This window comes from Dipteris shenzhenensis, chromosome 10 (genome assembly GCF_047967505.1).
Source record: "Dipteris shenzhenensis isolate YYH24624 ecotype China chromosome 10, Dip_SZ_1.0, whole genome shotgun sequence".
Classification (NCBI taxonomy): domain Eukaryota; kingdom Viridiplantae; phylum Streptophyta; class Polypodiopsida; order Gleicheniales; family Dipteridaceae; genus Dipteris; species Dipteris shenzhenensis.
In genome coordinates, this window is record NC_141605.1 from 34,836,073 (window position 1) to 34,908,161 (window position 72,089).

Below are 72,089 nucleotides of genomic sequence, written 5' to 3' on the forward strand. Positions count from 1 at the left end.
GCATGTAATGGAAAAAAAGGTGCTTGTGTGCATGTTGGGTCATGATGGCCTTTTTGGGATGTATCACACCACGAGTTATAGTTAAGTTGGGGCGTCTCCTATCACTCTATGACTTAGCATCCAATCAAATTAAATCCACACGTGGCCATTACTACCCGCTGATCTTCCGATTCTTTGAGGAAGATATATGGCAACATAGAGCCAAAATAAGGACTAAAGAAGTAGCCATTAACTTGCTTTTTGAAAAGTTTGCCTTTAAGCATGCTAACTAAAAATATGCTATCATAATAGGGATGCATGAGCCAATATGGCCCGGACCACTTGAAATTCGGCTTATCTAGGTGGGGCCCCCATCTGGACCAAAATAGTAATGCTGCATCCTTTTCTTTGAAGATCTGGTTCTCTACATGGCGGTCAACCCATTCCTTTTAGTGGACCTAGACTGTATCATAGTGTGGGAATTCAATGAAGCTGGTCTTGCCAAGTTGTTGCAGTTGGTACATGTAGTGTGTGAGTGATTCTTTCGGGCTTAGTTGCTCCATCATTGTGATCCAGAGGCTTGGCATCAAATACTCCATGGGCACCACCACTTCAATTTCATACACCATTAAAAAGGGGCAAGGCTTGTTGCTACCTTATAAACTGTTTGAAAAGCCCATAAGATGGAATACATCTTTTGGTCCCAATCCTTGCAATTCTCATTGTGACAATTTTCTTCCATGCTTGTCATCATGATCTTGTTGGAGGATTCTACCTGGCCATTTGCCTATGCATAATGGATGGTGGACAGCTTATGGATAAGCACATGGCACCTTGTCATCTTCTTCATCACTTCATTACTAAAGTGGCCACCTTGGTCACTGACTTGACAAAACATGTGTGCCTCAGGATCTATGGAGCGCTCTAAGGTTGATGGAACGTATGTGGAAACATGATGAAGAGAGTGCTCATGACATGTATCTCAAGTCAATTAGGTTCCAAGATAGATTAGCTTGGACTCATAAAGAGAATCTTGAGATAGTGCAAAGTGCTTGATTGATATTACTTCAAATGAACCTCCCTTTTATAGGTGAGGGTACTTACATCCATTTGCTTGCTCACATGTGGAATATCTCCTCCATGCCATGTGGCAGCTTGCCCTTTACTCATACCTTTGCTCTACATGTGCTCATGGCACCACAACTCTCAACACCTCCCCTTGGTGCCATGATCCTTTGGCTACTGCAAGGTGGTCAGATGTGAGTTACATTCCATCACCTCCCCTTAGTGCATGCATTGCTACTTAAGGTGGTAAAGTGTGGCTTACATGTCAATACCTCCCCTGGGTGCTTTCATAGCTACTCTCAGGTGGTCAGGTTTGATTACAAAAATATAGGCAAGGTTGCCAAGGTTTTTGCTTTTCAATACATTCCATTGATGTCACCTTTTGGCTCATGGCTTGATGATGACTCCACGTAGTTGACTTGTTGATTCTTCAATCTGCAATCTTCTTCCTTGTGTCCGAGCTTCTTGCAATGGTGACACTTGGGTTTGTTCTTCAATCTCAGTCACTTTGATAGTGACCCATTCTTTCGCAATGGTAGCATTTCACTGATGTTTTACTGAATAGTGCTTGTTCTTCATTATAGCTGTTGTGTGTTGATGTCGATGTTGATGTCGATGCCTTCAACTCTCTTTCTTTTTCGAGAAGAGAGGATACACATTCTTTAAACTTTGGATCTCGCAAATTCTTCAAAGTGGTTGTCAATGCACTATACTCTGCAGGCATGCTTTTAAGGAGAATTGCAAGTGCATCTTTCTCTCCTACTTTTGCATTTATGCCCTCTAGTTGAGTCATAATGCTTTTGATTTTGTTGACAAATTGTGCCATGGATTCATTGAAGCCCATGTGCATACCATAGAATTCAATCTTAAGATGGATTTCTTGGTTTTTGGCTTTTGCACCAAACACTGTGTTCAACTCATCCCATGCATCCTTGGCATGATCCTTAGAGTCTAAATGATGAATTATGTTTGGACCCAAGTGCAATCCAATGAGTGATAGTGCTGCTTCATCTTTTTCCTTCCAAGCATCATTTTGTGTAGTGGGTATGTCTTCTTTTACAGTCTTCCAAAGCTTTTGGTGCATCAGGAGATATCTCATTCGTGTAGACCATGTGTGAAATCCTTCCCCGGTGAACTTCTCAACAGTTGGTGTGCGGATTGCCATTGCAAAGGTCTTATCAGTTGATGATACTTTCAAATCTGGCAGTGTCTAATTGCATACAATGATTCTGATCTGATAGTACGTAGAGCTCGAAAAGACGATCACTTTTCCTTTTTGGAGCATGTGCAAATTCTTCTTGGATTGCAAGTTATGGCTTGTTGAAGCTTTTGTGAAGAAGAGGGGCCTTTGATGATGTGGCACAGGGATTCACATGCTGAATTCCATACTATGCTTAGCAAGAGGCTGTGTGCTTAAAAGGCACTGTGCCATGTGGCAATTTTTAATCCCAAATAGGTTTACCCATGGTTACACAAATTTTACCATGGTCCAGCTGAACCTAACCATTAGCTTAACCAAGGTTCAACTTAACCACACCAAACCTTATCTACCATGTGTCAAAAATGTGGTGAACCTTAGGGAAAGAAATGGAAGCTTTGAAGCTTCTCTGCTATAGAGACGACGACGGCATGCGACGATGAAGATGCTGCAGAGCTGGTCGGTCGAGGCGGAGCTACCGTGAGTCGTTGGCTACAACTCTTGGCTGTCGATGGCTAAGAGCTTTTTGTTGTTGGGGAGTAGGTCGATGAAGCTTGGGCTTCGCTGTTCTAGGTCTATGGCATCGCTGTTCAGGCTGCTGCTGACCGGTTGTCAGAGATGGCGCAGGGAGTTGCAGGAGCCTCAGGTTGGCTTTGTTGAGGGAGGCGACTCGCTTGAAGGTGGGGCTGTAGAGTCCATTGGTTGAGAGGCGCCGTTTGGGCTATTCGTTGTTGCAAGTCGTGGGCTCTAGATCAGAAGGCATCGAAGTCTTCTGATGGCTAGAAGCTACGAACAAAGTTTCTCGTTGAAGGTTGCTGGACGAAAGAGCTTAGCCATTGATGGCTGTGAGCTGTGAGTACTAGAGTAGTCGAGAGCTTATAGTGGAGTTCGTTCATTGTGAATGGTTGCTGCCTTTAGATTTGCATGCAAGGCTTGAGTTGCCTTGTAGATGTAGTTGAGTCTCATAGAGCAATGGGCCTTTGCTTGTGATTGACTAGGAGATGGCTGAACCTTTCCTCACTTGAACAATGGAGACTCCTCTTTCTCACACGGAAGAAAAGAAAAAGAGACCTCTCACTCTCTTTTTCTTTGAACTCTCTCAAAGAACTCTCAAGTCCTCACAAAGAATGGAATAAACGGAATGAATAACTCTCGAAGGAGATGACGGAAATCTTTCACAAGAAGAATGAATCTAGATCTCTCTCACAACTCAAGAAACACTCTAAAGAACTCTCTAGATTTAAAACTAATCTTACATTCTCAAACTAATCTAGGAATGGGTGCAATCCTAGTGAACTACTAATGAGCTAAACTAGGAGAGCTAAACCTATGCTCTGATACCATGACAAAACATGTGTGCCTCATGATCTATGGAGCGCTCTAAGGTGGATGGAACGTATGTGGAAACATGATGAAGAGAGTGCTCATGACATGTATCTCAAGTCAATTAGGTTCCAAGATAGATTAGCTTGGACTCATAAAGAGAATCTTGAGATAGTGCAAAGTGCTTGATTGATATTACTTCAAATGAACCTCCCTTTTATAGGTGAGGGTACTTACATCCATTTGCTTGCTCACATGTGGGATATCTCCTCCATGCCATGTGGCAGCTTGCCCTTTACTCATACCTTTGCTCTACATGTGCTCATGGCACCACAACTCTCAACATGACTATCTCAATTGGATAGCCTAATCATGTGATAATTTGCTCGTAGATGAATTTGGTGGTTGATGCAACTGAGTTGTCTTATAGAGGTCTCACCTCAACCCACTTTGTGCAGTAGTCTATTGTAACCATCAAGATGTATTTGTTACCAGATGGGTGGGAAATTGGCTTGAATGTGACGATGAAGTCAAGGACCCACTTTTATAATGGCTCGAGAGGGAGAACTAGGTTATGTGGCATGCAATCCTTGATATTGGGCTATCCCAACCACCTCTGGCATGTATTGCATTTCTTGGCATAGGTGAAGGTGTCACCAATAATTGTCGAACACCATGGGCTAGCATAGAGGATTTTTCAATTGGTAATATCTCTGATAAAATGTCCTTTGGCAGCCTGAGCTTCCCACAGGATGTGTTTTTGTTCATGTGGGGGAACACATCTACAAAGGACCTTGTCCCCACCAAGGTGCTACAAGGAGTCATGGATGATCTCAAAATTCCTATAGAGCAAGTTGCTTGGGCCTATCTAAGGAAGGTGATGGCCTAGTACACCGGTTTGCAAAAACTAGTACATGTCATCATACCAAATCTATATGAACAATAGGATGTCATCTTGCAATTCTCCCTAGTCTTGCACTAACAATCATGCCCCATTCAGCACATTGGCTGGTGCGATTCCCTTAACTATTGCCTCAAATAGGTTTGCATTTGAAAAATAATTGATAAATAGGTCGAGGTTCTTGCTGCCATCCAATTGAGATAGATAATTAGCCACCGCACGCGAACTACCTAGAATTTAAACAATAGTGAAGTCAAATTATTACAGTAGCAACATCCAATGAGAAATGTTACTTGCCAACTTAGGCTTGCTAATGAGAAACAGTACCGTTGAATGGACCACATGAAAGATGAAGGTGTTCCTGAGTAGGTAGTGCAGGAACTTGTTGATAGAGTAGTCCATTCCAAGTGCTTCTTTCTCCATCATCAAATATTTCTTCTTGGTCTTCGATAGTTGGTGGCTTTCATAGTAGACTGGACAACACCAATTCTTTGTCCTTTTCTGCATCAAGACCGCATCAATTGCTATGTCAGAGATGTGGCGATGAAGACATGCAGGGGAAGCTTCCAATTAGATGGTTGAACGACTGAGGATTTGGCCAAAATTTGCTTGAGGAATCATAAAGACTAGTTGCAATCCTGCATCTATATGACTGGCTGTTGAGGAGCGCATTCAAGGGGGTAGCCACATCGGTAGGTATCAGAGCATGCGGCTATGCCAATGCACTTGGCCAAGGAAGCAGTCTAATTGCTTGCTAAAGACGGGTTGTTACGCCTTGCAGGTGACCTAAACCTTATCTGCATCCAAGGCAATGCCATATTTTGATATGATGTGTCCAAGCAACTGTGACTTTAGGCAAATTTTGTCATCAGGTTGAGGCATAGTTGCATAGCACGGCATTTGGTAAGGCACATTTGAAGGTGGTTGATATGCTAGCTTTGCTCTCTGAAGATATTGAAGTTGTCTAAGAATATTCTCATGAAGGAATTGATATATTCATCGAACACTTCTTGGAATAGACATTAGAATGCCGTTGGTGCATTCTTGAGGCCAAATATCATGACCTTGGAAGTGAAGGCTCCCCATTTGGGGAGAAATCCCATCTTCTCTTGGTCTTCTTTGACCATTTAGACCTAACTATATACATTGAATCCATTGAGGAATGAGTACATCGAATGAGTACATCTTATGTTTACCAGAAACATCATCTAGCATGGAATCCATGGAAGGGAGAGGGAAACGATAAGTCACACAGTTGTGGCATTGAGCTTGTGGTAATCCATGCAAGCCCGCAACTTCTTCTTCTTTTGTAATAGGATTACAACTGGTAGATGTAGGCTACCCTTGATGAGGTATATGAATCCCACTTGTAGGAATTTATCGATCTCTTTGATCTTTAACCTGTTTTGCATAGTTTGAGTTCATCCAGTAACACTGTTGTCAGATTAGTTTGCATCATCCTTCAAGACCATTTTATGCTAATAAAATTGAGGATCAATCCCGTTCATATCTATGTAACTCCATGCAAAGGCATTGACAAATGTCTCAAGAATGTCTTGTAGTCTCATCCAAAACTATGGATTAAGTTGGGTGCTAACACAAACCATCCGTGGGTCATTCTCTATACCGAGGTTTAGGTCCATCAAGGCATCTTCTGTCACTCTGCGAGAGTGTTGCAACTCCCTCTCAAAATCTTTCTCAGCCTGAATGAGCATTAGGATATCTATTGGGGTTTCATTGAGTGCTTCTAGTAATGGATTCAAATCATCCTTGACTTGTAGATCATTGTCTAGCGGGGCCTTTATTGGGGAAGTGGTACTTGTCAAGGATGGAGGATATGTCTACCTCAAAGAGAGACAATTTTGGGGTTGTTATGAAGGAATTACTCCTGTCTATAGTCATCAAGTCCTTTGGTCATCTTGACTCCTTCGTCCACCTTTGGGGATGGATGTGTGTGTGAGAATCGGCCTCCTGGCTTCAACAAACAACTTTACCATTTACTTACCCTGCCAAATCATGATGGTTGTAATGCCAGTCTTGTTTTACATAGACTTCCACAACCACGGCTTGTCGAGCAATACTGGGTAGTCACTGCTGATGTCTTCCAAATGAGGGATGATTATGGCAACCACAAACATTAGGTTCACCATTATGATTGGAACACTACAAAGGAATGTGGCAACTAGCAAAGGACCACAAACAAGACATGCATGGTAACCCGATGTAGTGAGACCTGAACAATAGATGCAATTAAGAGTTGAAGGTGGGTTTAGGGTGCCACATCGATTGCCTACTCATAATTAAAAGTGCAATGCTTACCTAAACACTCGCCATAGGCTGGGAAGTCATGCATCATCCACATCAAGACTACTTTGCAGTTGAAGTCTCATGATGATGAGGGAGGCCTGCTCACATCATGCATCTTGATACCTCTCCAAAGTATCTCTAGCTCGTCATCAATCAAAGGATCCAAATAAACATCAGGATTTTTGACTTTATGTTTTCTTGGAATTAGAAGGGATAACATAACATGTCCTTTCTTAATCGCCATAAAGCGTGGAAGATTATAATTTACCAATATCACTAGCCATACATTGTAAGAGGTGCTTTTGAGACCAAATGGGTTCACACCATCCATACCCAATCCAAGTCTCAAGCTCCTAGGTTCTTCCTTGAAGCTTGGCCACATGTCTTCAATATGCTTCCACGCAGAAGTGTCGGCGGGAGTTCTCCACTTGCCATCAGCTGACCGATGGGAGGAATGCCATGACATGAGCTCTGCAATGGATTTGCACTTGAACATATGTTGGATGCGAGGGATTATGGAAAAATGTTACAGAACCTTACGAGGCACATCCAAAGTTTTGAGATCTACTCTATATCTTGCCTCTTCACAAGTAGGACACTCTCTTGCATCCTTATGTGGTCCACAAAATAGAACGCAATTGTTGACGCATGCATGGATGCGCTTGTAATCTAATCCTCCAAGAGACGTCACATGTTGCCTTGCCATATCTCTTGAGGTCAGTAATTTATTCTCCCTTGGAAGCATTTTACACAATAGCCTACACGTGAAGACCATAAATGAGAAAAAGCATTCGAGTAATTGACCCACTATCATAATTCACCATGTTTGCAAAATAGACTTTAAAGCTTACTTGAGTAATGCATTCAAACTTGTATTGCTCCATCCATAGATGGTCTACAAGTTTAGTAACTCAAGGGAGGCACGTAGAATAGAGAATGTGCATCCCTCAAATAGTGGAGTCAATGCTATGGTAAAAATATCGTCCTGCTCCATGCTATCATCGCTACCTGAGGATTGATGGACATATAAATCCCGCACCATATCATCAAACACCTCCTCCTTCGTGGCTGCATGAGGTAATGGCAGAGGGCTACTATCACCATCACTCCATGCATCCGTAACGGTCCCTCCTAAAGATCCCACCTCATATCACCGACGCTTTGCCTCCTCACGATGAGCATAGGGCAACATATGTTGGTGTGGCATTGCATCCTATATCAAATTAAAACGGGATCATAACTCAAACACATGAACACCCATAGGTATCTCAACCAACCTTTACTCTTTAACACTTACCATGTTAAGTGCACTATCACTACAATTCGTACTCCCACTGGATGCATGAGGTGTTTGAAGGGGGTCTTCACAAAGAGCAAGAAAAGAGGTGTAGAGCAATTATATGGCTTGAAATCTCATGATTGGCACAAGATGCTCCAAGTAAGTATTGTATGTGCATAATATCTTTTTCCTTCCAAATTTGTGAGTGAATTAGAAGCAACTAATCAACCATTCCTCATGTGTTCAGTTCATACTACCTACTAGCATGTCTCGCAATGCATCGACGGATGTGAAGGATTGTATTTACAAGATGGGCAAGCTTGTGAGGTACTTTACAGGATACAAAATGTGAATATTGTATTTACAAGATGGGCGAGCTTGTGAGGTACTTTAAAGGATGCAAGGTGTTCATATTGCTAATATTGCATACTTTTTCCTTTCTAGGTATGTGAGCTCAAAGGAAATAGATCCCACCATGCTTGAGAATGCTCGAGTTATGTCAGTGGAGGTGGTTTGTTTAGTGCAGGAGATATTTCCACATTCTATTCTCACAAGCCAATTACATCTCATAGTGCATTTGGTGGATGAGATTGCTATATGCGGTGCTATACATGCACAATGGTTGTTCTTCCTCGAGCACTTCATGAAGACCTTGAAGGGTTTCATGAGACAAAATGCAAGACCCAAAGGTAGCATGGCTGACGGTTGGTTGATAAGAGTCACTTGTATATATGTCTGAGTTTCTTATTGATGTGGATAGCTCTCTCCCACGACTATGGAGAGATGATGAAGACCTAAGGATGACCTCTATTTTGCCTCAAGGGAAAGGACATAGCAAAGCAATAGACACGGAGTTGCTTATTAATATCAACCTCTATTTCATGCTTAATAGTGATGTGATGAAAAGATGGTGACAAGATACGAGGATGCAAAGGCAAGAAGACAAGGAGAAAGGGCCCTCTTTCGTACACACCACGAATCTCCTGTGCCATACCCTCAGCATCTAAGAGCACTTCCAAAGGATATTAATGTGGATTGGCTACTTGACAAAATGGAGAGAGTAGAGAGAGACGAGGGGATGCATATCACAATGGAAGAATGGGAGTATGCTAGGGGATGCATGAGCAAGGTCGGTATATAGAATGTTATGCATAAGTTAGGAGCTTTCAATAATTTAGATTGCTTATTTAATTGATTTTGTCTTGGCATAGTATACTATGTTCAATGCTATATGGTGTGAGGGAAAGCATTTTCAAACACAAAGGATTGATGATAAGAGAAATACACAAGATTGCGGTGTCATTGCTAGCTTTGAGGGAGCCAATGGAGCCATGGATGATTATTGTGGCATAATCCAAGATATTATTAAGCTTGACTTTTGACGCTTCTTTGTGTATGTTTTGGATGTAAAGTGGTTTAAGGATGTGGTGGAAAGAGGCCCTAATGCAACAATCAAATGCCATGCAAGTGGCTTTGTAACTATTGACTCCACAAAGTTTTGGCAAAGTAAGAAGGACACACTAGTACTACTAGAACAATGTGAACACGTATTGTACACACATAAAAATACTCACTTTTAAATATTTGATACGTTCGATGCATGGAAAATAACATGATTGTATTTGTGTTTGAATTAGGTTCTCTATCAACAAGCAATGGTGGATAATAATATGTGGTGGCATGTCATACCTATTATGCCACGTTCCAAAGTTATGTATAGTACATTTACTAATATGGAGCGTATGGAAGACGATCATGGCCATGGAGGTGATGATGACCATGATATGAGAGAGGAGGATGATCATGTGATAGGAGATACAAATATTGAGGCCATTACCCATGAGGATGAGCCTACCATTGGTGATGGTGATTTCAATGAGCACATGAGAAGACAAGTAGTAGTGGGTTGAATGTATTTGTAGATCTCAACACTGGTTTGGATTTTGAAGTAGATATTTTAGCAAGGGCTCTTCAAGGGTTGATCTCATTGAGGATGAGGTTGACCATCATTAATATTGGCAAAACTATTTTACATATTATCTCATTCTTCTCACCTCACTTAATTTTTGTATATGTGGGTTTGCCAAAAAGCATTGATATTTTTGTTAAAATTACATGCTTTGGTAATCATGGGTAATGTTTGGAAAGCAGTGATGTACATTTATCAGCCTGCACCAAAATCTCACTTTCTATATTCTTTGTTTTGCGTCTAAATCCGCGTCTAATTCACAGTACGGATTAGATGTGCTAATAGACGTGCAAATAGATGCGCCTATATTTTTGCTATTTGAGCAGCACCTATAGACACGTCCGCTATTTTACACATCTATCAAGCGCGTTTATAGTTGCTTTGTGTTGTTGTGTATTCAACTCATTATTGATCATTTTAAGAATTGTTGAAAGACTGGAAAATTATAAATTGCAGATATCGACGTATTTGGGCATCACCATGCTCGTGCCATGGTCTGGACCTAGTCTTGGAGGATTGGTACAAACACCTAAGACAAACTTCTTCAAAGTTGTTGTGGATGAGGCTTGGAAAGTCACTCGAAAGCCATGCTATACTTTCTTAACCATGAGAGATTATTGGGTATATTCAGGAATCACTAGAAGCTAAGTGAGACATGTTTTAGTACAAACTATATAATGATGGAGTGGTTGTTAAAGCAGTAGGACCTTGTAACCAAGACATTATTCAGTGCAAAGGCTACAGAGTGGATAGCCGAGCCATGATCGAGCGGCTCGTGCAATGAATTCATCAACTTAAAGGTGCTAGTTAATAATCTGGCATTTGGGAAGAGGGTATCTGATGTAGTGGAAGCCATGAAGCCGATTTGGTTTGAAATCCGTAGGTTGGATGTGAAAGGGCCAAGCATGGAAATTTCTTATATGGCTTGGTGGATTGCTGAGAGGGATGTTTTGAAGGAAGATGCAAGGCCAAGCGAAAGTGGATATAGTATGGCTAAACGGACCATGTTGCAAAAGATGGAATCAAGCACACAACTCTTTGCACTATGCCGCCCATATATTAGATCTGTAATGGTGGGAATATCGTAGAGAGCATGATCTTCTTGGATGTTTCTTTGAGGATAGGACAGAGTATGCTTCCGCTATTAAGGAACTCTTAACTTTTCAAAATAGAGAAGGACTTTTTGCCCATCCAAGAATCAAAGAATTAGCCAAAGATATGCCAGCATGGAGATGGTCGGAAGAGTATGGAGCATCCATGCCTCATTTGCAAGCCTTGGCTATGAAGGTATTGTCACAACCTTATAGCAACACCTCTAGCAAACAAAACTGGAGTAACTACAAGTCTGTGCATTCTGCCACAAGGAACCACTTGACATTAGGAAGATCAAAGAAGCTAATTTACCTCTATGTGAATGGTATGGTGCTGGATGATGTGAAAGGGGTGTGTAGTGACAGTGATATGCAAAGTGGGTGTCACACAATTCATCCAGGTCCCTTGCATGATGCCCTTGTACTTACACACCCTGAACCAAATTCTAGCTACTCAATAGAAGAGACGTTGTTGTGATACACACTGAACCGAATTCTAGTGACTCAAAAGAAGAGATGTTGTTGTGATGTATGTCAGTGTGTTTGATAAATGTTGCAATTGGAGGTAAAATGCAAATGAGACATTGCAATTCACACTTCTTTTTTGTCATCAAATGAAATGTTGCAATTCTTTTAAGATTCAGTCCTTTTAAAATGCAATTTATTTCAAGTGCAATTCTTATAAAATGCAATCCTTTTAACATGCAATTTATTTAAAATGATGATGTAGTATATCATGTTTACTGGAGCGATGTGTGCTAGCCATTGATGAAGTTATAAATATTTCCAAGCACACTTTGCACAGGGAGCTTCAACCCCATTGAAAGATTTATAATTTTAGGAATGGCTAATTTGTGAAGGCAAACTTGCTGCTTCTCAAACAATTTGCAAAATAAAATCAGACTAGACTTACATGCCAATTTATATATCACCAAACATGACAATTTACATTTCACCAAACATGACAGTAGCTTGTCGTCATATTATATAATTTCAAGTGGACATGAGCTAACTTGTAGAATTTGGGCAAAGTATACATTTTATGCCACAACCAATATGAGCAAAGTATACATGAGCTCAGTTTACAAAATTTATAGTTATAGCTAGGTCTTGTGGATATCTACTTTCAGTCCACCAGTGGAGGCTTCTTCCCTAATCCCCCGTGAAGTCCAACATGTAGTTGGTTGCTTGTAGATCAGTGTGCACATATCTTTGTTTGTGAACTACTCTCAAACCATTGGCAATAGCAGTAGTAATGGACAATTCATGGTGAAAGAACAACCTTGCTTGCAACCTAGTGAGTGGAGAACACGGCTACATTGCTCACCTTTGCACATAATTCCCATTGTCCTATGCGATCTCCAACCACTCGAGGGACAAATTGATCAACTATCACTTTAACATCTCACCATGCCATTCGACCACGATTGGGCCAGCTGATGTACATAAGGTCAAACATTCAAGATACCATATGATCACATAAAAATTTTCATCTCGCATGGGCACGGATTTCTTTGTTACTCAATCCTATCAAGTGTTTGATCGTTGTCTTACAGACAAGAATCAGAACCTCAGCCTTCAACTGCTCTTGTATTGCCATCAAGGATGGGTGTGTAGTGATCTAGTGCATGCAATGATCATTTTGTAAGCGCTCAAACTTCTTCAAAATAAAGAATCAGAACCTCAATCTTCAATTGCTCTTGTGTTGCCATCAAGGATGGGTGTGTAGTGATCTAGTGCATGCAATGATCATTTTGTAAGCACTCAAACTTCTTCAAAATAAAGAACACCCAAAATACACATGCAAATTTTCAATGCTAGTGTAAATTAAACCACTCACAAGAAACAAGCAACATGCAACATGCAATGAGCATGCAATATGCAACATCATTAATGTTTCTAAATAACTTTCACATAACTTCCGATCCATAGAATAATAAACTATCAGATATATTTTGCTTACCTACGTAAGTTCAACTAATCATTTTGAAGAGAAAGTATTACAATCTAGATATAAATGCATGGTATACTATGCCACAAATTTCATCTTACAAGTAAGCAAATAAGTATAGCCCTCGTAACGTTCTCTAGCATGCAATTTGTGGGTTGATACAAGCTAACAATTGCAAGCTACACAACTGGCTAGACTTCAATGGGTTGTTATCAGCTAGCGAATGCGAGCCACAACCGATGAAAGCCACGTATTGTTATTTTCCTAATAAGCACATATAAACTACAATATATCATTTACTATTTCACATCCATGAGCGAGTCGTTACCGGTCGGCATATGTAGACCACCCACTGGCACATGGTTCAAAGATATTTTGTATCCATATGTGAGTAGTTACAAGTCGGCATACATGGACTCCCCACTGGCATGTAGATACTTGATTTCAAAACCATCTATATTTTTTACTATTTTTTTGTAACCTATATAGCTAATGACTACTAAACATGTAATTTCTTTACAAGTTCATAAATATAAAAAACTATAAGATTTCACTAAATTTTAAAAGCTAATTGTCTAATGCCTACAAAAACAAGTTTCTTTTTTATTTTTTCATGAAAATAACTTAAGATATATTCAAAAATAATAATATTCTTTATGAAAATAATCCTTTCAAATCATAAACGATAAACCATAAACTAAGAGATTTGCATTTATTCATTTTGCATCCTAGTGTGGGTAAAAATCAACTGGATTGAATGAGCCCACCACTGACACTGGTGGACACTTTTTAAAAGGATACAAAAACTAACAAATTAGTTTGGAAGATTTCTTTATCCATTTTTGCTTGTCCTTCTTTATTTTTTTTGAGACTCCAAGCAGAGCTAGATTCTTGGAAATGCAAATAGTACGAGGTGGGCACATAGTATACATAAGAAATTGTACTGCGCAATATACCTACAATACCACATGGTATGTGCAACAAACCCATGTGGTAGTTGAAATGTACCATGCAGTATATCTATCACCACATGGTATAGATAAATATCGAGCAATATATTTATCTTCTTACCGCACGGTATGTAGTTTTACCATGCGATAACAACTACAACCGATTTCGGTAAAAAAATGTGGCAAGGCTGGTTTCATTACTCATTCTTACACTTTCTTTTGAATGAATACTTTATATTCTTTCAAATTAATGTGAATGAATGAAATAAAATTTGCATTTACTCATTCTTCCACCTTTTTTTGAAATAATATTTTATATTCTTTTAAAAGAATGTTAAAAAATGAAATATCATCATCCAGTAAGGATATAATCTTATGTGAATGAAATATAATTGATAATGGTACGTGAATGAATGATAATTAATATATTTCATTCTTCAAAGTTCTTTTGAAAGCATGTTTGTTGCTTCCGACCTCGGGGGGTTCACCTAAAAAAAATTTAGTGTACCACATGCATTCAAAGGCAGGGGTATTTTAATTCCACTTTTTGGAAAATTTTAATAGAATTACAATAACAGGAGGGGTTTTTAATATAATTTTTGAAAAAAATCACCTAGTTCATAAGTAAAGAGGGGTGTTTTTATTCGAGGAATTTTTTTAGCTGAGGGGTTTTTTAAGTACCCTTTGAACGGACATGATACATACAATTTCTTAGTAGTGCACCCCCCGAGCTTTCGATATAATATGTATTGCAATATGTTTCTTTTGCATACACATGAATTAATTTTTTGGGTTTATGTTTTTCCTTGCAACTTCAAAAGCATGGTGCATGGCAAGATTTGGTCATATATGTGATCGAGATACGGAAAGTGCATGCCTTGGTCTCTTTCATGCAGTGGCTCGAGAAAAAGACATAGCACACAATACCAGGCAGTAAATGTGTATGTCTTGTGCAATCATCAACATTCTGGAAAATGTAGAAAGAATAAAAGGTGCACAGCCATTTGTGACACTAATGCCTTTGTCATGGGTAAAGTGTATTGGAAGATGTCCAAATCCATACAACACATTAAAGAATTAGTGCACTTTGCATCGAGGAAAAAGCAATAGGTGGTATATTTGGCTGATAAGAGATGGAAGCAAATGCACAATCCTTTGCAGGGAGCCGCATTTGCAATACATCTGCAATATCAAATGCATACTCAATTGTAGAATCCAAAAGTCATAAGTAACTTTTGAGAGGTTTGTAAGAACTTGCTTCTAGGACATCAAGGAAAATTGGCCTATTAACAACGAGTGAGGTATACGAACCGTTAAGGCTCTTTTGGAGATCCTTGGAATGTTGATGCTATCAAGACAAAGCTTACACCTACTTGGTGGAAGGAGTATGGTGGAGAGACATTGGAGTTGCAACATGTTGTAACACGTGTGCTCTCTATTGCTGCATCATTGGGTGCATGTGAAAGAAATTAGAGTGCATACGATTCTATTCATCTGAAGAGATGCAATCGTTTAAAGCCATCAAGAGCTGCATATTTGCTTTTTTTCTTTGGGAATCTACGATTGTTGAAAGGGTTCAATGTTGTGGCTAGGGCAACAAGCGAAGCCAATGTAATGAGAATTACTAGGCAATGATTGACTACAAAAATAGTTGCTCATGAGGGTGCATTTAGAGAAGAAGAAGATGAGCTTGAGCTACTCAATGACAACAGTGAAGTCGAAGAGATCGACGATATCATACCTGTGTTAAATGTAGTATAGAGTGTTGTATGTTACATGTGAGGGGATGGATAGGAGAATATGTTAGGTGATGGAAGAGCCATATGGTCATATCCATCTCATCTCATTTTGTAATTGAAAGCAAAGGGATGAAGCTCTAAATATGTAGGTTGGTATCTTGCTCGTGAGGGGATGGATAGGAGAATATGTTAAGCAATGGAAGATCACATATGCTCATATCCATCTTGTCTCATTTTGTACTTGAAAGCGAAGGGATGAAGCTCTAAATATGTAGGTTGGCATGCTGCTTGTGAGGGGATGGATAGGAGAATATGTTATGTGATGGAAGAGCGCATATGCTCATATCTATCTTGTCTCATTTTGTACTTGAAAGCAACGGGATGAGTTTAAAGATGTTTTCATAAACACTTATTCTGGCACTCATCTCTCTCTTTAGAGTTGTCTGATGCAGTCTAAGTTTGATATCATGCGATGTGCTCATAGACACTTAGTCTGGCACTCAACTATCCCTTGATAGTTGTGTGTTGTAGTTGAAGCGTTGTAGTTGAAGCCTAGTATTAGATGTGAAGAAATGGTTAGTAAGTGTTACACACTCAGTGTCACACAATAACTAGATTTTTTGTGATTTGATTTACTGTAGTCTGTTACATGAGTCGCGTTTGAGCTGAGAGGTTATACCTAGGTCATTTTTGGAATTTCTTGCATTGTTAATTGTCATTGCTTGCTCAAATTTTTCATACCTAGCACTAAATTCTTTTTTGAATTCTATGTTGCAGCTTGTTGCATACTAGAGGGCTCAGGTGGGTGAGAAGAGAACGTCTCAGCATCTTGATCTCAGTTGAGAGCTCAAAAAAAGGTGCTGAAAAATGAGAATGTGCACTTCTTAATGAATGTCGATCAAGACATCATTGAGACAGCTATCAACAATGGTGAAAGCGGTGTACCACTTGTTAGAAACAGGAAAGGGATGTCTTTCCAAGTGCAAGCAAGCAAGAGAAGAGAACAGAGAGCCCAATGGGAGAGAGAGAGAGAGAGAGAGAGAGAGATGAGTGCCATAATAAGCATCTATGAAAACATTGCTAAGCTTAGATTGCATCACACATCTCTCATAAAAGAGATGAGTTCTGGACTAAGAGATCCTACAAACCAACATATCTGTCAAAATTGAGACTGCAACACACAACTCTCTCAAGTGAGATGAGTGCAAGCCTCAGATAAAAACCAACTCTTTATATAGAAACTGAAACTTCAACACACAACTATCACAAGAGAGATGAGTGCCAGTCTCAAACATAAAACAAAACAAACAAATTAATAAGTAAAAAAGGCTGCAGCACATAACTCTCGCAAGAGAGATGAGTGCCAGTCTCAAACACAATACAAGAATAACATTAATTAATAAAAAAAGACTGCAGCACAAAACTCTTAGAAGAGAGATGAGCACTAGTCTAAAAAACAAAACAAACATTAATTAATAAAATAAGACTACAACATGTAAGAAAATAATACAACGTCTATGCTCAACAGATAACAGGATCTTGTACGCAAGAGAGAAAACAAGATAGTATGGAGAATCGAAAATTTGATTACTGTAGAACTAATACAATAGATGGCGTTGCCTCCCAACCATGCGCTCCTGTGAAAGAAGCTTCGATGGCGTGCTGGAAACAGTAGAAGACGGAGGTTGGATGATAAGGAATTAGGGTTGCTGTAGCCAGTGATGAAATGGGCTTCGCGGGCTTGCTCTTATATAGCCACCAGTCATAGTCAATTAGGCTCAATTGGGTAACCGACCCAGTCCGCCCAAAACGGTCGACTGGGGGTCGGTCCCGAAATAGGCCACTGACCATACGATAGAACTGGTGGGCAAAACAGAGCAACTAACCTATGGTCTCCGTTTGGCCCAGAGCCATCTGGGATCATCTGAGGCTCCAAACGGGCCTTGCAACTCGAGAGTGGGCTGCCCCGGGAAATGCTCCATCTACCCTCAATGCAGTCAGTCAAGGGATGCCTTCCCGCACTTGCATGTAGCCTAGTTAGTGGTGTGCCAACTCTATTTGAAGCCGTCTAGCCATCAGGCCACACATGGCCCCCATCTGGTGTCCAAACCAGGACCTACCGGATAACCGAGCTACTCAAATGCCTTCTCCTCATATGGGGGGCTTACAAGTAGAGATAGCTGGTTCCCGCGTAGTTACACAAGAGTGGAGCATTGATATCTAACACCCCCCTCAATGTCCACCCGCAAGTGAACTTACTATTTTCGGCCCAATGCCAAGTCGATGAAGATGCCTCTCCAGCAAGTCTCTTCCAAGAGCCTTCGTGAAGATGTTTGTAGCATTCTCTGTAGTCGGGTAGTACACCAATTCAACCTCTCCATCCATGATGAGCTCGTGTACAAAGTGATATTGAATCTCAATGTGTTTTGGGCAAGCGTGGAACACCAGGTTCTTTGCAATCGCCATGCAACTCTGATTGTCACATGATAACTGCGTAGGCTTGTTCTGCACTGCACCCATGTCCCCAAAATCCTCCTCAACCACACTACCTCGCAAGAAGCAAAGCATGCAGATTTGTACTCGGCCTCGGTAGAAGAAAGAGCAACTGTGGGTAGCTTCTTGCTGACCCATGATACAACTCCAGATCCAAGTGAGAAACAGCATCTTGTCACTGTGATCTCCTGCTGTCCAATCCGAGTCATAGAATCCGGTCAATATGTTTGCCCTCCAATGGTTCTCTCGGGGCTTATTGGAAAACCTGCTTAGTACACTTGTCACAAAACTGATGTCCAGCCGTGTGTTGCACAAGTAAATCAAGCTACTGTGTCTTCTCTTCATGGTTCCCTGTTATGACAAGGTCGTCCACATAAAGGACCACGGTCATACACCTGCCTCCTTCTCTGAAGATATACAAATTTGCATCAGATGGGCTCCTCCTGAACCCATTTTGCAAAAAGTAGGCATCAATTCACTGGTACCGCACTCGTGGGGCCTGTTTCAACCTATAAAGTGCTTACTTCAGTTTGCAGATTTTACCTTCTGAACCGGGGATCTCAAAACCTGGTGGTTGTTCCATGTATACCTCCTCCTTGAGATCTCCATTCAGAAAAGCGGATTTCACATCCATTTGAAACACGGGCCATATTCCTTGGGTAGCTAAAGCCAAAACACTGTGAATTATGGTTAGTCGAGCTGTGGGAGAAAAAGTATCTTGATAATCAAAACCATGTACCTGTGCAAATTCTTTTGCCATGAGCCGAGCCTTCTACTTATCCAACGTGCCGTCGGACTTGTACTTGGTCTTGTACACCCACTTGGTTCCGATTACCTTATGTTTTGGTGGTCGATCCACAAGGTCCCAAGTGTTGTTCTTCATTATGGAGCCATACTCCGACTGCATAGCCTCCATCCGATACCTATCATCGCCCTGTGCCTCTTCAAGACACTTGGGTTCATCAGCACGGATCACTTCTGTCATCAAAGCATAGTTGACCAAGTGTTCTTGCGCCCTTCTTTGCTCCTCTAATCTCTTGGACCGATGGTGTTCGAATGGTTCCTCTTCAATGGTTGGAGGTTCTCTGCCGTCCAAAAGCTGCTTTACCCACTTCGGGAATGGCCATTGCCATTGTGGTTCTGCAGGCTCTTCTTCATCTTCTTTGTCTTGAATCCTCCCAAGCACCGTTGGGGGAGTTCGGTCTGCTGTTGGTGGTGGTACTGGATGGATATCCTGGTCCTGGTTGTCCTGGGAAGGAAGCATCCTCCTCCAATTGATGCGGCTGTTCTGAGAAGACCACATCATGACAATTATCTTCTTAGTAATAGGGTTATAGAGATGGTGACCCTTCGCCTCTTCACTATAGCCCAAGAAAATACACTTCCGACTCTTCGGTTCCCATTTGGTCCTGGTAGTATCAGGGACATGCACAAAACACTCACATCCAAAAACTCTGAAATGTGCAGCTGAAGGTTTCTTGCCAGAAAAGGCTTGCACTGGAGTCATCCCATTCACAGCCTTCATGTAGCTATGATTCAGGATGTAAACTACAGTGTTACATGCTTCAGCCCATAAAGTCTTTGGCAAATCTTTCCCTTTCATCATACTCCAGCCCATTTCGCACATGATGCGCATCTTGCATTCTACTACTCCATTTTGTTGTGATGTATGTGGCAGGGGTTTCTGCCTCTTGATTCTGTGACTTTTGCAGTAACTTTCGGATTCAGTTGATGTGAACTCTCCACCTCTGCCTGATCTCAACTTCTTTGCCTTCCTCCCCGTTTCTTTCTCGACCATTACATGCCATTCCTTGAACCTACTAAAAGCCTCGTCTTTAGTCTTCAGGAAGTATATCCATATCCTTCTACTGTAGTCATCGATCAGCGTCATGAAGTAGTAGGAACCACCCAAAGCTTCTGTCTCCATCTTTTCATAGAGGTCTGTGTGAATGAGCTCTAGAGGAGCCTTTGCCCTGCTGGCCTCTTTAGGAAAGGGCTGCTGATGCTACTTGCCCATCATGCAAGCTTCACATACATCGAGTAGATCTAAAATTTCTGGTAGGTCTATAATCATTCCACTTTTATGCATCTCCTTCAAAGACTATGGGGCACCTCATTCCAAGGGGTGACATATCTAGGATGATTAGTAGGGAGAAATCGATGGTGATTCTCATAGATGACCTTATTCAATGCATCTACCCGTGAAGCAACTAGCGAAGGACCACAAACAAGACATGCATGGTAACCCAATGTAGTGAGACCTAAACAATAGATGCAATTGCATAAGCAAGGTGGGTTTAGGGTGCCACATTCATTGCCTACTCATAATTAAAAGTTCAATTCTTACGTGAACACTCGCCATAGCCTGGGAAGTCATGCATTATCCACATCAAGATTGCTTTGCAATTGAAGTCTCGTGATGAAGGCCTGTCATGCACCTCGATACCTCTCCAAAGTACCTCCATCTCATCAATCAAAGGCTCCTAATAAACATCTGGGTCTTTGACTTTATGTTTCCCTGGAATTAGAAGGGATAACATAACATGTCCTTTCTTAATTGCCATAGAGGGTGGAAGATTATAATTCACCAATATCACTAGCCATACACTATAAGAGGTGCTTTTGAGACTAAATGGGTTCACATCGTCAATACCCAACCCAAGTCTTAAGTTCCTAGGTTCTTCCTTGAAGCTTGGCCATGTGTGTTCAATATGCTTCCATGTAGGAGTGTCTGTGAGAGTTCTCCACTTGTCATCGGTTGATTGATGGGAGAAATGCCATGACATGAGCTCTGCAATGGATTTTCACTTAAACATATGTTGGATGCCAGGGATTATGGGGAAATGTCGCAGAACCTTATGAGGCACATCCAAAGTTTTGAGATTTGCTCTATATCTTGCCTCTCCACAAGTAGGACACTCTCTTTCCTCCTTATGTGGTCCACGAAACAGAACGCAATCATTGACGCATGCTGGATGCACTTGTAATCCAACCCTCCAAGAGAGGTCACATGTTGACTTGCAATATCTCTTGAGTTCGGTAATTTATCCTCCCTTGGAAGCATTTTAGACAATAGTCTATACGTGAAGACCATAAACGGAAAAAAGTATTCCAATAATTGACCCACTAGCATAATTCACCATGTTTGCAAAATAGAAATTAAAGCTTACTTGAGTAATGCATTCAAACTTGCATTGCTGCATCCATAGATGGTCTGCAAGTTTAGTAACTCAAGGGAGGCACGTAGAACAGAGAATGTGCACCCCTCAAACACTGGTGTTGATGCTGCAGTAAAAAAATCATCCTGCTCCATGCTATCATTCCTACCTGAGGACTGATGGGCAAATAAATCTCGCACCATATCATCGAACACCTCCTTCTCCATGGCCTCATGAGGTAATGGTGGAGGGCTACTATTACCATCACTCCATGCATCAATAACGGTCCTTCTTGAAGATCCCACCTCATATCGCCAACGCTTTGCCTCCTCACGATGAGCATAGGGCAACATATGTGGGTGTGGCACTACATCCTGTATCAAATTAGAAAAGGATCATATATCAAACACTTGCCCATAGGTATCTCAATCAACCTCAACACTTTAACACTTACCATGGATACGGTTGCATCCCATTCTCTGTACTTTGATATGTGATTGAGTGTAATTCTACATGCATGATACATGTTTCCTTGACATCGATTACACATACATTTGATTTTTTGCTCCAAGCACATTTCTCGATGGTGGATACAGAGGGGTTCATCCTCACTGGAGATACTTGTGAGATACTTGTTGAAGATGAAGACATCCTAAAAATAAACAACCCAAAAAATTTGTACATCCCAAAAAATTTATTTGTGTGTTTGTGCTTGAGGATTTAATGAGAAAACTCTCTAGTGTGTCTAAAAGTGTGTCTATAGGCACATCTGTACTGTGGAATGCATCTATAGGCACGTCTAAAACATAGTGTAGATACACTTTTAGACACGTGGAGTGGTTTTTAAACCTACATTTTGCTCATTTTAAAACTCCGCCACACTTGAAAACCTTTCAATACACTCATCTCCAAGCATACACACTCAGCTCTAGACATCCGCACTCACCTCCAGGCATATGCACTCATCCCCAAGCATACAAGAGAAGAGGGTAAAGAAGGAAGCCATAAGAGAAGAAGGAGAGGAAGCTTTGAAGAAAGACAAGAGGCTTTTCATACCTCTATCCAAGGTTGGGTACTTTTGTTCTTTTTGGGATTGGGTGCCTGTCATTGTCAGCTTTTTGTCGAGATTTGTCTGTTGGAGCACGTCTAATAGCATGTTAATTATTTGGATAAACAGTGTAGCCGTGCCTATAGATGCGCTATTAGTCACGTCTATAGATGTGCTCTAACAATGCAGAACCGATGTTTTCTTCTACTTCTCCTTCTCCTTCTCCTTCCCCTTCCCATCTCCCTTCTCCTTAATCCATTCTCCCTTCTTCTTCCATTGTCCCATCCCCCTTCTCCTTCCATTTTCCCATCCTCCCTTCTCTTTCCTTTCTCCTTTCCCTTGCATGCATGTTTAAGTCGAATTTTCAATGCCTTAAGCATTCATGAGGAAATAAGGGATTGCATGAATGATGGAAATAAGTGATTGCATGAGGGAAATTGGATTGCAACATAAGGGTGGGATAAAAGAAAGAGGGCATGCATCTGCATGCCAGAAATCACGGGATTGCATAACTCTTTTAATATATGCATATGGAAAGAGCGCATGCATGATGGAAATCTTCTTCTCTTCTTTTATGCAGTTCATCATGTGGCTAGGAAGCTCTTCAAGAGCCTCGCTTGATCTTTGGGATGCCATATTATAGCAGTTATATAACATTTTAGGGCACCCTCCCACTCCACAGGAGTTATACACATACATGACGAGTACTCAAAACACCCCCAAGAGTCGGTAGTATAGACTTCAAACCACCCCATACCCACAACATCTGAGATTACTCCTGTGGAGTCAAGATGGCCCAGCAGGTAACAAAGCCACCAGCCTTCTCCCCAATTATCAAGAGTCCCTTCTCCCTTGCGGTCTGGAGTCCCTTCTCCCCTGTGATCATTAGGAGTCCCTTCTCCCTTGTAGCAGTTTGGTGTCCCTTCTCCCCTGTGGTCAGGAAGCCCTTCTACCTCGTAGAGCCACTAGCGTACTCCCATGTAGTCTAGATTCCCTTCTGCCTCGCATAGCTGCCAGCATACTCCCATGAAATCGGGAGTCCCTTCTCCAAAGGCGAGTGCCAATCATACTAGCTTGTCACGATAGGGTAGTAGGTGTAGTAGTAGGGAGAGATCTAGGGGATGCATGGCACAATGCTTTGGGGATAATGGTGGGGGTGGGGAGGATTCAAATGATGTGGACGTGCTAGAGGGTGATGGTATGATCTTCTATGAAATCACTGTGATAGGCGGCATCTTGATGGATGCACGGGGGAAGGACATCATGGCCTTCATGCGCTCTGTAGTTTTGCTAACAACTATGATCTTCTTGCATACTTCTTCTATTATTGCATCTGGAACAAACCTTAATGCTCTCCACCAAACAATAGACATCGGTTTCTTTATTTCTTTCCTCTAAGTTGCAGTGTGCTCTGGTGCCTCAGAGGATATCTTCCCTGTTTCATATGCTTGGCAAACATCCACCATGCTCTGAAACACTGAGTCCTCGTGGAAGACAATGCAAGTAACATCCCTGTATCTTGCAACGGCAGTGTTCAAATCCTTTGCCTCAACCTTATTACTTGGTATGCCTTGCGTATTGCTTATAACACCTTTTAAGCATCTATAGAACCGAGTCCTCTTTGCCATGTACTCAGATGTAGGTCTCCTGCCCTTCACTGTTTGTGGCTTTCCACAGCCCACCCATAACTCCCTTGCCTTTATCAACATCTTAGAAAGAGAAGAGCTTTTTTTCAACCTAAATGGAGCAAAATTCAGCCTTTCTGATTCTAGAATGTACTTCGAGTCATCGTTAAATATGCATACATGACAAATGACTCGTTGAAACTTTTCCATCCACTCAATCTGTGGCAAGTTTCCTTTTCTTCCCTCATCAAGGGCAATCCTGCAAGCTTCACAAAAGTGTTGCCCATCAATGGGCTCAAACCTGCATCTTTCCAAGAATCTATTCTTTGCCAACATGTATCTCTTCTCGATGTCAGTCCCATATCGGCTTTGGTACAAAGCCTCTCCACGAACAAAGTCACTCCTTCTAAAGCTCTCAAAAGCATCAAGAAAGTCCACGCGCTTTTGAAATGTGACATCAGGCAATGTAGGATCATGTTCTTGAAGTCTCTTAAATGCCATAGGATGAAGAGTGATATTAGTGGCAACTAGAGTTCTTGTTTTCCTCATTGGTAGTGGTGTTAATAATATCATAGGGGTTTCATACTCATACAATTTGCGTGCAAATGTCTTATCGAGCTTTCTTTGATTTGTGAACAATGAAGCTCGATCAATAAGCATTGTGGCCATGCTAAATTGTGAAAATCCCCAAATGTACCCCTCATCCTCTAGAGGATGTAAGTCTGCCACACTTATAGACAAGTCTTCGAGACTTGTATCTTCTTCTGGCAGATCCTCCTGTTCATCGCTATCCAATTTTTCGCCTGGTTTTAAATAACTTGCACTTGAACGATGTGCACATGGACTAGGAATAGGTGTAGATCTGCTCCACAATCACTCCTTATTCCTGTAGTTGCAGCAGTCGATGGTGTAGGTACAGTTGGAGGTATTGTAGTTACTCTTGTCGGAGTTGCCATAGTTATCGCCACAGATATTGGCGATACAACTTGAGAGTTACATGCTATAGATGGCATACTTACTGTTGCACTTACTACTACTGAAGGTACAACACCACCACTTGGAAATGCATCTCACATTTTCTTCAATGTTTCTAAGGCACTAAATAATTCTTGGGATCCCTCAATTGAATCTGGTAAGGGCTTCAAGAAGTGCTTATGCGTAACTCGTAACTTGTAAACCATCTCGTCATTCTTCGCTTTGCACACAACTTCTATCAAATTATTTTCTTGAATGTTGATGTTTGAGACCATGCCACCATTTCTTACTACCTCTGGAGAATATTTCACGCTTGACACATTCTCTGCAGTGATCACCAAAAAATACTTTGATTTGTGCTCCATAAAATACCAAGCATGTTCAAGGTATTTGAAAGACACCTTGGAACCAAAACTGGAAGCCATAGTTTTCTGAAAAACAATCAAAAATAAAAAATGAGAATTACAATGATTTTCAAACTCAAAATATTAAATAAATTTCTAATTAAATATTATTTTAAGTTTTATTTATTTTTAATTTTTAAAAATTTTAAAATTAAATTAAATTAATTTATTTTTTCATCTTTTTTTAATTATTTTATTTTATTTTTTAAATTTATTTTTATATTTAAAATTTAATTTAATTTTTAAAATTTTTTTTAAGTTTTATTTATTTTAACTTTTTTTATTTTTTTAAATAAATTAAGTTAATTAATTTTTTTTGTCTTTTTTTCTTTTTTAAATTAAATTAAATTAATTTTTTTGGTCTTTAAAAAATAAAATAAAAATTTAAAGCCCCTTTGGGGGCTTAGGGTAGGGGAGGGGATTAACCCCCAACCTGTTGCGTGCGCAACAGGTTGGGGGTTAACCCCCTCCTCTCCTCCTGCCTCCCTGCCATCCCGCCTCTCCCTTCCTCTTCCCTGCCTCCCCCTCCCGTCTACGCCCTCCCGTCGGCCCCCTCCCCTCCCTCCCGCCTCCCCCTCCTGTCTGCGCCCTCCCCGCCCTCTCGCCTCCTTGCCTGCCTCCTCTCCCTCCTCCCTCCTGCCTCCCTGCCTACCTCCTCTCCCTCCTCCCTCCCGCCTCTCCGCCTGCCACCTCCCTCCTGTCTGCCCTCTCCTCTCCCTCCTCCCTCCCCTCCCGTCCTCCTCACTGCTCCCCACCTTAAAAAAGAGGGAGAAGAGGGGGGGAAGTGGGAGGAGAGGGGAAGGGAGTGGAGGGAGGAAGGGAGGGGGCCGACGGGAGGGGAGGTGGGGAAGGGGGAGCAGGGAGGGGGCGACGGGAGGGCGAGAGGAGAGGAGGGAGGGGGGGTTAACAGCCGATGGGAGGGGGAGGCGAGGAAGGGGGAGGGGAGGTGGGGAAGGGAGGGCGGGGAGGGGGCGGGAGGAGAGGAGGGAGGGGGGGTTAACCCCCCCAACCTGTTGCGCACACAATAGGTCGGGGGTGTTATTAACCCCCATGCGCAACAGGTGGCAGGGGGTTAATAACACCCCCCCACCTGTTGCGTGCGCAATAGGTTGGGGGGGGTTAACCCCCCTCCCTCCTCTCCTCCCGCCCTCCCGTTGCCCCTTCCTCGCCTCCCCTCCCCCTTCCCTGTCTCCCCCTCCCGTCGGCCCCCTCCCCGCCTCCCCTCCCCCTTCCCCCCCTCCCTCCTCTCCTATCCACATTAGTGCTTTGTAAGTGGAAGCTGTAGGGGATGCTAGTGATGCCCTATTGACCTAGGGAGTGATTCTCTGCCAAGTAAAGACTCCTAGAGGTGGGAGGATTGCCTATTATCATCTATCATGAGAGGTAGGAGCAGATTTAATCCTCTGAGGGTTTAGCGCACCTGGCATTTTTCCAAGCTACATATTTGCTCAGAGCACCTATAAAGAGAATGGAGAGATACGTCCTTGAAACTTGCATAAGCAGTGTTGCGAGTTCGTTGGTATTAACTTGCTTTGGTCGACGAGCACTTCAACTAACAATAGGACTGCTTGAAATTCAACATAAATGTGAGGAATCCATCGAGTTTCTGTGGTCCTTGTGAGAAAATTGGTGCTTTCATCTAATGTCCGTGGCATAGAAATGACAGTAGGTTCTTGTGGGGTTGTCCCTTTTTTAGGAACAGATTTGTGGATCTACTGTGCTCATTGCTGAGGCTGAGGTACAGGTAAAAGCTAGGCTTGGTCAGTGGCACCTTGGAACCAAGTATTCCCCACCTTTCCCTTTCTCTATAGTAGGTTCTTGTGCTACTGTCCCACTTTCAGGGATAGGTTCTTGTGTAATTGCTATGGCTGCTCATGTAGCTGATCCTTAGCATAATCAAGCGAGGATACAAGGGAGTTTCCTATGGTCGTATCTTAGCTGTTATTTTCCTCGATGTTCTTGCAATAGGTTCTTGTGTGTCTACCTCATTTTTAGAGGTATGTTCTTGTGGTACTCGGGTGTGGGCACAGTCCTGATGGGTACCCCAATGTTGGTTGGGGTGGTGAGGTTGGGGGCCTTAGGCACCCAGATATACCTACAACCCTCATAGTAGCCTTGAGCTTAGAGTAGCTGAGTTGGAATAGATAGTCGAGAAAAATTTTCTATCCTCAATATTGTCTACGATAACTGGACGTGAATCCCAAACATTACTGGATTGCAGATAGCCTTCCATAATAAAGAAAGTGGGGAAGGCAGGCAAATCCCATGCAGTACGGATCTAGAAATCATTACTGATGATTCATTGGTATAGTCAAGGAAATCATTATTGGTTATTCATTGGTATACTCCAAGAAATCTATACTTGGATTGCCCTAACTAACCACAACCTATGACTTTTTAGTGGTAGTTTGGTTTGTTCTCAAACGCATCATGAACTTTGAAGAGAATACCATAATGACCTTAGTTATAAATTCGGACTCTTTTTTCCATAAAAGAAAAGAATAAGGTTAAAGCATGGGCCTTGTTAAGACAACTAGAGCATGACAGCTTGTGTAAACCTCACCCTTCCCCCCACCAAGACCTTTTGCAATAAGTGAACCTTGTTGTCTTTGACTTGATTCTTCAGATGGGTTGCCAGCACATCAAGCCACAAGTTGAGAAGCCATCACAATAAACATGAAAGCTAAGCAAAAGAAATCGATGTCACTTGTACTGTTGGGGGGCCACTACTTGAAAACCCTATATAATATCATGTGTATTCAAGGGTATTATTAAAACTGCTCAGCCCTTATTTATAAATCGTAAGGCTTTATAATGATTCCTTTTTCTATACAAACTTATGATGTTTTTAGTACTCTAATTAAGGAACACCTTTAGCGAGTATATTTCTATAAAAGCTTGGGAATTTTGCTATTAAAAAACCCCTTTCCTGGAACCCACATGCTATATTTACGTATGATGATTGAATCCTTGAGCCTCTATTTAAAGTCAAATGTGCAAAAGCATATATTATGCAATGTAACGAGAGTGCAAAAGAACCTCCATAATGTTTCAAAAACCTAATTCTCGAAGGACTAATCCTAATTGAGGACATAAAACCACTATTCTTTGCTCATACTTGTTAGTACTTGTCTTTAAGCCTTCAATAGGCACAAATGTGTTTTCTTTCATAGCCTAATTTTTGCCTTGTTACTCTAAAATTATAGTCTCTTAAAATTACTTCTCCTTTGGGAATATGGGTGTTTCTTTTTTTTTGAATTCTAATTCAAAGTTCATGATATTCAATACTTGTTGAAACTCTTAAACACTCTTGGCCACATATAAATTCCTCTATTTTGTTGAAATTTGAGTAAAGTGCTATTATTTGTGGGCAACCGAGCAAGTCTCTTAACGCTCCGCTCCTCAAGATCAACGCACAAAACCGGCGATTCTGTACAAAAATTCCGCAAGGTTTCTACTTGAGAACTTCATCTTTGCGGCTCCCTTTCGTTTTAGTTCCCTTTTGGTTTTAGGAAATACACGTTTTACAAGTCGTACAAACGTCCTCAGTCAATTCAGCTTCAATCTATCGTAGATTGTGAGAACTTACACGATTCCTAGGCACGGGATGCATTGCTGCTGCAGTTGATGAGATCAAAGAGTTGCTCGAAAATCTGTGTCTCGCAGGACAGCGTCAGTGCACCCGTCTGACAATAGCCAAACTCATGAGCAGATCTTTCGAGGACCTTTGAGAACACAGGATCGTTCAAGTGCGTGACTTTTATCACGTAACATTTGCGTTCCACACCAACAAGAACGGGCAACGAGCCTTTAGGGACCTTGACGGGAAGTAGACAAAGCTTAGTCTGTCGGGAGTCGTGTGCCTCAACGGATCCATTTACTTTCTCATATCTATGAGTTATACGGAAGAGGACACTCCCGACAGGGCAAAAGGCGCATCGCGCACATTTGCGAAGCTTTTTGGACAGATTGGGCATTGCAGCTGATAGGACAAGGATTGCGCAGACTGCAGGGAAAGAGGGAATATTGCTCTAGATTGTTGAATCAAACGTATATGGCCCTTTTGTAGGCGAGCCTGATGGAAACATACGTTAGGTAGGTAGTTCTTTTAACAGCGGCAACGGGACCGATATACGAGACTTCAAGAATGAAGGCCACGGAGCAGATGGGTTTTTTTCAGAGCGGATGAATCACTCTGTGGATAATTTCCATCATCACGTCTGTCCCATTCTGTAACGTGATGTATAAGAACTGCTACTGTGAATAATGATGGAGACTGGAGGTTTGTGGGTGCTGCCGGCTAAGTTCGAAAATTATAGTGCGTAGGAATGTAACCCCATGTGATGGGTGACAGATTATCAGTTCGACTAGACTCTGTTGATACGGCTAGATTAAACAATGGAGAAAGCAAAAGAGAGACGCATCTGAAGTTGGGTGTCGGGACAGGATAGTCAATTGGACTAGCACAGGCTTCAACATCGACTCTGCAATATTTCTCCGATGACGGTTTACAAATGATAATCTGATGCAAAAGTGAAGGTAGTGACAGTTACTGCTTGATCAAAGTTTCTTTACAATAATTTTAGGAGGTGACTGCCTTAAGAGAGTTGGTCAAAACATGAATTCTTAAAGTTGTGATTCTTCAATGTTCCTTTTGGACTTTGTTGTCTAGTGAAGCCTTACATTTATATTATTCGAGGGATTACACCTTTGATCACCTTTCTTCTTGAACGTCCTTTCCTTGCCTTTGGGGGAAGATATTACCCTCATGTGAAACGCACGTATAATATGCTCGTGATTAAAAATTATATAATTTCCACAAGAGTGGATCTATGAAAACTTCTTTGCACGCTTTAAGTCATGGCGCCATGACTAGTAACTCAAATCAAAGCTGGAGACAGCACCCCTTCCCCTATGCCTAAACCGGGATGCTTTAAATTAAATACCAAAAATTTGGTAAAGCGCCCATCGTTAGAATTAGTCAAAAAGGGAGAACCGAAATCAATATTCTCACATGTATCATTGGGCACTCATATGGCTAACAAAGGTGGTGGAAATGCCTTTGGCAATGGTGAAAATGCAAGAGACTATAAACACATGTACTCACACAATGAAATTTTAAAACAAACGCGTTTTTAAAAAAAGTGATGGGTGCATCTATTTGCACATCTATTAGCGTGTCTATAGACCCGCAGCTATAGGCGCGTCTATATAATAGACAGACGTGCCTATAAACGCGCTATTAGATGCTCTGTAGAAATTTAAAAAAAACAAAAAGACATGCTAATAGACACGCTTATAGATGCTATGTAGAATTTTAAAAAAAAAATAGAAATTTGTGTGGTTGAACAGAATGCTGTGAATGTTGTGTGGTTACAAGAATCCCATTTCTACAGTGTGCAATTCAATTCTTACAGCCAACCACATTTTAATTTGCATGATTCCATGCATGTCTATAACTGAGGATTACAATTCTGAATAAAATATTACAACTCCAAAACATTTAGTTCACAAGGCATTCATTGATAGAACATTGCACAAGGAAATCGAATGCCAAAAAAATAAGAGGAGTGTATATTAATTCATAGCCCAAAAAGTGCTTGTATATACATATAGCATGAAGCCAAGCCAATGTGGCTTCAAGTATAAAAAATAAGAGAAGTGTATATACAAGAGAGGTAGAAAGCCAAGCCAATGGTTTCAAGTACAATAAAGAGTAGCTAGCACTAATTCTAGCACTACTTCTATGACTAATCTAAGTCATCCGCATCCTCGCTCCCTTCTTCATCGCCTTCTTCATCCTCAGTATCCTTGCCTTCTTCCTCCTAAATATCCCGAGGGGCCTGTAAACAAGGGAAAACATGTATCAATGTATGAAAAATCAAACCTTTTTACAATGTTGACATTATTTAAAGGTGTATATGTACACCACTTACACATAAAAGGATTTATCTACACTACCTTTCTAAGGGGTTTATGTACACCACCTTTCTAAAAGAAATGGTCATAAAGGTGTGTGCACATCACTTATACATAAAGGTGTTTATTTACACCACCTTTCTAAGAGAATTGGTCATCTATTATTGGTCATCTATTGATGTTCTTAGGTGATAGTAGCTCAATTCACAAGAAGTTATGAAGATGTTTATGTAGACCACCTTTGTAAGAGATTTTTGTGAAGTTATGAAGATGTTTATGTAGACCATCTTTGTAAGAGATTTGGTTATGCATTGATGTTCTTAGCACTTAATCATGAAATCTTTTGTTTTGAGTTGTCAAATCTAGTTCAAAAAACAACATTATTAGTATATTCAAAATTTTTGGACTGTTTTTAAGTCCATTTCTCAAATTGGACTTTACACAAGTCCAAAAATTTTGAATAGTGTGTTTTTTGTTTGATTATTTCAAGAAATGATGAGAGTTAGTTAAAATCATGATCATTTAGACTCAGTATAACATCCTATCCAATGCACCTCCTTGGAAAGTTAAGTTGCTCCATCATCAGGCCTTGGGACCCAGACAAAAGAAACCCATTCGTGGGAGTAGTTTTTTCTCATATCTTGATATTAAAACCATTTGTGGGAATATTTTTTCTCTTATTTTGTTATTATCATACCACAAATTTGGTCTTCTTGAATGAAATCTAGATTATTATCAAGTGCTAGTATCAAGAACTTTTTGTATCATCAGCATCCCACCATTTGGCATTTGTGCATAAACATTGATGGTAGGTAGAGTCTTTTCAAACTTTTTAATTGACTACTTTGATTACAAGACATTTTAATAGTCTATGGTCTAGCTCAATTCAATAAAAGCACCTATGATTGTTTCCCTATATATGGTGGGTCTTCTGTATTAGTAATGTTCACGAGGTTATGAATGCTCAAAAAATATCAAAAAGCCCCAAATTATGTCAATGTAGCTACTAAATTTGTCAGACAATACACAAATAATATGCGATCATCAAATTGTGATGGCAGCTCTCCTTGCCTTCTTGCACCTACTCTCCTCCCCTCTTAGCCCACTCACTTCAGGAAAGAATCAATTACTCGACGAGTAACAATAGCATAGAGTGCATCTACATTTCTATGTCTACAGGATAGTTGTATAAGGAGAGATCATGTTGCCTAGTACCTATCAGTATATTTTTTACAATATAAGTCTAGTGTTAGATATCAATGCTCCACTCTCGTGTAACTATGCGGGAACCAACTAACTCTACTTGTAAGCCCCCTATATGAGGAGAAGGCATTTGAATAGCTCAGTTCTCCGGTAGGTCCTGGTTTGGACACCAAATGGGGGCCATGTGTGGCTTGATGGCTGGACGGCTTCAGATAGAGTTGGCACACCACCAACTAGGCTACATGCAAGTGCGGGAAGGCATCCCATGATCGACCGCACTAAGGGTAGACAGAGCATTTCCTAGGGCAGCCCACTCTCGGGTTGCAGGGCCCGTTTGGAGCCCCAGATCCCGGATGGCTCTAGGCCGAACAGAGTCCGTAGGTTAGTTGCTCTATTTTGCTCCACAGTTCTATCATGTGGTTGGTGGCCTATTTCAAGACTGACCCCCAGTCGGCCGTTTTTGGGCGGACTGGGTCAGTCACCCAATTGGGTCTAACTGACTACGAGTGGTGGCTATATAAGAGCAAGCCCGTGAAGCCCATTATCATCACTGGCTATAGCAACCCTGATTCCTTAGCATCCAGCCTTTGTCCTCTACTGTTTCCAGCACACCATTGAAGCTTTTCTCACAAGAGCGCACAGCTGGGAGGCAGCGCCATCTATTGTATCAGTTTTACAGTAATCAAAATTTTGATTCTCCATACTATCTACTTTTCTCTCTTGCACTGTCCTAAACCAGTTCGATAGTTGAAATCATGACTTTCTTGAATGTGTCCTACTAGACTGATGGTTGATTGTCCTAATAAACATGTCGTAAACTAGCCTGATGATTGAAATTAAGACTGTCCTAAACCAACCCGGTAATTGAAATTGTGACTATCCTAAACCAGCACGGTGGTTGAATTATTTTGCTTCTAGTAGCTTGATTAGTTCAAATATTAGATGATTAATTCAATTTAGATTCAATATATACTTTAATCAAATTGCATTTTTGCATGTATTGTGTTTTGTCTTGCTTTAGTAGTGCAAAAAGGGGCTCACTATACTATTGTTCCACTTAAAAGAGGGCTCACTATTCTGTTTTTCCTGCATGTTGGCTCAACAGATGGAGTTGTATCTCAAGTTTATGGATCATAATCCTAACATTTTAGTTGATAGAGGAGCTTTAATGAGCATAGTGAGCCATGGTACATCAGGAAACTCAAAGACATGAATGTTTGTTGTTGCAAAACACACATAGACTTTGACTTAGCCCAACATAGCTATGAATGACTTGAGATCTAGTTGTCTTGGAGCATTACTCCATGGGGATCGATGCGCAATCTATAGGCCACTTGGATCCTCATCATGTGTTGCAAGGGAGAGTAGGTTTCGTAGCCTAAGGTCTTTGTGGGAGCTAGTGGTTTTGTCCAAAGGGAGAACGTGAGTGGCACTACATTGAATGCATTTATGGCACATGCAAGAATTGCAGTCTAAAGCTAAAGAAGACTACATTTCATGTCTGTCCAAATGAAATGAGGGAAGACAACCATGTTGCTCTAAAATGGAGGAAATTTGAAAATGTCAATGTTGAAGATTCCAATAAAAAGAGATGGCTACTATCATATAAGAGCCCTCAACTGAGGAAGCTGCCTCTCAATTTAAACTAGCCCATGGATTCTACTTTGTCTCAAGGTTCAAATCCTTGACCATGGTCTAGACATGATGTGGAATTTATTTGGGTCTAGGCATTAATGCAAGGGTGAACATGATGGATGTGGTGTTGTTATTAAGCAAGCTTTGTTTAAACACCAATTAACATGCCCTCAAGAAAAGGTCAATGATGCCCATGATGCTGTAACATGGCTTATAGCCAACCTTTCCATAAGCATGCATTCAACGTACAGTAAACAAAGCCTTAAGAATAGTGTAGTACACAGATTGTTCCATGAAGTGAAACTGGATAAAGTGCAAAGGAGAAGCAGCACGATTGCGAGAAAGTTAAAGGAGTTTGCAAACTGCATAGCATATGGAGTTCACAGACTACACAACCACCTGATTGAAGCAAGAAAACTTTCTTGTTTTTGCAATGCGTGCATCATAGGGGATCATGATGATTGTGAGAACATTGCAACTATGAAGACATGGGAGCGAGTTCAAGTTTTCCTTCTATGTTTAGATGGAGTGACAAACAATGGAGAGACAAACAACGACTCGCCATAGTTTGGGGGGAGTTTTGATGACCTCACTGATGGTATGGAAGAGGGGGATAACTTTGCAATTGTTGAGCACTGCCTCTGGGGAGAATGATAAAGATGACCCATACTTTATGTTGTAGTGTACAAAACCTAAGCACAAGGTTGAGGAAGCATTTGAGGATAATTGGGGAACAAAGTATGAGAAGTGGGATGTAGTAGTCAGAGATTTATGGTACAAAAAAACATCCAAGAGAGGCTGCAATTACAAACTGCTACATAACAGTCCATAAACATTTGTCTACTCTCATCCAATAAGAGCTACTAAGTTTGAGATGCAACCTGCACCACACCAAAAGAAGGGCAAGGGTGTCTTCAAATTGGATCTAGACACGCATGAGCACATCTTGGGGTGCCTTAGAGTGGTGGACAAGGATGACTAAGATACTATTAAGAGAATGTAGTCTCATGGCAAGGAAACAATATTCCACTTATCTAGGAAAATGGAAAATGTATTTGAGACTACACTTCTTTTAGTAAATCCTAAACTAACCACCGTGCTTATTTTTGTAAACCCCAAGCAGTAAATCCCATGCTCGTTTTTAGTATATCCCAAACAACCACCATACTGGTTTTATTAAAGCCCATAACAAATCCTTAAATCCAAAAATCCTAAACAAATGAATTGTATGCCATTCATGTTGTAATAATAGAAGCAAACCATCATGCTAGTGGATGTTAGTATCCTAGTATGCAACCAACCACCACATTGTTGACCACTTATCTTGCACTATCGTCATGGTATCCTAAAATTTGTTGCAAAGTGCTATACTAAAACAGTCCCCTTTAGGATGTTTATCTTTAACTATCAGATTTCAACCACCATCTTCTCACCATCTTTAACTGTCAGATTTCAGCCACCAAGATACTTAATACGTTAGAGTAGTCCTATTTCATTGCTTCATCCACCTCGTGTATTAAGGAGTCATGTATAAATTCAAGATCCATTCGAGTTTACTTTGGTCGACTAAAATAAAATTGGTTAACATTTCACTCGAGCAGACCTGAGATAATTCGTATATGCTCACAAAATATTATGCCCACATATTGTTAACATTAAGAATAAAATAACTGTCTTTCTAGAGACATTTAAGTATTAACATGGAAGCAGGTCGAGACAAAATCCGGTATTACAAGCACCATAGATCATGGATGATGACAGTCCAAGAAAGTCCACAAGTCCAAGAAATGCCTGCAAGATTTTTCTTTTTCAAAAATATGATAATATTTTGCGGCTCAAGAAAATTCCAAACTCTCGACTATCTTATCAACCTCTCTATAGCAAGCATCTCCTAGCTCTTTAGGCCAACCTGATGAGCTATTGCATACCTCATTACACACTCAAACCACCAATTGCTTGCTTGCCTTTATCGATTTGTATGCCCAGAGTAACTACTCCTTTCATTCGGGGTCCTCTTCATCTTGGGATTGGCGCTCTATACTTCATTTTGCCATCATGTCTTGCTAAAAGAAACCTACATCATGAGCTTGACTGAAGGACTAGGAAAAATGAAAGCTAAGGAAATTAATATTCACCATCTTTGCTGAAGCTAAGTCATACCGCCAATTGCGAAGCATGTCCTCCTTGTAGCTATTATCATCCCTCTTCTCTGGGTCTGCTTCTGCGAGGAGGTCATCCAACATTATTCTTAGATAGAACATGAGAATTCCAAAGTCTTTTGAGTATGCCATGGATTTGTAGTGGGTGGATTGGTGTATAGAGTTTTGGGGCTAGATTTCATAATGGTCTCTTAGTTGTCTCTGCACTACACTTAAATAGTGAGAGAATTCATTGAGCCCGCCCTTCTCATTCTTCTTTTATACAACCTAGCATGTCCACCTCTCATCATTTGACTAAGGTGGGTAGTCTTCTCTGTCAGCATGTTGGAACTCTGGCAAAGATGTGCAAAGATAATATGTGAGCAGTTACTTCCATATATGGAAGTTACAAAAAGAATCACAAATACATGGGGTGATGTCACAAGAATCTATCTGAGGACCTGTAATTACTCATTTATTTGTCACAAGAATCTATGTGAGGACCTGTAATTACTCACCTACCAATTACCACTACCAGGCTTGCATGATTAGTAGACTACAGTTAATTACCAGTCACCAGGATCGCATGCTTAGTAGAGTGCAATTAATTACCAATCATCAGGCTTGCATGCTCAGTAGAGTGCACGACAATAGGCTAAAGAAATTTCATTGCTACCATGGCTTTCCATCTATGTCCTTCACTGGTTTGTATCAATGAGCATGCAAATTTCAACAATCTTTCTACAATATATAGACATATAGATGTATAATAATATTCAAATTCTTTTGTCTGACATTACAGTCCTTGTCCTGGCAAAGAATCACTTCAATCACTTTGGAGCTTTGTACAATATCAATTTGATCACTTCGTCTATAAAATTGGATATATATAGACATATATGTAGATATTCGGTATGGCATTATGGTGCTTGGCCTGTTTTGACACTTTCCAGACTCAGAGCGCTCTCCAGCCATACTAAGTGCTATCGTCATCATAGTGACATCTCTTCCTCTCTCATTAGCATTATCCAACCACTTTATTTCAAATCTTCAACTCCGTTTACTCAAAATCTTTTGTCTCACATTATGGTCCTTGGCCTATCAAAGGACACTATGTAGTCACATAGCTGAGAAAACATCACTTTAGTCACTTTGGAAATATTATAATATTGCATATATATACATATACATATATCATTATATGTATATATATATATACATATATCTTAACAAATGCACTTACATTGACAAATATGAAATCCCATAACTAACCCACAAATCAACAATTCTTAAATGAATGAATTGGATGACATTCATCTTGTTTTGTAATAATAATAATGGAAGAAAACTACCACGCGGGTTTCAGCTATATTCCTAGTGTGTGTTGGGGCCACATCCCTAATAGAGACTAGGCTCAAAAGACTCTCAAAACACAATATCGAGAAGATATGACACAAAAAAGAAGGAAGAATGTAACTGATTGTATTAACCATTGCATGCATGAATACATATATAGAGGATAATGCCCCTTCGTTACCCACACCATGCACCCCTTGGTATCCCCACATGCATGGGTCTTTTGGCATTCCACATGTAAGGCTAAACCCATGTGCTTATGCCAAGTAATACATGACACTCATGGTGGACTATGCGAATCCACAATGTGCATGAGTATAAGTCAAATGCCATATGTGCATGTGCAAAAAGAGTACAATCATTTGAGGTAGAGCCAAGGCAAAGAACCTATAAGTGCATGAGTGAAAGAAAATATAGAAATTAGGTATGGAATGTTGCACACTTTGCAAATTTCAGATTACATCTTAGAAATTCCTTTCCTTCAAGGGGCTAGTTCCACATTACTTTGAGTAGGTTTCCTTTTTGAGCTCCTTGATTGCAGGCTCAGCCCTTCTTGCTCCTTTCCTTAAGGGGGCTGGTTCCTTCCTTCAGGGGCCCGCCGGCCCCCCCTTTCATGTTGCTTTCTCTTTGCTTGCTTTGAGCTTCTTAGTTGCAGGCTTGGCCCTTCTTGGTCCTTTCCTGAAGGAGGCTGGTTCCTCCCTTTAGGCTTCTTTTCCTCGTAGTCAGTCATGGGCTTGGCCTTCTTCAATTCAAGCTCTTTTCTTTTGTATTTTTTGCCCAAATGGCAAATTGAGCTACAACATCTACTTTCTCGTTGTAGATAGTTGTACCAGGTAGGCACATTTGATTGGTCCATGACCTGTGCAATGGCAAATGGCATTCTCTACATAGAGATCTTGCATGCAAAAACAACCCAAAGCAAAAAACATGCACAGGGTGGGAGCATGCAGGCCATCAAATCATGTAGTCATCTATGATGGGGGTATGGCAGACCATGCATTTTGGACCCTACTGCATGACAGGATAGGCATTTGATTCAACTATTGTGATCGTCAATACAACAGTTTTTCTCTGTACATGATGAATTTGCTTCTTGATTGATTTCTTCCTCATCCTAAGGGTACGGATGTTCTCCTTCATCTACTCCACTCTTTGGTCACTCCATGTAGGAGTATCTTCATCTGATTTCCTTAGCATCTCTTGAAGCTACTTAAATTGCTCAAAAACATCAACATGGGCTATTTTCAAGACTTCCACTCTATTTTGGAAATCTCTCATGACGACGGATTGATTTTCAAAACTTTCAAAAGCTAGTGCAAGCTCGTGCACAACCCTATCATAATCTTGTTGCAGGGTCTTGTAGCTTACTCTTTGAACTTCCACCAATGTTTCTAGATAACAATCCCCACTGTAGCTACTACAACTTGCTCCACCATGGCTACTCTCTACATCCTTCCTAACCCTATCATAATCTTGTTGCAGGGTCTTGTAGCTTACTCTATGAACTTCCACCAATGTTTCTAGATAACAATCCCCACTATAGCTGCTACAACTTGCTCCACCATGGCTGCTCTCTGCATCCTTCCTAGCTCAGAGAGCTATCTCATTGTTTTCTTACCCTAGCTGCTCTCTCTTTCATACTTCTTTGCCTTGAAGCTCTCTCATAGCTCCTACATCATCGTTCTAGTTTTTGCATTCTCCCTTTTTAGTTCCTCCATCATCTGGTCTTTTTCAATGTTCAATGCATTTTGCATGTTGCAGAGCTGTTTGTAAAGAGCCTCCTTTTTTTCTCTCTAATATTCAAGCTCCTTTTGCATCATTGCTAGCTCCTTGTCCACGATGTCCCTATTGAGAGGAAGTGAAAGAGGAGACAGACGGACACAAGAGTTGCTCCTAAGGAAGTGATTCTATTCATAGATTATAAGCATATATATAGTTGAGGACTAGGCTGAGTTAGGGCAAGCTATATATAGCTCTAACACCCCCACTCAAACTAGGCCCTCTAGCTATGGATGAAAATCCCCTTGGGGAGTACAAGGGAAAAACCCAAGCCACTATATATATATATATCTATGTGAAAAAATATATACAAAGGATGGCCATAGGCCAGTTTGAATTATATAGTGTAATCTTGGATGATATAGTGCAAATTGCATGTGGATAATACAAAGACATAAGACAAGAACTTTTCCATAGTATAGTGCAGAGTATAGACACTACGTTTGGTGCATGATACAGTGTAAAGTATGTGTGGAAAATGGAAAACTCTGCCTAGAAATGTCAACTTGATTGACATAGTGATGATGCATAATCAAGGCTTGAGATCTTCAAGTTCGATGTTTGAGCTCTTCATTTGAAGAGGAGAGCTTGTCGTCTCCAAGTTCAATCTAGTCAAACCTCCTCAAACCTTTATAATCATGCCTTCATGTTGTGCACAATTCATCCACCTAAAATGACCAATTTCATGTGGTAAATACAAACACAACAGATATTCAAGTATCCTTTACTATTGTTCCAAGGATGAATGTATGAGGAAATTGCTTCTGCCACTCTAAAGATGAGTATGCAGGGGCGATTTGAGATGTCCACAAAGCCAGGGCTAAAATATCACCTGCGTAGTGTAAGAAAGCCATAGTAAGACAATAGGAAGGCCCATAAAGATCATGCAAACAAGAACCAATAATCCAAAAACACAACAAGCGTCTGGGCTTCTAGAAGTACCGATCACTTGGGCATTCGGAAGTACCGAACAACTGGACAGCCGGAAGTACCAAACAACTGGGTGGAAGTACCAAACAATCAGAAATACAATGAGCATAAGCCATATACATATGACAAGAGGCAAGCTGGTGTGGATTAGACACAGCTTACATAATCATAGCAGGAATAAGATAACAACCTCTTTGCATCCAGAAGTACCAAACAATTGGAAATACAACAAGCATAAGCCACACACGTATGACAAGAGGCAAGTTGGTGTGGATTAGACATAGCTTACATAATCATAGTGGGAATGCAATAACAACCTCTTCCCATCTGGAAGTACCGAACAATCGGAAAGACGAGAATCCGATATTACAAAGAACATCCGAAAGTAACCAAGAAAATGGGTAGCCCAGAATGGTGATCACGTCCAAACGTGTACTCAATAGTAATTGATATGTCCCACATCCAAACGAGTACTTAATAATAAATAATCCATACTTGCCATGTCCAAATGACTACTCAAGAAGTAATCCATATGTGTTCATAAATATTGTCACCTTAAAGACCTTGAACCTTGCCATGTCCAAACAAGTACACAATAATTAATCCATAGGTGCCACATCAAAACAAACTCATACTCAATAAGTAATCCATATGTGTATATCGTCATGACAGCCATATAAGTATGTGTCATGTCCAAATGAGTACTCAATAAGTAATCCATATGCGTTCATTATGAAAGCCATATAAGTATGTGTCACGTCAAAATGAGTACTCAATAAGTAATCCATATGTGCCATGTCCAAACGAGTACTCAATAAGTAATCCATATGCATTCATCTGAAAGACATTGAACCTTACCACGTCTAAATGAGTATGCAATATGACCACATCAAAATGAGTACTCAAGAAGTAATCTAGTGTGTTCATCGTGAAAGCCAAATAAATATGTGTCACATCCAAACAAGGACTCAATAATAACCCATGTGCCACATCCAAATGAGTACTCAAGTAGTTAGCCATATGCCACATCCAGACGAGTACTTTAGCAATTAGCCATATGTGTTCATAAATATTGTCACCTGAAAGACCTTGAACCTTGCCACATCCAAATGAGTACTTAATAAATAATCCATAGGTGCCACATCCAAACAAATACTCAATAAGTCAACCATATGTGTTCATCATGAAAGACATATAAGTATACCTCACCACATAAAGGGCGGAAGAAAAGGGCTAAATAAAAGTATGCCTTTCTTGAAGATATAAGGTGAACCAATTAGTAAATACATACCATAATTCATCATTAACTTTAGTCAACAAAGAAGAAACAAACCACTGGTCTAGCAAGACCTTGCATATGCTCGTAAATATAGATGAGTATGAAAAAGAAAGAAGATGTACTCATCCTATAGGTATGCAATGTGAATTTATTCTATTGAATTGTATCCACCTACCTATGCAAACTTGCATGTACTCGGAGACACAACTGAGTGTGATGAAAGCGAACATATGAGCTTAGCCTAGAAACAAACGGTTGCCTTGAAAATGACAAAGAAACATGTGAAAAGCGCCTTCGCGTATGTTAAGTAATGCATCCAAGAAGTAATGATATCAAAGCTAAATAGAAAAGAAACATTGAAAGAAAACATGTTAGCATGTTAGCAACACAAAACATTCAGCAACTCCTATTCTTCCATAGGATGGACCAACTTGTGAAAGTGAAGCTAGTGTTGAATACATGACGAGCAAGTGAAGCAAGATGTAAGCTTATAAGAGAGAAAGAAACATTAGATCCACATTTTCTTTTGCATACCAAGCACACCTACATTATTAGCAAGTCAGCTTATAATGACAAGAAATTGTTTAGGATGAGGAACCTCCAAGCAGTAATAAATGAAAAGATCAATATCAAATCTTTACCCTACTCTAGATCAAATACAATGGATGTGTTGAACATATATAATTATCACTACAAAAGCATGTAGATTGGGCTGCCTTACTCTTAACAAAAAGATTGACACTCTACTTGACATCGATTAGATAAGATCTTCACCTCTAATCATTGACTATGCTTGCAACAACAATCCTGAGCTCTTGGTTTTTATGGATATGACCGACGGGCATTGGGTCTCCTCTTCATCTAATTTTTAGTGGAGTCATGTAGCTAAAGAAGCTTGATTTATGTGATTGAGCCTCTTATTGATCCATGTGCGAACACATGAAAGCATGATATGCCAATGTGTTAAATCCAAGGGAGCACAAATACTGAGTGCAAGATGGTGTGATCAACTGGTGAAGTCTCAAAGCGGGAGGGCGACGCCGTATCAGGAAGCTTCTTATCATTAAGTCTAATTTTTCATTGCTTTTGCTTTTGCTTCAAATATTTTTGATTATATAAAAGTATAAACCTTTTCCATTCTCATGTCTTAGATTAAGTTCTCTCTAGTTATGGGTGTTCGTCTTCCTATCCAAACACTCTTCTACCAGTCTATTGATAGTAGGCAGCAAAAAGAAACAACCATAACTTTCTTACCTGAAATCGGAATATAGTTGTCCAACCAGTCAAAATAACTGGAGCATATAATTTGAACATGTCATCATGGGTTGTTTTCATCAATCATGATCACGGTGGATGGATAAAAAGAGTAGAGCCTAACCTGCCTTCACAGCCACCCTCATCCACGTTTAAAACACCCGAACAACACAATCACAAGGCAAAAGGCATTCATTCAACATTCTTCTCTCTATAGACCTCTTGAGACAACTCACACTTGGATACATTTTCTCCAGAACCAGACAACCTCAAACAAAAACCCTGTGGACCACACAGTTCAAGACAAGTGGACTTCTTGCTTCAATAACTCAAAAAACATTCAGCTTCAAATGCATCCAACCCACGATGTACATGAAGACTATCTTCTTGACTCTTCAAGACATCAACCCACAAAATGGCCACAGTCAGAAGTCAGACATCTTATCATGTCTTCCCGAGATCAGCATCAAGTTCCAGAAATGATGCAGCCCGCCATTTTACTAAGCAATAGCTCATAGTCAACCATGTACAAGCCCACACAAAAGACACCTCAAGCAAAGACTTCAGCCTCTTTAATCTCATGCAAGCTCAACCACATTCTTGTTGCAGCTCATGCTTTCTCAAACCAAGGTACTCCAGCTTCTATACACAATTGTCCAGCCCATTCTCTCAGCCCACTCCTTCAATTGGTACACTAACTGCTAGCAGCTTCTCAAAGCTTTCTCTCTGAACACAAACATCCTCTGTCATTTGAGTTCTCCAAGCCTCTGCACTCGATATCCCACTCCCATCACGTGAACAGAGTCACCACTGCCGCCTTCCTTGCATACAAATCTGTCTTCTTCCCATGTGACCACCTCTTCTGTCAGAAGGCTTCTAGCCCAATCAGTCTTCTCTCTTGGACCCGATGTATACACCCTCCCACAGTCGCTTTGGCCTCCCAAATAGCTCTCTTTCCATAGTCCTCCTGCCCACCGAACATGCTTCTTCCCAAGACCTTTAGTCGCTCACGGTTCTCTCACCACCCCTACGAGCCTTTATCATCTAAGGTCCTCCTTTCTAGTTATCGAAGGAACTCCTACTACTGTGAGCTCCCACAACAGCTGCTTGCCATCCCGTCGGATACTGCCTCCTGGCAATTCCTCAGCTTTGGAAGAATAAAAATAAAAGTACATTGGATTTAGATCACACAAAACCAAATCAATCACAAAAATGACAATGTTATATTATTGAAATGGTCGCTACATTTTTAAAACTAGGATTGACATGCCATAAATCCCTTTACAAATCAAAAGTGGAATCCTAGCAATATCTTTGGCAGCTATAGAAGGCAAGTGTCCCATTAGCTCACTATCATTATTTGGATCATTTAGTGGTAGCGAAGTAGCAACTATTTGCAGTGGCTTTTCAATTCCGAACAAAAACTTGATGTTTGGTTCATTTGTTGCAAGATCAAAACAAGGGGACTTGACTTCTATGGCTTGTGCTTTTGTCAACACCAAGGACACCACTCTTCTTTGAGAGGATAACATGTGCATTGCAACAACTCCTTCGGTGAACAAGGTGACTACAAACTGATCCTTCTTGCAAAAGCACATGATGCTTTCTTTGATGATGCATCCTTTAATAGCCTCCTATGTATCCTTTGTTTCCTCCTCATCCTCACAATCAACCATAATATTATCCTCAAGTATGCTGTAGGGCTTGGTGACTTGCAAGAAATGATCATATCTGCAACTCAACCATCTAAGCTCAAGAATGTCAAAATAAAAAATGTTTGCATCAAACCATCAGCACATCATCATTTGTGTGAATGACACACATGAATCGTTGACTCCTAAATGAACACTCAACAATGGTGTCCTTGAGATTTACTATCTCTATCATATTCAAGAATGATAAAAACACAGACTTTGACGTAGACATTGTGGACCACATTACACTTTTATTCAACTTCCCAAATGTACCTTCATTCAATTGAATGTCTTTTGCAAACCCTTTTATAGTGTCTTGCACACACAAGCTGATAGCAAAGCAATCTTGGAAGTTTCATGACAAGAATTGATCACCTTCCATTTCCCTATTCATAAGAGAGGCCGCCCATGGAAATCAAAATTTTGACCTAATACTATCATCATTTCTTACTTTTGTTATCCATTCAACATAACTGATTGCAGCTAGTGGAAATTCAAGTGACAATCTACTAGCTTGTAGCTTTTAGCCATGTCTCGTAACATCCATGCAAGCTTTGATAAATAACTGGAGTAACACCAAAATAGCTTGCAAAGTTGTCCCATGTTCCAAAGGAGGGGTTTGGATGGCACAAGGTGAACAATTTCATAGGCTTATCTTTAATTAATTTGTCCTACTTTGTTCCACTGCCCTTTGAGCCATGTCGGTAACATCCTTATTTTGTTCAAACTTGATGAGTACAATATCATTCGACTCTATCTTCCCTTGGATCTTTATCTGGATCTTAATATGGGGAAGTGGAGATTGGAATCAATAGGTACTCATATGAGATTAACACCAATACCATTCTCTAGGTCCTTGGATATCATTATCATGGAGATTGGCACTAGTGCCATTCTCCAGATCCTCAGATAGGGTTGTAGAGGTTGGCACAACTAACATCACAATATTTCCTCTCTAATATGAGATTGGCACCATGCCATTCTCTAGATTCTAAAACGGGATTGTCATATGATGTTGGTTCTCATATGAGATTGGAATTAATGCTATCTCTAGAACCTCAAGCTATACTTCAGGTTCTCATATGAGATTGGTTGTAGAAATTGGCACCAGTGCCATTCTCCACAAACTCACATGGCCATTCTCCAAGTCCTCAAATGAGATTGGTTGGAAAGCATGTCCTAATATGGGGTTGTGGAGATTGGCCCTAGTGCCATTCTTTAGGTCCTAGTACAAGTTTGGAAATAGTACCATTCCCCTAGTCTTCAAATGAGATTGGCAATAGTGCCATTCCCTCTCCAAGTCCTCATAAGAGATCAAGGAGAGTGGCACCAGAGCCACTCTTTAGAATCTAAATTAGAATGCCACTGGTGCCATTCTCCATATGACTGATATGGACAATTGCACAAGTGTCATTCTACACAAACTCAAATGGAGATTGGCACATATGCAATTCTTGGAAAGTGGCAACAATGCCACTCTCTAGAATCAAGAATGGCACTGGTGCCATTCTCCCCAGTGCCATTCTCCATGTGAGACTGATAAGGACAATGGCACATGTGCACTCTCCACAAAGTCACATGGAGATATGTCACAAGTGCCATTCTCCAAATCCTCACATGAGATTGGTACCAATGCCATTCTCCACAACCTAAAATGGGACTATAGAGTTGGTGCATATGCCATTTTGCAATGGAGAGATCTTGGAGAATGGCACCAATGAGGCACCAATGCCACTCTCAAGAATTTGAATCTGAATGGAACTAGTGCCATTATCCAAGTAACTGACATGGACAATGACACAAGTGCTATTCTACAAACTCACACGAAGATTGGCACCAGTGCGATTCTCTAGATCCTCAAATAAATTTTGTACTAGTTCCATTCTCTAGGTCTAATATGGGGCTATAGAAATTGGCATCAATAGGTTCTCACATGAGATTGGCACCGATACCATTCTCTAGATCTAATATGGGGCTGTGGAGATTGGCATCAAATGACATTGGCACCAAAACCATTCTCTAGGTCCTCAAAGAAGGTGGTTCTGATTTGATTATAGACATTAGCACTTGTTCTATTCTCTAGATCTGCATATGGGGTTGTGGAGATTGGCACCATAGACATCATAATATTTTCTCTCTAATATGAGATTGGTACCAGTGCCATTCCCTAGATCCTAAAATGGGGTTGTCATATGTTGCTGGTTCTCATATGAGATTGGAATCAATGCGATTCTCTAGATCCTCAAGCTATTCTCCAGGTTCTCATATGAGATTGGTTCATAAGCTCTCCCTTGGTTTCACACCTTTTCAGCTAGTTTATGGAGTGGAGGCCATCTTGTTCTACACAAACTCAAATGTAGATTGGCACATATGCAATTCTTGCAGAATGGCAATAATGCCACTCTCTAGAATCTAAATTAGAATGACACTGCTACCATTCTGTAAGAGATTACAAAGATATGGTGTTGTAGGCATAAAGTCGACCCTATGGTTGACCAGTAGTACTTGGGTACTATATATACCAAGTACTTGTATTGTTTCATTTGAACATTTCTATTGGAGCTTTCTTGTGTGTTCACTCTTGCTCACTTGTGTTCACAACCGATCTCCACTTTATTCCTACATTTGCTATCATAGTGCTTCTGCCTCTAGAGCCCATTCCCGTGCTTGCTTCCAAACTCCAGCAAGCTTGGTGCTCTAGTGTGCATTCCTGGTTCTCACATTCAGCTCTCCAGCTTTCGTTTGAGGTAGCTCCAACAGTCTAGCGACTATTTTTTTACCTTTTGAGGTACGATTTTGACGTTTTTTGAAATTTTAGAGCTGCCCGCATACAAACAAATCTGTCTTGCACCATTTCAGGCAAAAAAAAAACCATTTTTTGTCTGTATGGATCTATCTGTACAGTTGCATGACAGTGCCGGGAGTCCGTATGACTTGTCAAAATCTGATTTCGAGTCTGTACGACTTATTAGAAGGTGATTCGAGTAGTTTTCAGCTAATTTTCGACGTTTTTTCTCAGATCTAGACTCTTTTCAGCTCTAGGATCTTCTCTACATGTGTGTTGTGTTCAGAAGTACTCCCGATAGCTTCATTTAGCTCCAAACAGCTCACTTCAGCTCCTTTGTCATCTCCGTCTTGCCCACACAATCAATGGACTGTTTTGTAGGTGGTTCGAGCCAGTTGCACTTCCAGTAAGTGTTTTGAGCTGTGTATTTTGCTTTGAGACTATTTTTGTAGCCCATACTCTCGCACTCTCAGGTGCATTTGCAGATACTCTGCATTGTTGGGTGCATTTGTAGTTACTTTATAGTTGTGGATGCTTTTAAGCTCCGTTGGATGCATTTGAGCACTCATGGGTGCACTCTTTCATATTTGGGTTGTGCTTTTTCAGTTTGGGATTGCACTTCAGATTGCAGCAGAGTGCAGTGATTGGTTGATGCCATTTTTGTAGTGATTGCATTGTGCAGTTAGTGGGATTTCAGAGCAGTCAGTCGTACTTTGCATTTGCAGCCAGTATTAGTTTGGGATTTGCATGCACATTTGCAGCCAATTGCACTTTTGGGACTTGCAGTTCTTTTTGTGGGTACATTTGCAACTTGTGGGTATCCCATTTTGCATCATGTCGACTCTTTCAGACAGTTTTGGCAATTTGTTTGAGGGTGACAAGCTAGATGGGCCAAACTATGCCTTGTGGTTATTCATGCTTAAGAACATCTTGGTTGGTAAGGGCTTGTGGGATATTGTTAGTGGGGATGAGGTGAGGACAGCAGGCTCATCTACATCTAGCACAACTTCTTTGGATCAAACTACAGACAACAGACTGCTATAGCCCCTCCTGCTAGTCCCATAGCATCGACGGAGGAGCATAAGAAGTTTGACTGCTGCAGTGCCCAAGCGATGTTTTTGATTGCCATAAATGTGAAGAGGCACATTATGATGACTATCAAGCCATGCAAGGATGCAAAGGCAGCATGGGAAAGATTGGCAAACATGTATTATGTTAAGAATGAGGCAAGGGCCATTGCCTTGACAAATCAGCTCAAGGATCTCAAGATGCAGGAAGGCCAGGCCATCAATGATCATATTGCTAGGATCATTGCACTACGTGATCAGCTCGCAAGTATTGATGAGGAAATAGAAGACAAGAACCTTGTCTCTATTACTCTCAATAGCTTAGTGCCCTCATATGGCACATTTTTCACTTCATTGACCATTGTTCTCAGGGTAGCCCCACTCTCATTCGATGAGTTAGTTGGGCTTTTGTTGCAAGAAGAGGAGAGATGCTCAAATTTTGCCAAAGCCTCTCGTCAGGGTGAGCAAGCGCTTGCCATGGATGGAAAGGGCAAATTTCAGAAAACTCAGCCCAAGGAGGGGAATGCAAGCAATTCAAGCAAAAATTAGAAAAAGGGAAAATGAAATTATTGCAAGAAGCCAGGGCATTACATCGCAGAGTGCCAGAAAAGGATTGCCAATGAAAAGAAGAGGAAAAGCAACAGCTCTAGCAGTAATTTTGTTGCCCCCGCTAAAACTCATGCTTCAGATGCACATGGTGAAGCTCATCTTACCCAAGGTGATAGAGATTTTTTGTTTGCTGCATTTAATGAGAAGATGGATGCCAAGGGGGATTTGAATGCTGAAAATCAATTAGTGGATGCTTCCCTTACTACATGTGATACATGGTATATTGACAGTGGTGCTACTAAGCACATGACTCCTCACCAGGAGTGGTTTGAGAGCATCACACTTGTTCATGGCAGACAAGTTACATGTGCCAATGATGCTTCTCAAGACATCATCAGAGTTGGGCACATTCCCATTCAGCTTGATCATGGGAAATTTAAGTATATCTGATATGTTTGGTATATTCCAAAGTTGAGGCAAAATCTGATTTTAGTTTCAAACATTGCCCATGATCAACATATGTTGGTCGAATTTCAAGATAACCAATGTAGGATCAAGGATCCAAAGAAAGGGTATGAGGTTGTAGCAACAAGCACATATGACAGAGGCTTATACAAGCTTGATGCTCAACCTTATGATCAGAAGGTATTGGCTATAGCAAACACTTCCCAGGCTAATTTATGGCATGCCAGGTTTGGACATGTCCATCATAGGGCATTGTCCTACTTGTACATGACTCAAGGAATGCCAAAATTGTAGCAACCATCAAATGAAGTGTGTGAGGGGTGTGCACTTGGAAAATTGCATTGCTTGCCATTTAGTAAACAAGGCAAGAATTGGGTCAAGGCAACCAGAGTGTTGCAAATAGTGTACAGTGATGTATGTGGCCCCATGACTATTCCCATGCATAGAGGAGCAAGGTACTTTGTGACCTTTATAGATGACTTCTCCAGGTTCACATGGCTTTTTCTCATGAAGGAAAAATCTGAGGTGTTCTATTGGTTTTAGGAGTTCAAAGCTATGGCTAAGAACAAAACCAATTCTAGAATTGGAACACTCAACTCAGATAGAGGGGAGAGTACATGTCACATGCATTCCAGGGATTTTTGAAGCAACATGGGATTAAACATCACTTGACATGCCCTTACACACCACAGCATAATCCACTTGCTGAGAGGAAGAATCGTACTCTCATGGAAATGATGAGATGCATGCTAAAATTCAAGAGAGTCTCAAAGGCTTGTTGGGGAGAAGCAGTTGTGACAACCACTTATATTTAAAATAGATGCCCTACCAAAGCTTTGTCTAATGTGACTCCATTTGAGGCTTTGTATGGCTTTAAGCCAACTGTTAGTCATTTCAGAGTTTTTGGCTCAGTGGCATATGCTTTGGTTCTAGATGCACATCAGACAAAGCTTGATGACAAGAGTGTCAAATGCATTTTCATGGGGTACAGCACTAAAAGTAGGGGATTTAGGCTTTATAATCCCGCTACCAGGAAGGTAATAATCATTAGAGATGTTCTCTTTGTTGAGAATAAGTGCATGCATCCCGCTAGTGCCGGCTTCCCACCATGCGATGACACCTCTTTAGACATCATCCAGTTTAAGGATGATGAGATGGAGTCTCTTGATGCTTCCCCTTCTACTTCTCATAGTTCAGATGGCTTGCCACATGTTGAGGATGGCTCTCCCTCAAATGTTTCAGATTTGTAGCCAATTAATGAGAATAGACAACCTCATGTTTGGAGGCATTATCAATGTAGTGAGGCCACTAAAGATGTTAATGCAGCCCCAAGTGGTACAGCAGAGAAATCTATTCCACTTTGGGCAAGATTGACTATTCAAGATGCTAAGGATTAGTCTACTTTGGGGAAAACCAGGGCCAGCACTCAAAAAAATCAGAAAAAGGTCAATTCTGCTTTGATGACCTCAGTGATGGAAGCTAAAAATGAGCCTCATAGCTTCAAGGATGGTTAGCATAATCCAGCATGGCAGAAAGCTATGGAAGCTGAGATTAAATCCATTGAGAAGAATGCCACATGGGACTTGGTTGATGCACCCATTGGGAAAAATGTGGTTGGCACAAAATGGATTTATAAGGTGAAATACCATTCAGATGGCATAGTTTAGAAATACAAATCTTGTTTGGTTGCCAAGGGATATGCACAAGAGGAGGGGATAGATTATGAGGAGACATTGCTCCAGTGGCCAAGATGACCACCATTTGTTCTATCATCTCTCTTGCTGCATTTTATGGTTGGTCAGTGTACCAGATGGATGTCAAGACCGCTTTCCTCAATGGAGATCTTAAAGAGGAGGTCTATGTACAACAACCCCAAGGTTTTGAGGTGAAGGACAAGAGCACAAGGTATGCAAGCTTAGGAAGGCTCTATATGGGCTAAATCAAGCACCTCGTGCATGGTATCAGAAGATACATCAGTTTTTGCTGTCCCAGGGCTTCGTCAACACTCATACAGAGCCAAATCTGTATGTTCTACACCAAAAATCAGAATTGGTCATGTTAGTACTTAGGTGGATGACATCATACTCACTGGCAGTGATTTATAGCAAATTATAGCAATGCAATCCACTTTATGTCACAACTTTGACATGACAGATTTGGGCCTATTGCACTATTGTCTTGGCATTGAGTTTTGGCAGACCCATGATGGGATTTCTATGTCATAGACAAAGTATTCAAAGGGGTTGTTGCAGAAATTTAAGATGGAGAGCTATAAGCCTGTGGCTACTCCATTGGAAAAGGGACTCAAGCTAAGTAAGCATGATATTTCTGAAAAGTTTGATGGCACTTTGTACAGGTAGTTGGTTGGTAGTTTGATATATCTATGCTCCACACAGCCTGATATTGCCTACACCATAGGGCTTTTGAGCTAGCATTGTCCCACAATCACACATTGGAATGCAACAAAGAGGGTTCACATATATGTCCATGGCACTCTTTCTCTTGGCTTGCATTATGCTTCAGATTGTGATCTAAAGCTGAGTGGTTTCACTGACTCAGATTGGTTAAGGGGACATTGATGACAGAGGGTCCACTACTGACTATTGCTTCTCATTGGTTTCAGCTTCTTGTATCTCATGGCTCAGTAAGAAGCAAGAGTGAGTCTCTCTTTCCTCCAGTGAAGTAGAGTACAAAGCTGCAAATTTAATCACTATGGAGTTAATGTGGTTAAGGAAGCTTTTGCATGACTTGCATCATGCATAGGATGGTGAAGCAAACTCTATCTTCTGTGACAACTAGTGTTGCATTGCCATAGCCAACAATCCTGTCTTTCATGCTCACATGAAACACATTGAAAATCATTATCATTATGTATGGGATTGTATTTCTGATGGCTTCATTGATCTCATCTATTGTCCATCTGAGGACAATGTGGCGGATATCTTCACCAAATCCCAGTCAAAAAATCTTTTCTTACGACATCGACATGGCTTGGGGATCAGAGACATTTTCATAATGTCAAGGGGGATTGTGAAGTGATTCACAATTACATTGTTTTCATGTACTCCCATAAGTTGCATATCCATCTGGATGAATTTGTGCAACCATGGTACTTTAGGTACTACAGGATACACCTGAGATGTTTCCAAGGTACTCTTAGCCATATCTTTGAGGGGGGATTTGTAAGAGATTACAAAGATATGGTGTTGTAGGCATAAAGTCAACCCTATGGTTGACCAATAGTACTTGGGTACTATATATACCAAGTACGTGTATTGTTTCATTTGAACATTTCTATTGGAGCTTTCTTGCGTGTGGGGCATTTCTATTGGAGCTTTCTCTATATCTTAATATGGGGCTGTGGAGATTGGCTTCAATAGGCTCTCATATGAGATTGGCCACTAGTACTATTCTTCAGGTCCTTAGATGTGGTTTTGATTTTATTATTAAGATTGGTACTAGTGCTGTTATCCAGATTATCATATGGGGTTCAAGAGATTGGCACCATTTCCCCTCTCTGATATGAGAGGGGAAGTAGTGCCATTCCCCACATCCTCATGCTATTCTCTAGGCTTTCAAATGAGACTAGTTGTGGTGGATATTGGCACCAGTGCCATTCTCCACAAACTCACATGGAGATGAGCAATAGTTCCATTCTCTAGGTCATCGAATGAGATTGGTGATAGTGCAATTATCCATGTCCTAGTATGTGATTTTGGAGATTCTTTCGAGTGACATTCTCTAGGTTCTAACAAGACTTATGCATCAGTGCCATCCGAGCAGGTCACAAGTCAAGAAAGACTTGAGGACTATCTTGTCTACTAGGATGCTAGCTCATAGAGGAAAGGTGGTGGATTCCTCTATATGTCCTCATAAGAGATGAGGAAGAATGGCACCCATCCCAAGAACTTAGATTGAGATTGGCACATGCAATTCTTGGACAATGATAGTAGTGCCACTCTCTAGAATCTAAATTAGAATGGAATTGGTTCCATTGTCCTTGTGAGTAATGAAGATAATGGCACAAGTACAATTCTCCACAAACTCATATGGAGATTGGCACTAGTTACATTCTCTAGGTCCTCATATGAGATTGGTACCACTGCCATTCTCCAAAACCTAATATGGGCCGACTATCAAGATTGGCACATGCACCATTTTGCAAGTTCTCATAAGAGATCTTGGAGAATGGCATGAGTACCACTCTCAAGAGATCTTGGAGAATGGCATGAGTACCACTCTCAAGAATGAGAATTAGAATGGCACTAGTGCCATTCTACAGAAACTTACATGGCAATTGGGACCAATGCCATTCTCTAGATCTTAATAGGGGGCTATGGAGATTGGCATCAATAGGTTCTATATGAGAGTGGCACCAGTACCATTCTACTAGTCCTCAAATGTGGTTATGATTTGATTATGGATATTGACACTAGTGCCATTCTCCAGATCCTGATATGGGGTCACAAATATTGGCACCATTGCACCTCTAATATGAGATTGGCACCAGTGCCATTCTCTAGATCCTAAATTGGGGTTGTCATATAATATTGGGTCTTATCTTAGATTGGAATTGATGCCATTCCCAAAGTCCTCATGCTATTCTCTAAGTCTCACACCTGAGACTGGTTGTGGAGATTGGCACTAGAGCCATTCTCCACAAAGTCATATGGAGATAGGAAGTGGTGCCATTCTCGAGGTCTTCAAATAATATTGGTGATAGTGCAATTATCCATGTCATAATATGGGATTTCGGAAATTCCATTCTCCACAAACTCACATGGACATTGGCACCATTGCCATTCTCCAGGTCCTCAAATGAGGTTTCTATCAGTGCCATTCTCTAGATCTATGGCTGTGGTGATCATATTCACACAAGGAGAATGGTACTATTGCCATTCTACACGTGACTATCATAAATCTAACACATAAATCTCACTTCTTTTACCATGTTTAGAAAATCTTCTCACATTTGTTTATTTCAGAATGGCACTGATGTCCATATGAGTGGCATAAATCTTACACATATTTTTTCCCATCTTTCAATTTACCATGGCATCGGTGCAAATCTACATGTAATTGACATAAATCTTCTACATAAAATATTCACATTTTTTCCCATCTTTAGATATTTATTAGTTTTAGAATGGCACTGGTGCCAATCTCCACAAGACTAACATAAATCTTACACTAAAAATTTAATGTTTTTAACATCTTTCATTTTAGAATAGTAATGGTGCTAATCTCCATGCCACTCACATCAAACTTACACATAATTCTCTCCTATTTTTTCCCACAATTCATTGCGATGAAAATCTAACACAAAAATTTCCAACATTTTTTTGGCATTTCAAAGTTGAATTTATCCTAATCTACCCTATACATTTCAAAGTTTAATTTACCCTATACTTGGAGATTGGCATCCCAATGTTGAATTTGTCACTATAATCTACCCTAGACATTGATCATATGGCATTAGAAGAATGGTATTTCAAAGCTGAATTTCACATTTTGTGCAATATGGCACTAGTAAAATGGGATCTCAAAGATGAAATTCACAATTTTTGTTATATTCTACCCTAGATATTGATGACAAATCACTGGAAGAATTGCATTTTAAAGCTAAATTACACATTTTTTGCAATAGCCTCCTATGTGTAGTGATCACATGACAATAGGAAAATGACATTTCAGTGATCACATTGGCACTAGGAGAATGGAAAAGGTGCTAATCTACATGTGAGTTTAGGGTTCTTAATGGCTCAGTGCCATTATTTATATCTTGGTATGACATTGGAAATTTGGCAAAAGTGTGGAGAATGGCAAAAGTGCCAATCTCCATGTGAGTTTAGGGCTCTTAATGATTGTACATCTATGACTAATGAAATAAGATGCTTATGACTTGTATCAAGAACTAAGATGTCAAGAACTTCCAAGATCTTTTATGAATTCCAAAGGTCCCCAATCCTTAATGAAATTCAGGGTTCCTACATAGATACTCATGCATTATATAAATTGAGAAAACCCTAACACAATCTAATAAGAACTCAAGCATCATCAAGACACCATCCCAACATCACTATGAGATTTATTTAGCATTCTTGTTGATCCATTAAAAACATTTTTAGGTGTGTTACCTTGAACAAATATTAGTAGCATATCAAGAACTTTCTACAAAGTTCTTACAAATATACTCATGCATTCAATTAAATTATGAAAACCCAAGGTTGTTACAAAGATACTCATGCATTTATATAAATTATGAAAACCTTAACACAATCTAGTGAAGATTCAAGCATCATCAAGATACCATCACATCATCACTACTAGATTTATTTATCATTCTCATTGGTCCACATTAATCCATTCTCTATAGGAGATTAATGGAGCATTTCATAATATATTCATCCAAGTTAAAAAACCCTTTAGATGATGTCAATAATTCTTTGAATCCAATGAAAGGCAAATTTTGAAGTACCCAACCATTGCTAAAAATTAAGGTTCCCACAAAGATACTTATTTATTCATATAAATTATGAAAACCTTAATGCAATTCCCATTGATCCACATCTATCGATTTTTTGTAGGAGATTAATGACGATTTTCATAATTTATTCAACAAAATTTCATCAACCATGGATATGAGGTTCTTTCATCAACATTTCGTCATAATTTATACATACATGCATACATACATACATACATGCATGCATGCATGCATGTATACATACTTACATGTGTGTGTGAAAGAGAGAGAGAGAGAGAGAGAGAGAGAGAGAGAGAGAGAGAGAGAGAGGTTGTGGAGAATAGCATTAGCATCATGCTCAACCCTTGCAAATTATGGCTCTACAGTAAGAGAATGGCACTAGTGCCATCCTTGCCATTGCAATAAAATAATACCCAACACTATCCAAAACACTTTGAAGTTGAGGAATATTTATTGAAAGAGGTAATTCTTGAATACGCTAAATTTTTTGAAGGTCATTAGTACATGTCAAATGGTTTACAAGGGGAGAATTGCACTAGGATCCTTTCAAAGTTAGCTTTGTAAAAGAAGAATGGCACTAATGCCATTCTCTATGACCTCATACTTTCAAGGCTTTGCAATGGCGAGAATGGGACATTGTTGCCAATCTCCACAAACCCACGAGGAGAATGGCATTGATGCCATTCTACCCATGGCTTTTTGGGGATTGGTAGCATTGCCAATCTCCATTGCAAGGTCTAAATTAAAATTTGGAATTTCAAATTCAAATTTACAATTTAAATTTCCCACCTATTTTAGATTGGAATTTCAAATTGAAATTTACCGCCTATTTCAAATTTCAAATTGGAAATTGACATTTCACATTAAAATTTAGAATTAGAATTAGAATTTTGTGTCTTTGTGCATGTTTTCTTATGTGTGTGTGTGTGTGTGTGTGTGTGTGTGTGTGTGTGTGTGTGTGCGTGAGAGAGAGAGAGAGAGTGAGTGAGTGAGAGTGAGAGAGAGAGAGAGAGAGAGAGGGAGAGAGAGAGGGAGAGAGAGAGAGGGAGGCACCGTGGTAGAAGAATGCAGATCAATGCGGCTTCTGAACAAGGAAGCAAGTGGATATGAGTCCTGAAGTTGTGATCCATCCAAGCTAAAGGTATTCCCAAATAACACAACCATCTTTCAAGATTACTTTGAAATCAATAAGAAGCAATCTCTTGCATTCATCTCAAATTGGTTTAGGGATCAAGGAGAAGGGAGGCATTGGAGTAGCAAACTACAACTAGAAGAAAGAGCAAGGATGCAACCCGATGGGAGAAATAGCATTAGCAGAAAGATGATCACTCAAGTTCACAAAGTGGTAGGAAGAGCAAAGGCTACACCAACAAGGTTGCTCGAACACAGCAGAGTTGCATATGTTGGATCTTCACTTAGCAAGTCACCATTAACAGTTTGAATTCTTCCAAGGTTTGCCGTTCGAAACCTTCCAAGATCAATTTGTGTGGCTCTCCTTTGTCGCTTGATGTTCATGCTTCTTTGTCACTTGCTCAATTTGAAGTCTTGGATCAGTCACTTAGCATGCCTCCTTGCAACTCGTAGTATAGCCTCTTCTCTATGAAAGTATTGATGCTTCTTTGATGCTAATCGAGTGAGAGGGGGAGGAATAGGTAGGGAGAGTGAGAGGGACAGGAGAGAGGTTCCATAGCATGAACTGCGTGAGGGTGAGGGATAGATAGGGAGAGTAAGAGAGACCTATGAGACATAGCGACTTGGGAGAAGGGATGGCCGGGGAGTCTTTTCTATAAGGATCATTCTACAAAAAAAACAGACACCAAGCTAGCATCAAGTCCTTCATGGGCTCTGGGGGATCGGGGAACCTCCATTTAACAAATTGATGACTTGCATTTGGCGATCCCTTAAAATGCTAGAAGGTCATTCAAGCAAGATTAGAAGCCTCTGCAACTTCTCCTAGCACTCAATGAGAGTCATCTAAATGCACTGCAATAGCTGTCAGATCTACTCTTGATCTGCATCTAGAAGAGAGCCAGGAGGATCAGGCATCCTTAGGGGAGAAAGAACATTATCAAGCCATTCAATAGTTGGGGACTATTGCTGAAGAGGTAACCAAACCAACCCAGAAGCTCTTGCTCCATCGAAATGTTCTTCATTTAGTTCAATGTCTTAGCATGGGAAGGTGACACAAAAAGCACTGTTTGGTACATTTACTACTTTTAGTGGTATAGGACACCTATTTCAAACCTTAAAAAATTATTGCAATGATAAAATGTGCTTTTTAACTCTTACAATATTGTAAGTTCATTAAAGAACATTGATATTAAAAACTTTTCATATAATAAGGTACATAATTTGTGCTATGTGCTTTCATAAAGCACAAAAAAGCATGTCACCTAACCATGCTTAGACCCCTCAATAAGTGAGAGTTTCTCCCAGCATCAAAGAAAAATTGCCGCACCACGTGATCCACTCATTAGTTGCATCTTTCAACACTAATAAGTTAAGATTCTTTCGTATCAAGCAACTACATAGCTACTCTATAGAAGGTGATAAGGCTTCCATCTAAAGTCCAAACTTTTCTACATAGGAAATGGAATTCTTAATGGAATCTGGTGAGGATGGGAGGAAGATGATGATGAAAAATGGAGCTTGAAGCTTCAGAAATCTCGTAGGGGTTTCCCCTTTTTCTATCGATGCTTGATGCAAGCTTGGTATTATCACCTGATGAGAACTTAAGAGTATCTTTGGAACCAGCTAAGCTCTACATACACTATCAAATCCAGCTTGATAATGGTCAGAGCATCAAGCAAGCGGGGAGGCAGCAGAGCATGGGGGTGATTAGTGATAGCTAGGGGCATGATTAGAGTAAGATTAGGGTAGGGGATTTAGGCAAATTTAGCAATTTCAAAAGTTCCCCCATTTAAATTTCCCCCTCCCTCCTTAAAAATTCCCCCTTCCCCCTTTAAAATTGAATTTCCCCCCTAATCTCCCCCCCTTTCCTTAAATCCCTTTTAAATTTGCCCTGCTTAAATTAAATTTATAGCCGCCCTTAAAATTTCACCTCCCCCCTTTTGAAATAGATCGAATTCAATCTCCCCTTCCTTTCAAAATTTCACACTATTGTTTCCCTATAAATTTAGGTCTCATTTGATATAAACCCCCCTTAGAATTTAGGTTTACTACCCAACACCCTTAAAATTATGTAGGTTTATGTCTTCCACCCTTTTATAATTTGAACCTTTGACATCTAAACATTTTAAGTATTATGTTACATGCTCCCTTTAACCCTTTTAATCTATGTTACACACTTTTCACTCTTTTTACTTAACCCTCCTAATGTAGGTTAAAGTTTTAGGTCTTCCCTCTATTTTAACTCAACCCCCCTAGTTTAACCTTTTACTTTAATATATATATATACACATATATTTATTTATTTATATATAATATTAATATTAATACTAATATATATATCTCTCTCTCAAATATATAGATAATTATTTAATTTATATATATATACACACACACACACATATATGTATATATAAATCAGTCAGTTAATTATAATTAATTAATTAATTGGTTATAATTAATTAATTAGATAATTAACTCCAATCTAATTATGTAGCTGGTTAATCAATCTAATTGTGTGTGTGTGTGTGTGTGTTTGTGTGTGTGTGCAATTTAATTAGTTATAGTCAATTAATATAGTTAATTAATAAATTAGTTGATTAATTAATTAAGTAACTCAATCTAGCTATGTGTGTGTGTTTGTGTGTGTGCATGCTTGTGTGCATGTAGTTTAATAAGTTACCTGATGAAATAGTCAATTAACTAGTAAATAAATAGCTAGTTAGTTAATTAATTATAGTTAATTAGTTAATTAACTCTTATTTAATTATGTAAGTAGTTAATCAATCTAGTTGCATGTGTGTGTGTGTGTGTGTGTGTGTGTGTGTGTGTGTGTGTGTGTGTGTGTGTGTGTGTGTGTGTGTGTGTGTGTGTGTGTGTGTGTGTGTGTGTGTGTGTGTGTGTGTGTGTGTGTGTGTGTGTGCATGTGTGCATGTGCATGTGTGTAAACAGTTTAATTAGTTAGCCAATTAATCAACTAACTAGATAATTGATTAACTAATTCAATTATTAAGACTAACATATATAAATAAGGTGTGTGTGTGTGTGTGTGTGTGTGTGTGTGTCCTTTATATTTATTTTTTCTAAAACTCAAGTTATCAATCCCCACATAAAATTTCAATTTTGAACTTCAACTGTAAATTTTTACTCATTTGAAATTTGAATTATTGAATTCAAATTGGAAAGTGTGGAAATTTAGATCCCAAATTTGAAATCTAAAAATCAAGGATGAAATTTGAAACTCAAATTTCAAGATCCCTTTTTTGAAATTTCACTGCCAAAACTCAAAATTCAATCCGAATTCCTCCTTTGTAAGAGGGAGAATGACACTAGTTCCAATCTTCCCATTCATAAGGGAAATGCCACTGTCCCCTTTTGAATTTCATGAGAGGAATGGCACTAGTGCCATTCTCCCTATTGGAAGAGGAAATTGGCACTAGTGCTATCCTATTAGCCTTCCATTGAGGAGAGTGGCACAAATGCCATTCTTCCCATTCTATGGGGGATCATTCTAGGGGGGGTGGCACTAGTGCCATTCTTACCATGCAAATGGGTCAATGTCTTTGTCTTTGCAAGGAGGGAGAATGGCACTAGTGCCATTCTAGGATTATTGCCTCCCCTAGAAGAAAGGTTGGAATCAATGTGATTATGTCCATGAAACATTGTAAATTTCACTATTGTCATTTTCCCATTGCAATGGGGGGTGAGAATGGAGTAAGAATGGCATTTTTTTTTAACAAGGGGAGCATGGCACTAGTGCCAAGTAGCACTTGCAATGGAATGAATTCTGCTAGTCCCATTCTCCTCTTGTGAGGGGGATTGGCACTAGTGCCATTCTCCCCCTTGCAAGAACTAATGTCACTCTCTCTCTCTTCTAGGTCTCATTGCTTCCTATCACTAACCTTGCAATGGGAGGAATAGCACTAGTGCAAAACTCACCATCGGGTTCTAGCTATGAGGGTGTTCCTTCAGAATATCTAAATTTCCATTCTCTAAAACCTCATAGAGAGATACAAGACAATGGCACTAATGCCAATCCCCAACATCTCATGGATAGAATGGCTCCCTCTTGTGCCATGCTCCACAGCCACACATAATTAATGATTCCAAACTTGTCCGATTCAATCTATTTGTGATTGTCACCCTTGCAAGGGGGGAGAATGGCATTCTTTCCTTACAAGGAGAGCATGGCACTATTGCCATGCTGCACTTGCAATGGTGGGAATGGCACTAGTCCCATTATCCCCTTGTAAAGGAGATTGGCACTAGTGCCATCCTTCCCCTTGGAGATCTACTATTGTTCTCTCTCTTCCAAGCATAGTTTCATTCTACCTTTCAAATGAGAGGAATGACACTAGTTCCACCACTAGTTCCATTCTACCCTTGCAAAACAAAGAGCATGGGGGAAAGTGTGATCTATGTTTTCCCAGGTGACTCTATAAACTTTGATCTATTTGGTAATGATTGCATTGGTGTGGATATTGAGAAGAAAGAACAAATTAGAGGAAGTGACTTAGGGTCTTCTATGGAAGGCATCAGTTCTCTCAGCCTAGTTAAGTAGTCCATCAAGCATATTATGAAGCCCATTGCAATAATATGTGCCTATGGACTAGGTTGCTAGCACAGATGAGGTGGTCAATGATCGAATGCTGAAACAATGCTATACCTTCTAAGAAAAGAAGATGCACTTTCATTAATAGGATACCTAAGCAAGGAGAGCATCCAACGTCAATGTACAAAAGGCTACTAGAATCGATGTAGTAAGTTTATTCCATCAATTTTTGTGGGAGTAGGTGCTACCAACATGTTGAGTGAGACTTCTTAATGTCTGTAAGAAAGAATTTTTGGGACAGCTCCTTGGAGCATCATAAAAGCTTTATATATGATGTGTTGTCAACAGCTTGGCATCATGACTACATTGGGAGGATGTGCTACAACTTCAGGGTAAATGGTTGAGAGGTGTGTTGTAGAGCTTTTTACGACATGCATGGAATACCAAGGACATCATTTTATCAATATAGGGAGCCATTTGAGGATGGCATACAACGTTATGTGCATGAGAATTTAGGGATTGTGAGGAGGAGTAGGGAGCACACAAGTATGGGTAGGGCTCTCATTCAACACTTTGTGGGTAATAGCATGGAGCATATGCCTCACAACTCTATCAAGTGTTGAGATGGATGCTCCATCTCCTAACTTTAAGAAAATTTTAATTCAGTATTGGGCACATTGCTTAAGAGAAAGGACCTTAGTGATGTAGATGCCTATGTTGATGGCTAGCACAAGTGTTGGGTAGAGAATAGGTTGGAATCATAGTTATGGGAGGGTACTGATGTGGTGGTCTGGTCATGGACATCAAAAGACATATTGGGCACATCAGTTAAGAGAGAGGGCCTTATGATGTAGATGCCTATGTTGACTACTAGCACAAGTATTAGGCAGAGAATAGGTTGGAACCATAGGTATGGGAGTGTACTGATGCGGTGGTCTGGTCATGGACATCAAAAGTCATAAATCGACCCAAGAAAAATAAGATTCCACAAAGTCTATGTATCAAAGCGAAGGAGAGCTTGCATGGTATTGGAGCATAGAAAATGGTGATGATTTTCTTCTTGTTGATCTCCCAAACTTTTAGTGTAATATGTTCTCTCATGTCATGTTTCTCAATTGTGGTGATCTTATTGATGCATATTTGCAATTGTGGTGATCTTATTGATGCATATTTTCATATTATTAATATGACAATTTTTAGAACTTGTTTTACTTTGTTTCTAGTGGTTCACTTTGCACAATGTTTGTTAACACCACCAACTGGTGTTTATTAACACCTCTAGTAAAATATCCATGTCGTCCCCAAATGGTGTTTCTTAACACCACCAACTATATGATTTTCAAACTCTACCACATTACCAAATGCTCTATCCTAGTTCTTAAACCCAATGAAAGGTTTCACAAGAAATGAAGATTTTCATAATCATTGGAATTTCCAAATATTTAAGAAAAATCAATATTGGCATAATTCTCCAAGATCAATACAATTTCCCACAAACAATGAAAATTTTAATGAAATCTTTCTCAAATTTAATGAAATCCACTCAATTTCAAAATTCCCAAAATGCAGCTTTTGTTCCAGTTTATCTAATACGGTGTTAGGGGTTCTTTTCATACCCCTCCAACACACGTGATACCAAGGATCTCTTAGTAGTGCACCCCCCGAGATGCTTCATAGGGTGTCATACCCTTGAATTTGAGTCGAAAGCCGATTATGTAAGTAGTTTGTAATGGCATTAAGAAAAAGGAAACTCATTTCGGGGCCTTTTAGCCTAGAAGGAATATAGCCCTCCACCAATCAAAGGAGAGCCAACGGAATGTTGAAAAAATACAAAAAAGGAAGAAAAAAGAAATATTGTCAAGTTTGCATTCAATGAGGATACATGAGCTATTTTATTATATCTGATGCATGGTGAAATTTTTGGTACTTCTGACATCACTGGCATGTCTAGAGCAAAGTAAAACCCTCAAAACAACATTTGAAACACTTAAAACGGGCACCCGGAGGCCAATCTATCAAATCACCTTCTTTAGTACACTTTTTTTGCGGGGCCTTTTTGGCCTTTTCTAGGCCTCCAAGTGCCCGTTCTCAATGTTTCAAATGTTGTTCTAGGGGTTTTGGCCTACTCCGGACGTGCCAGTGATGTCAGAAGTACCAAATGCTACACTGTGCATCAATGGAGTTGTCTTATTTTAGTGTTTTAGAGGAAAGAATAATGAAGAAATTGTGAATTTCTCTCAGGGCCCCAATATGAGCTCCCTTTTCTCCTAATGCAATTGCTTCTGACCAATACTAATACTAATTCAAAAGATGTTTCTCACTAAGCATTGCTCTAGCACTGTCTCCTAAAGTACCATTCTTCCTTTCAACTCTTGCATTTTGCTAAGGAGTATCAACACAAGCGAATGATGAGTATCTGCTGAGGAGTATTTGCTGAGTCTATTGCATTCTGCTAAGGAGTATCTGCATTCGGCCATTACTTCTACAAAAGTTCATGAATGCTCAAGATATGTATTTACCTCTTTGCTTCATCTCATGGCTTTGATCTTTCTACTGATTTGGTTTTCTAATATGGCTTTAGTTCTTGAAATCTGGAAAAGACTTCATATTTCTCTTTTAGAAAGTAGATCCAACAATATTTGATGTAGTCGTCGATGAAATTCAAGTAGTAAAGTGAACCATTGATGCTACGAGTCTGGGCATAACCCCATACATCTACATGAATCAAATCAAGAATACCTCATGCTCGAGAGGTGCTTCTGCTAAAATTGGTTCACTTTTGTTTACCAAAGCAGCGTGCTTCGCAAACTTTTCCAAGAAACTAAAGTTTTGGAATTCCAATTGCCATATTCTAATTTCTGAGCTCTATCAAGTTTTTGAAATTGACATGTCCATATCTCTTGTGCCATACTATAGAAAGTGGCATCAGTTGTGGTTGAGCTGATATGGCATGCAAATCTAGTAATAAGGCTAGCATTCTAAACAAGCATCCTTCCTTGACTACTTTTCCTACTAGCTCTGATATCCTCTAGATTTGTCTCTGGTCATGCATTCATCTCCATCAAAGATTACTTGATAGTTGTGTTATTTCATTTTCCCAACCAATAAGAGGTTCTTGCTGAGATTCAGAACATAGAGTAAATCTTTCACCAATCCATTCATACCAGTGAAATTGTTCATAGGGACAATTCCTTTCTCTTGAACTGGATTTTCTGTGTTATCTGTAGTTTAGATAACATTCTTCTATCCTTCTAATGGTTTCATCTCTGTGAACCATTCCTGATGCTTTGTCATATGAGATGATGCACCATTGTTGATGTACCAAGGATCCTAATTTGCTTGATCGACTTGATAATTGCATTCTCCTTTTGAATTGCAATCTATGTCAAGATACACTATATCAGTCTTTTGCATATCCTCGCTTGCAAGAAACATATTCTCAGGTTCATTGGCATAATGACTATGACTTGAGTGTCCACCACGATGATTTCCTCTTCCTCAGAAATTCCCTTGATTGCTATTGAATTGATCGCCTTGGTCGTACTGCTTCTTGTGGAAATCTCTTTCATAGTGTCCAAAATTATGATAGTAATTGCACTGAATGTTTGACACATTGGTGGATGCATTCCATCGAACTTGGGATCTTCATCTATTGGAATGATTTCCTCTTGGATTCTGATGCTGATGTTGCTGAGGATGATGTTGATGCTAATGTTGTTGTTGATCATGACCATTTTGTAAAAAGTTCTACCTCTGCATCTTCCTCTGCTTCTATTTGAAGCTGCGAATTCTTGATCATTGGAAACTTGTCACTCTTCAACTCCATTGGCAAGTAGTCGCTTAGTGGGGATAGTAACAACCCCCTCCATCATCAACATATTGTACAACATAGGCAAGGAAATTCTCTGTGTAGTTTGATGATCAAATAAGTGCACAAAACTGTGTTTGGGTAGGTTGTTTCTAGGAGCTCTTTGATTTGATCTATGAAGGCTAAAGCATGGAGCCTTAGTGAAAGTTTTGGCACAGTGGACTGTTGGCCATTGGCCATTAAAGCTCCAAGCTCAATGGTGCAATTAATACGCCAGGGTAGTGGCATCGTGCCACAATGGAAGAGCCGTAGGTCTGCAGAGAGGTAGGAGCTAGGGCACGCGACGAGTGGGGAGAGAGGGGGGCAGAATGAAGACAGAGAGAGAGAGAGAGGGGGGGGGAGAGAGAGAGAGAGAGAGAGAGAGAGAGAGAGAGAGAGAGAGAGAGAGAGTCCTTATAAGGCATTAAGAGCCAAGCCACTGATGTGGGAAAAACTCTGGCTAGGTTCATAGCATAATCTCAACAAAGCAACAACAAATTGCACACATGAACAAAGATCAACACATGGGTCTCAAGCATTTATGTAGTTTCAATCTCGATATATTGCGAGGGAGTATGCTTTCGATAGAGACAAGGGGTTTCATCCCTTTTCTCTATAAAATCAAACATGACTTTTCATCATCAGAATTGTGGACATCAAAGTGAACTACTTGCTTGCTCTTTAATTATGGAAGTTGGCTCCACTTTGGCATGTAAAAAGGTAAAAATCTTGCAAAATCCATCAACCTAAGGGGGAGTTTTCTATCCCTTACAATCATGCCACAAATGTCTACCACTCGATGAATGAAGCCTTGAAGATCCAACAAGCTTATCGAGTGAGGCAGATTGCTTAGAATGGTTGGATACCCAAGCTTCATCTTCTATGTTATACATTTCTTTTGGAAGCCTCCAGTGTTGGGGAATCCCAAATTCTAGAAATTGCAAAGGAACGCAGCCAATTTTTTTGGATGATGAATGCACCAACTGCCATTGTATTGGAAGATTTGTTTGTCCAAAAGAAAGGCCAAGAAGTTGTGGTAAGCTAAGCATTTCAACTCTACGTGATGTCTCATCCTGCAAAATAGGGCCTTTGATGACTCATTATAGCTAGAACTCAGTTATCAAGAGTATAAGCATTGGAGTCCCGATGCTATGTCAACCTTAGTTCAGTGATCAGTTAATGAATTTCATGTTTATGGTCACTAAGTGGAATTGAGAGGTTGACCATATTAGGAAAAAAGGGAGCTCCCTAAGAGAAGTTCACAATTTCTTCATTTTTATTTCCTTTAAAATAGTAAAATATGACATAACTCCGCTGATGCACGGTGCCAAATTTGGTAATTCTGACATCACCACCGCATTCGAAGCAGGCCAAAACTCCCCGAACGACATTTGAAACACTAAAAATAGGCATCCAGAGACCCGAAAAAGACCAAAAAGGCCCCGCAAAAAAAGTGTACCAAAGAAGGTGATTTGACAGGTTGGCGCCGGTGATGTTAGAAGTACCAAATTCTATGCCGTGCATCAGATATAATAAAGTAGCTCAAGTATCCTCATTAAATGTAAACTTGACAGTATTTCTTTTTTCTTCCTTTTTTGTATTTTTTCAATGTTACATTGGCCCTCCTTTGATTGGTGGAGGGCTATTTTCCTTCTAGGCTAAAAGGCCCCAAAATGAGTTTCCTTTTTTCCTAATATGATTGGTTTGAACAACATCAGAGAGAGAAGACGATGAGCAAAACTCCACAAGACAATCACTCAATAGAGTTGAAGTTGAACCTAAAGCTTCCATAACTCTTGGCCTCTAACAGAATGCTAATCATAATGGGAATGAGCAGCTATATTAGAAAATGTGTGACAAGGTGATGGCCAACAAGTTTGTTGAGATTCAATAAGGGGATCGTAGATTCTACCCCCTATGCTCTATATTATTGAGTCACGAGTCATTGTTGAGATACTAAATAGCCTTGATTTTGTTGGTTTACACCTACCTGTACCCAAAGTTGAGACATCTAAGCACATTTTGATTGCATTGCATCATGAATGTGGTTTATGTCCTTACTTTGTGAGGTTCAGTAGAGGAGTTTGATGAAGCCATTTTTGATCTGGATACCCTTAAGGAAGAATTGTACAAGGACAGTATGAAGCAAGTTGCTACATGTGCTCTAGAATTATTCTGTCAAAATTCAAATGCATAGATAAGGATTTGAGTCCAAACACATCACTTGCATCTGCATTGAAAGTGTTGTATCCCTACAAGAGGCTACAAGAGAGTGGCATGATGCATGTTAGCAAAAAATGAGAGTTAGTTTGGGAGTCAAGTTGTTTAGGGTTTGAGGCATGGTTCTACACAAAGACACTCTCATGCTAATACACGGATAGCAGTCCATAGAGTAGATGGCCCATAGTACCTATGAATTGTCTTAGTATTTCAGAATGATGATTTTTAGAATGTCATTAGGTTGTAATAGGTAAACCAAAGGGTTGGACAAAACCTATGCTATTGTAATTTTTATTTCCCTTTGTATGGATGCTACATTACCTTATCTTAACACTAGGCACTCATAGGGTAGTTCCAATCCCTGCAACCCTAAACCCTAAACTATACACATCGCTCTTTGAAGTGAGCTAACAAGGCCAAACTATTTTTGGAGTTTTGGGCATATATCTATCTGTATATCTATCTATTTATCTATCCATCTATCTGTCTCTCTCTCTATCTATCTGTCTGTCTGTCTATTTGTCTATCTCTATATATATATATATATATAGCATGGTTCTGCACACAGACACTCTCACGCCAATAAATTGAAAATATACATTGATAGCAGTCCGTTGAGTAGATTGAACCCTCGACCATTGAGTACATATAAAATCCTCTCTCTCTCTCTCTCTCTCTCTCTCTCTCTCTCTCTCTCTCTCTCTCTCTCTCTCTCTCTCTCTCTCTCTCTCACACACACACACACACACACACACGCACGCACGCACGCACGCATGCACGCACACACACACAAACGAAGAGAGAGAGAGAGAGAGAGAGAGAGAGAGAGAGAGGGGAAGGGGGGAGAGAGAGAGAGAAAGAGAGAGAGAGGGGAGGGGGAGAGATTTAACCTTGAGACCCAGCAAAGCGAGTCTCTAAACTGTCGTAGATGGGTCATGCTACTTGTTCTAATGAGAGATGGGTTATAAGGCAAAGAAAGGAGATGAAGTCTCAAGGATGTGCAAGGGTAAGGAGCAATGTCTTTTTCTTAAAGTTTTGTCCTGAATTGCTTGGGTTTTAAGGGCCTGCAAATTTAAACATGGTTTTGTATCCCAAGTATATGTAGATAATCTGCATGGATACTGAATTACATACCAAATTACAATCTGCAATACATTTCCTCACTCTCTTTGCCGCTAGTAGGTGAGGAAGGGCCCATCTTGCATGCCTAAAAACTAGAGCTAACAGAAGGCATCAACTTGGATCACTGCTACAAATCCACTTTCAATTGCTTGCAGTCATCATCATAAACTAGCAAATGAAATCAAGGGCGTGACAGAACAAAAAGAAAAATAATAAAGAAATGGAATGTTACGATGGATCAACACGGAGATCTCATGCACTGGATTTTAAAGGGATTTTAAAGGCTCTTACTCAAAGCTAGAGGCAATGTGGACAAAACAAAATAAATGGCATATTATAAGGGGGAAAGAGACATTTGTGGTACAAAATGACTGAGCAAAGACGTGGGGAGCTTTAACACGCTATTTTGGGTAGTTTCAGTTCTCACCACATGGCTCATTTGAATATTTCCCTAGTTAATGAATCCTAAGACAAGATCTGGAAAATTAAGGCTCTCGAGGTTTTTAAAAACCACAAACATTCCAAAAATTAATGGGGCGCTCGAAAGGTCTCCATTACGCAACATTTGAACCAATAATCATTTGTTTACTCCATGCGGTAAAGAGCGAGAGGTTGGCAAGTTCTATGAGGCTTGCAACAAACATCAATGGAAGATGCATTACATGGGGTAATGTAAACACATAAATTTTATTAGCACTGCCTTCCAAGCAGGGCTCTAGTTACATTTTTGTTGAAAACTGTCCCACACACTTTGTTGCCAAGTGGCCCCCTTCTATTTTGGTTCTTTCACTCTCTCACACATACACAATTTCTTTTTGTAACAACTCTCTCTCTCTCTCTCTCTCTCTCTCTCTCTCACACACACACACACACACAGAGCTTACAAATCATTCGAACTTTCCTATACATGGGCTTCCATCACATGTGTTGCAAATTAATCATTCATTCATCTTGACAATTTTTGAAAAATCAATCCAATGACTTTTACCTACTTGGCGAGTGTTATGCTGGTACTTAGAAGTGCTTCCTCGTCTACTGGTGCATCCAATGCTGTTACAAATTTTCACTTAACAATCATTTGCCTATGCAAAGGGCACTACATTCCAACTTTCGCACATGTGATAGTTCAAAACAACAAAAGCCTAAACAGATTCCGCATCAACTTCAAGGGATTTGCCGTATGCTACTTCTACACTTAGTATTGTCCCATGATATTGGCTTTTCGTTGTACGGATTTGATAGTGAGGATATTCGTATTCTCGTTTTTCAGTGTGATGCAAATTGCAAATTGGCTGATGCCTATCATTACAATTGAGGGACAACGGATTTTTATCATTTGCACTCTCTTATATCTAACGAAACCTTCGATGCTATCTTAGCCAATTGTGATTTTGTGAACACTTTGCCTATGGATGCTACATCAGGCAACCATAGTTGCACCAGAGCAATTGAACAGGTGCAGAGAGACAGATCAGACTAATGTGTATGATATCTACACAACATCATGCAATTCCAATGGCTCTAGCACTGCAATAATGGTTTGTCTCCCTAGATCTAAAATGCAGACACAAGAAACCAACTTTTCTATTACGGTAGTTGTTGGTGCATGCTAATTTTCTCATAGGTTGAATGCTGCCACTCATAGTGAAGACGGAAACTAAAGGATTCATTTGCAGAAAGTCTACGAAGTGATAGTGGCTTACAATCCCATGTCTTGACTCTGTAACTCCATACGTAAACTTACCATAAGTTCAATCGTCTCTCCATGTTACTCCTCCGATCTCGTGGTCTAGTTGCAGGTAAGCTAAGCACATGACTACCTTTCACAACCGGTTATACGTAAGGGTTTCACTATCTTGACGATTCCCAAACCTTGGAAATGTGGCAGCCTTGCAGTGTACAACCACTACAAGAGGGAAGACATAGTGGGATCAATGCTTCTCGTGTATGGAGAGCTTCTCAAAGAGGGACTTAAAATATGGATCTACAGGTATGGATCTTATACTTCAAGAACTTAAAAAATGTTTGCGATCATCTGCTCCTGGCCAGTTTGCTCAATCTGGTATATTTGCTTGAATGGTATTTTGACAGTGGCGACATAGATGGAGTTGTGGCTACTTTAGCTACAAGAAGGTGGATCAAAGAACTAAATCTTACAATTGAAACACCATGGTACGCATGGAATTACCAAAACCAGGTGTGGACATACAAACAAATGTTGAAACTCTCTTGCATTAGCATTTAATCTTTCAAGTATCTGTAATGGAGAATTACAAATTAAGTGAAACCTTCATGCATCCCAAAAATGGTTTATTGTTTAATTACAATCAACAACAATGGTTTTGCTCACTTAACAAGATTTTTGTTCACTTTTGATTGATCACAAGTGGGAGGTTGGATGGAAACTTACTTTGGCTTGACATTCTCTATAGTCCATGGAGTTGGTCACATGGTACCAGAAACAAAGCCAGCACAGGCTCTTGCATTGTTTAAGAGCTTTTTAGCGGGAGATCTCTTAGGAAAAACTCAGTTTGGTACCATTTGTGGACTTCTGCAAGAATAGGGGCACATCAATCAATCTCAAACATCATAATTCATTGTAAGACTAGTTCCATGCTCTTAGTTGTAGTTCCATGGAGAATTTCAACAAAATCTCTCTGTTTCCCTCATGCTCTTGGTTGTTCATAGAATCCCCATGCAAAATTTTAACAAAATCTCTGTCTCTCTCTCTCTCATGCCCTTGGTTATTCCTCCGTGAATTCCAAATTTGTCTTATATTGACCCATTTGTTTGAGTGCTTTCCAAACTTTTTGACTTGTATGTGCTTTCTGACTTTTTTGGCTTGTATGTGCTTAGCACCCCTCCAACATGGCTATAAATTAATTCCAAGTTGAGATCTCCTACAAACAATTTATCCAAGCCTTGCTTCCATTAGCGTGCCTCCAAGCCTTGCCTCCAGTCACATGCTTCCAGGTTGTAATCATTTCACTAGAGCAGCATAGGGCAAGTGCTGTGATCATTTCTTGGGTAAGAATCTTGCGCCTTGAAGTGGTTTAACAAGCTCCATGTCATGCTTACCCTCCTGCCATTAATCTTGGCAATGTACAAACTCAATTAGCACTCTGTTGCATCGTCTCTTTGAACATATGCTTTCCATGAATTAATTTTTTGACCTGTTGAATTGCTGAGCTGCTTGCTTGACTTATAGACGTCGTTGTCTTCTTT

General features: G+C 40.1%; 1 protein-coding gene and 1 pseudogene across 1 annotated transcript; one reads left to right on the forward strand and one right to left on the reverse strand.

Moving 5' to 3' along the window:
* Positions 1-29,051: 29,051 nt before the first annotated feature.
* LOC147897738 (auxin-induced protein X15-like) lies at positions 29,052-29,432 on the reverse strand. Its single transcript, XM_087380102.1, has one exon. The coding sequence runs from the start codon at positions 29,430-29,432 to the stop codon at positions 29,052-29,054; it is 381 nt and encodes a 126-aa protein (XP_087236228.1).
* A 40,390-nt stretch (positions 29,433-69,822) lies between these two features.
* On the forward strand, positions 69,823-71,427 carry LOC147897739 (putative serine carboxypeptidase-like 23; annotated as a pseudogene).
* Positions 71,428-72,089: the final 662 nt, after the last annotated feature.

Coding starts and splice junctions, on each gene's coding strand:
- LOC147897738 (XM_087380102.1), bottom strand. CDS start 29,432: ATGCCCAATCTGTCCAAAAAGCTTCGCAAATGTGCGCGATGCGCCTTT.